The sequence below is a fragment of the Rutidosis leptorrhynchoides genome, chromosome 5, assembly GCF_046630445.1.
Source record: "Rutidosis leptorrhynchoides isolate AG116_Rl617_1_P2 chromosome 5, CSIRO_AGI_Rlap_v1, whole genome shotgun sequence".
Taxonomy (NCBI): domain Eukaryota; kingdom Viridiplantae; phylum Streptophyta; class Magnoliopsida; order Asterales; family Asteraceae; genus Rutidosis; species Rutidosis leptorrhynchoides.
The window spans coordinates 228,942,476-229,014,564 of NC_092337.1; positions in this window are offsets into that span (position 1 = coordinate 228,942,476).

Sequence of the window (72,089 nt, forward strand, 5' to 3'; positions counted from 1 at the left end):
ATATTATCTCAAATTCTAGATTTTATTCACCCACTCATTCGAACCACCGATCATCCCGGAATAATAGAAGAAGTCAACGAACTTCGCGCTCGGGTAGTGGTTTTGGAGAATACGGTGCAAAGGTTACAAACACCAGCAGCAGCACCAGCAGCATAAACAGTACCACCATCAGCAACACCAACTGTACCATTACCACCTCCAACCACAACCGCGTCGTAAACCTCAACTTTACAATCTGTCCCACGAGCACCAGTGTCATACGCTCTGTAGATATTAAGGAATATCAACAACAACAAACGATGAAGTATTAATTCATAACTTCATTGAAGAGATATCTTTACGGCGATTATGTAATCTCTAAAGTCTTAGAGATTATTTAATTCTGACCGTAAATCAGATGAGTGAACAGAGACGGTAGAGTAGAAACTTTGATCGATGTACGATTTACAAGTTAGACTTGTTTTACCAACATCATCAACAGTACTGTTAGCATCATCAGCACAGTCAGTGCCGTCAGCATCGTCAGAATCAGCAACACCTATAACATCACAAACGCCGTCAGTTCAAGAATCACCGTGGACATTATTCCGAATCAATAATGCGTATATTGTATTAATGAGTTATGAAGTATTAACTCATTCCCTCAGAAGAAATTATATGTATATTTTAAACATATATAAATTTTAAGATCAAAATAAATCTTTCCGTACTAAGCTATTATGTGTGAATCTTAACTACTCGGTTAATTCAAATTAAAAATATGCAATGCTGTACGTCCTTCGTCTGCAACTTAACCATCGTTAACTACAATCTCTGTCTCAATTCAATAAATCTCAATTCATAGTAAATCAGGTGTATTATTCAAATATATGTTTGATTTTACACTTTCATCATCGATGAACTCGAAACTTTTCAGATAACATTATTCGTATCTTGCAAAGTTCACAAGAATTTCACGCATGAACAAATAACAAAGTATTGATTCATAATTTCAATTTTATTGAATAAATACTTTGTAAAGGTTATGTAATTTCTAAAGTCTTTAGGGATTATTCAATTCTAGTTTCAACCGTAAATCAAATGAGTTTAATTTAATATTAACTCATTAAATCTATGTTACAGCTGAAGAAAAATATGCACATATATATTTTCATAAAGACTGTGATAAAATTTTGTTGTACAAAATATTAATTGTGAAACTTTTTTTAACGGGTAGATAATAACTGAGAGATATATAAATTCACAATTAATATGTTACATTCTTCGAATTTGATTCAGCAATCATCAACTATACTCACTATTTTCATAACAATATACATTCTTTCATAGAAATCAAAACAACCATACTCATTCAAAATCAATTACATATTCTGATTTTGAAATCGCAGAATTCAATTCGAGATATAACCAAAAATCATCACTCTTAGATCCTTACATCTTTCAAAGCTATACTTTGACTTCAAAACTGTGTTAGAACATCATATGTATATTAACGATTACAATTTGTGTTCAAACCCTCCGAAATTCCTGAAGATACTTCAAATAATGAGCAATCGAGATGATGATCCAACCACATGTTACCCACAGTTATGTACCTGAAAAAAAAAACCTCGAAACCAAAGTTATAATTTAACACGTATCCGTGTCAGACCTTTTGGCATTTACTAGCTAAAATAACTTTTCAATCCCTTCTAAAAATAGACAGTTTTGTCATAGCTCCAGCAAACTAACTTCAATTGTTCATTCGAATAAGCCTTATTATAATGATTACCCTTTCATCATTGTTACCGGGGAACGTTTATATCCCACCAGATTAGCAGTAAACTTATCAACAACTTCATTGATCTTTGACTTTTCAAAAAAACATTACCTTCATTGAAACTCTATCAGGTACTCACCCGCATCTTGTAACAAAAACTGATGTACCAATTACCGGGAATTAGCAATCAGTATTTTGAATTTCGTAGCATTTCTACGCTGACAATTATAAATATACATATAACGTCTACCTGCAAGACTTACATACTTCGAATGCGAATTTTCTGAAAAACACCCCAATCTACGATTTAGTTCTCTGAAGTTTTGAAAAAGCTGAATGAAGCAGCAGAAACTGTAGACAACCGTAGTAGAGAAAAGTTTGATGATAAAAAAATAGTGTATTGGCAAAGCTCAGAAAAAGAGAAGTTTTGGAACTAGAAAATGGATTGAGCAAAGTATGAAGGAGGTTGTGGATAAATCACAAAGACTGCACCTGCCTTCAAAGAATCTAAATGATTCAGTATCTGCTGAAGTCATTAACAAATACTTTGCGTCTAACTTTAAACCCCTGCGGAAAATATTTTTCAATATCCTCTGATGTTAGAAATTCTAAGATATCATCGTATCTTTCATTATAAATATCCTCCATATTTCTGAAAATATTTCAATAATTATTCTTATCCGAAATCATTTATTTCTTCGCATTATCTAGGAAACTGTTTAGTTTCTAAATTCTGAAACCTTTGAGTTTAAAGTATGAATATTTTTGAAGTAATGTTGGGAACTGAAGCATGAGTTAGTATAATATAATGATACTTGATCAACATGATTTTATTACAGTAAGTCATGCTAAGTTTCTAATGGAACTTGAGGATTCACAGACCCTAACGTCATCAGGTGCCATGTTACATGACTCTTACATTCTACCTGATCTCCAAACATATCAGGAATATATCTTTCTGATAGTCCTATCTTTTCTCTTGAATTCCGGTAATTTAACCAATCAAGATCGTGCTATTACTATTTCTCTATTAGAACATTAGTCATGTACATTCGAAACTCCATACCTACGAATTCCGGACCATTACTTGAATTATTTAAAGTTGAGAACAGAAAACAAAAGCATGGAGCTCCGAAATATAAAGGAGGATATAAAGCCCAATACCAACACATAAATTACAAACCGTGTATGTCAATGTTTATCGCAACATAAGGACACGGGAGAATTAAAAACAATATAACCCCAAGGGCGAACTAGATGAAAACAGATTCCTCCGGTGGAAGTTGGGAAAGGAGAATGATTGTTGCGATAGTAAGGATAAGGACAAGAATCAGAACTGGATTAAGCATTTTCACAATCTTTTGGATGTATGAACTAAGAAAGAAACTATTGAGGTGGTGAAAATTAATGGAACGTAAAAAGTGGATTTATAGTGAAATATCTGACACAGCAATAAATGTAGATTATTGCATTACCGAAGAACCAAATCTTATTACGAAGATTTTCTTTTAAATCCCTTGAATTTCGAAAATCAATCATATCCACGTCAAAAGATATGACGAATCTACATTTTCTCATTTCACTCTTTTGTGATAGTTTCACTCGTACTCATTGAAATGTCCCGTTCTTATTGATTAAAAACGTTCCATATTAATTGATTTCGTTGCGAGGTTTTGACCTCTATATGAGACGTTTTTCAAAGACTGCATTCATTTTAAAATAAACCATAACCTTTATTTCATAAATAAAGGTTAAAAAAGCTTTACGTAGATTATCAAATAATGATAATCTAAAATATCCTGTTTACACTCGACCATTACATAATGGTTTACAATACAAATATGTTACATCGAAATCAGTTTCTTGAATGCAGTTTTTACACAATATCATACAAATATGGACTCCAAATCTTGTCCTTATTTTAGTATGCAACAGCGGAAGCTCTTAGTATTCACCTGAGAATAAACATGCTTTAAACGTCAACAAAAATGTTGGTGAGTTATAGGTTTAACCTATATATATCAAATCGTAACAATAGACCACAAGATTTCATATTTCAATACACATCCCATACATAGAGATAAAAATCATTCATATGGTGAACACCTGGTAACCGACATTAACAAGATGCATATATAAGAATATCCCCATCATTCCGGGACACCCTTCGGATATGATATAAATTTCGAAGTACTAAAGCATCCGGTACTTTGGATGGGGTTTGTTAGGCCCAATAGATCTATCTTTAGGATTCGCGTCAATTAGGGTGTCTGTTCCCTAATTCTTAGATTACCAGACTTAATAAAAAGGGGCATATTCGATTTCGATAATTCAACCATAGAATATAGTTTCATGTAATTGTGTCTATTTTGTAAATCATTTATAAAACCTGCATGTATTCTCATCCCAAAAATATTAGATTTTAAAAGTGGGACTATAACTCACTTTCACAGATTTTTTTACTTCGTCCGGAAGTAAGACTTGGCCACTGGTCGATTCACAAACCTATAACAAATATGTACATATATATCAAAGTATGTTCAAAATATATTTACAACACTTTTAATACATTTTTGATGTTTTAAGTTTATTAAGTCAGCTGTCCTCGTTAGTAACCTACAACTAGTTGTCCACAGTTAGATGTACAGAAATAAATCGATATATTATCTTGAATCAATCCACGACCCAGTGTATACATATCTCAGTATTGATCACAACTCAACCTATATATATTTTGGAATCAACCTCAACCCTGTATAGCTAACTCTAACATTCACATATAGAGTGTCTATGGTTGTTTCGAAATATATATAGATGTGTCGACATGATAGGTCGAAACATTGTATACGTGTCTATGGTATCTCAAGATTACATAATATACAATACAAGTTGATTAAGTTATGGTTGGAATAGATTTGTTACCAATTTTCACGTAGCTAAAATGAGAAAAATTATCCAATCTTGTTTTACCCATAACTTCTTCATTTTAAATCCGTTTTGAGTGAATCAAATTGCTATGGTTTCATATTGAACTCTATTTTATGAATCTAAACAGAAAAAGTATAGGTTTATAGTCCGAAAAATAAGTTACAAGTCGTTTTTGTAAAGGTAGTCATTTCAGTCGAAAGAACGACGTCTAGATGACCATTTTAGAAAACATACTTCCACTTTGAGTTTAACCATAATTTTTGGATATAGTTTCATGTTCATAATAAAAATAATTTTCCCAGAATAACAACTTTAAATCAAAGTTTATCATAGTTTTTAATTAACTAACCCAAAACAGCCCGCGGTGTTATTACGACGGCGTAAATCCGGTTTTACGGTGTTTTTCGTGTTTCCAGGTTTTAAATCATTAAGTTAGCATATCATATAGATATAGAACATGTGTTTAGTTGATTTTAAAAGTCAAGTTAGAAGGATTAACTTTTATTTGCGAACAAGTTTAGAATTAACTAAACTATGTTCTAGTGATTACAAGTTTAAACCTTCGAATAAGATAGCTTTATATGTATGAATCGAATGATGTTATGAACATCATTACTACCTCAAGTTCCTTGGATAAACCTACTGGAAATGAGAAAAATAGATCTAGCTTCAAAGGATCCTTGGATGGCTTGAAAGTTCTTGAAGCAGAATCATGACACGAAAAGAATTTCAAGTAAGATTTCCACTCGAAATAAGATTGTTATAGTTATAGATTATTACCTTGTATTAAAGTTTGAATATGATTATTACCTTGTATTAGAAATATAACCTACTGTAAGTAACAAAGGTTTCTTGATCTTGGATGATTACTTGGAATGGATTTAGAAAACTTGGAAGTAAACTTGCAATCTTGGAAGTATTCTTGATTTTATGCAACTAGAACTTTTGGAATTTATGAAGAACACTTAGAACTTGAAGATAGAACTTGAGAGAGATTAATTAGATGAAGAAAATTGAAGAATGAAAGTGTTTGTAGGTGTTTTTGGTCGTTGGTGTATGGATTAGATATAAAGGATATGTAATTTTGTTTTCATGTAAATAAGTCATGAATGATTACTCATATCTTTGTAATTTTATGAGATATTTCATGCTAGTTTCCAAATTATGGTTCCTACATATGTTAGGTGACTCACATGGGCTGCTAAGAGCTGATCATTGGAGTGTATATACCAATAGTACATACATCTAAAAGCTGTGTATTGTACGAGTACAAATACGGGTGCATACGAGTAGAATTGTTGATGAAACTGAACGAGGATGTAATTGTAAGCATTTTTATTAAGTAGAAGTATTTTGATAAGTGTCTTGAAGTCTTTCAAAAGTGTATGAATACATATTAAAACACTACATGTATATACATTTTAACTGAGTCGTTAAGTCATCGTTAGTCGTTACATGTAAATGTTGATTTGAAACCTTTAAGTTAACGATCTTGTTAAATGTTGTTAACCCAATGTTTATTATATCTAATGAGATGTTAAATTATTATATTATCATGATATTATGATATATTAATATATCTTAATATGATATATATATACAGTTAAATGTTGTTACAACGATAATCGTTACATATATGTCTCGTTTCGAAATCATGAAGTTAGTAGTCTTGTTTTTACATACGTAGTTCATTGTTAACACACTTAATGACATGTTTAATTATCATTTATCATGATTAAACATAGTGTATCAATATCTTAATAGGATACATATGTATTTAGTAGACGTTATCATAATGATATTCGTTATATATATCATTTCGAGTTTCTTAACTTAGTAATCTCATTTCTTATGTATATCACACATTCTTAATATACTTAGTGAGATACTTACTCATCATAATCTTATGTCAACTATATATATATGTCTATATATACCACAACATGTACTTTTTACAATTTTGTAACGTTCGTGAATCGCCGGTCAACTTGGGTGATCAATTGTCTATATGAAACTTATTTCATTTAATCAAGTATTAACAAGTTTGATTGCTTAACATGTTGTAAACATTTAGTCATGTAAATATCAATCTCAATTAATATATATAAACATAGAAAATTTCGGGTCACTACAGTACCTACTCGTTAAATAAATTTCGTCCCGAAATTTTAAGCTGTTGAAGGTGTTGACGAATCTTCTGGAAATAAATGCGGGTATTTCTTCTTCATCTGATCTTCACTCTCCCAGGTGAACTCGGGTCCTCTATGAGTATTCCATCGAACCTTAACAATCGGTATCTTGTTTTGCTTAAGTCTCTTAACCTCACGATCCATTATTTCAAAGGGTTCTTCAATGAATTGAAGTTTTTCATTGATTTGGATTTCATCCAACGGAATAGTGAGATCTTCTTTAGCAAAACATTTCTTCAAATTCGAGACGTGGAAAGTGTTATGTACAGCCGCGAGTTGTTGAGGTAGCTCCAGTTGGTAAGCTACTGGTCCGACACGATCTATAATCTTGAATGGTCCAATGTACCTTGGATTTAGTTTCCCCCGTTTACCAAATCGAACAACGCCTTTCCAAGGTGAAACCTTAAGCATGACCATTTCTCCAATTTCAAACTCTATATCTTTTCTTTTACTGTCTGCGTAACTCTTTTATCGACTCTGGGCGGTTTTCAATCGTTGTTGAATTTGGATGATTTTCTCGGTAGTTTCTTGTATTATCTCCAGACCCGTAATCTGTCTATCCCCCACTTCATTCCAAAAAATCGGAGACCTGCACTTTCTACCATAAAGTGCTTCAAACGGCGCCATCTCAATGCTTGAATGGTAGCTGTTGTTGTAGGAAAATTCTGCTAAGGGTAGATGTCGATCCCAACTGTTTCCGAAATCAATAACACATGCTCGTAGCATGTCTTCAAGCGTTTGTATCTTTCTTTCGCTCTGCCCATCAGTTTGTGGATGATAGGCAGTACTCATGTCTTGACAAGTTCCTAATGCTTGCTATAATGTCTACCAGAATCTTGAAATAAATCTGCCATCCCTATCAGAGATAATAGAGATTGGTATTCCATGTCTAGAGACGACTTCCTTCAAATACAGTCGTGCTAACTTCTCCATCTTGTCATCTTCTCTTATTGGTAGGAAGTGTGCGGATTTGGTGAGACGATCAACTATTACCCAAATAGTATCATAACCACTTGCAGTCCTTGGTAATTTAGTGATGAAATCCATGGTAATGTTTTCCCATTTCCATTCCGGGATTTCAGGTTGTTGAAGTAGACCTGATGGTTTCTGATGCTCAGCTTTGACCTTAGAACACATCAAACATTCTCCTACGTATTTAGCAACATCGGCATTCATACCCGGCCACCAAAAATGTTTCTTGAGATCCTTGTACATCTTCCCCGTTCCAGGATGTGTTGAGTATCTGGTTTTATGAGCTTCTCTAAGTACCATTTCTCTCATATCTCCAAATTTTGGTACCCAAATTCTTTCAGCCCTATACCGGGTTCCGTCTTCCCGAATATTAAGATGCTTCTCCGATCCTTTGGGTATTTCATCCTTTAAATTTCCCGCTTTTAAAACTCCTTGTTGCGCCTCCTTTATTTGAGTAGTGAGGTTAGTGTGAATCATTATATTCATAGATTTTACTCGAATGGGTTCTCTGTCCTTTCTGCTCAAGGCGTCGGCTACCACATTTGCCTTCCCCGGGTGGTAACGAATCTCAAAGTCGTAATCATTCAACAATTCAATCCACCTACGCTGCCTAATATTCAGTTGTTTCTGATTAAATATGTGTAGAAGACTTTTGTGGTTGGTATATATAATACTTTTGACCCCATATAAGTAGTGCCTCCAAGTCTTTAATGCAAAAATAACCGCGCCTAATTCCAAATCATGCGTCGTATAATTTTATCTAGATGCATAAGAAATCACTTTTGTCTGTTGCATTAATACACAACCGAGACCTTGCTTTGATGCGTTACAATAAATCACAAAATCATCATTCCCTTCAGGCAATGACAATATAGGTGCCGTAGTTAGCTTTTTCTTCAATAATTGAAATGCCTTCTCTTGTTCATCCTTCCATTCAAATTTCTTCCCTTTATGCGTTAATGCAGTCAAGGGTTTTGCTATTTTTGAAAAATCTTGGATGAACCTTCTGTAGTAACCAGCTAGTCCTAAAAACTAGCGTATGTGTTTCAGAGTTTTCGGGGTTTCCCACTTTTCAACAGTTTCTATCTTTGCCGAATCCACCTTAATACCTTCTTTGTTCACTATGTGACCGAGGAATTGAACTTCTTCCAACCAAAATGCACACTTTGAAAACTTAGCGTACAATTCTTCCTTCCTCAATACTTCTAACACCTTTCTCAAATGTTCACCGTGTTCTTGGTCATTCTTTGAGTAAATAAGTATGTCATCAATGAAAACAATGACAAACTTGTCAAGGTATGGTCCACACACTCGGTTCATAAGGTCCATGAACACAGCTGGTGCATTAGTTAAACCAAATGGCATGACCATAAACTCGTAATGACCGTAACGTGTTCTGAAAGTAGTCTTTGGAATATCAACTTCTTTCACCCGCATTTGATGATACCCGGAACGTAAGTCAATCTTTGAATAGCAGACGAGCCTTGTAGTTGATCAAATAAGTTGTCGATTCTCGGTAGTGGGTAGCGGTTCTTGATGGTAAGTTTGTTCAACTCTCGGTAATCGATACACAACCTGAATGTACCATCTTTCTTCTTGACAAACAAAATAGGAGCTCCCCACGGTGATGAGCTTGGTCGAATGAAACCACGCTCTAGAAGTTCTTGTAATTGGCTTTGCAGTTCTTTCATCTCGTTGGGTGCGAGTCTGTAAGGAGCACGAGCTATTGGTGCAGCTCCTAGTACAAGATCTATTTGAAATTCAACAGATCGATGTGGGGGTAATCCCGGTAATTCTTTCGGAAATACATCGGGAAATTCTTTTGCGACGGGAATATCATTGATGCTCTTTTCTTCAGTTTGTACTTTCTCGACGTGTACTAGAATAGCATAGCAACCTTTTATTATTAGTTATTGTGCCTTCAAATTACTAATAAGATGTAGCTTCGTGTTATCCTTTTCTCCGTACACCATTAAGGGTTTTCCTTTTTCTCGTATAATGCAAATTGCATTTTTATAACAAACGATCTCTGTTTTCACTTCTTTCAACCAGTCCATACCGATTATCACATCAAAACTCCCTAACTCTACTGGTATCAAGTCAATCTTAAATATTTCGCTACCCAGTTTAATTTCTCGATTCCGGCATATATAATCTGCTGAAATTAATTTACCGTTTGCTAATTCGAGTAAAAATTTACTATCCAACGGCGTCAATGGACAACTTAATTTAGCACAAAAATCTCTACTCATATATCTTCTATCCGCACCCGAATCAAATAAAATGTAAGCAGATTTATTGTCAATAAGAAACGTACCCGTAACAAGCTCTGGGTCTTCCTGTGCCTCTGCCGCATTAATATTGAAAACTCTTCCACGGCCTTGTCCATTCGTGTTCTCCTGGTTCGGGCAATTTCTAATAATGTGGCCCGGTTTTCCACATTTATAACAAACTACATTGGCATAACTTGCTCCGACACTACTTGCTCCGCCATTACTCGTTCCGACACCAGTTGTTCCTTTCGTTCTGTTAACTCCTGGTCCATAGACCTCACACTTCGCCGCGCTATGACCATTTCTTTTACACTTGTTGCAAAATTTGGTGCAGAACCCCGAGTGATACTTTTCACACCTTTGGCATAGCTGCTTCTGATTATTGTTGTTGTTGTTGTTGCGGTTGTTATTGTTGTTGGGATGATTGTTGTAGTTGTTGTTGTTGTTGTTGTTGTTGTTGTTGTTGGGCCGTTTGTTGTAGTTGCGATTGATGTTGCGATTGTTGGGATAGTTGTTGCGATTATTGTTGTAATTGTTGTTGTTTTTGTATTGGTGATTCTTATCACCGTTTTCCTCCCACTTTCTTTTGACTTGCTTCACATTGGCCTCTTCAGCCGCCTGTTCTTTAATTCTTTCCTCAATCTGGTTCACTAGTTTGTGAGCCATTCTACATGCCTGTTGTATGGAGGCGGGCTCGTGTGAACTTATATCTTCTTGGATTCTTTTCGGTAATCCTTTCACAAACGCGTCGATCTTCTCTTCCTCATCTTCGAACGCTCCCGGACACAATAGGCACAATTCTGTGAATCGTCTTTCATACGTGGTAATATCAAATCCTTGGGTTCGTAACCCTCTAAGTTCTGTCTTGATCTTATTGACCTCGGTTCTGGGACGGTACTTCTCGTTCATCAAGTGCTTGAATGCTGACCACGGTATTGTGTACGCATCATCTTGTCCCACTTGCTCTAGATAGGTATTCCACCATGTTAACGCAGAACCTGTGAAGGTATGCGTAGCGTACTTCACTTTGTCCTCTTCAGTACACTTACTTATGGCAAACACCGATTCGACCTTCTCGGTTCACCGTTTCAATCTGATCGGACCTTCGGTTCCATCAAATTCCAAGGGTTTGCAGGCAGTGAATTCTTTGTAGGTACATCCTACACGATTTCCTGTACTGCTAGATCCAAGGTTATTGTTGGTATGCAGCGCAGCCTGTACTGCGGCTATGTTTGAAGCTAGAAAAGTACGGAATTCCTCTTCATTCATATTTACAGTGTGTCGAGTAGTCGGTGCCATTTCCTTCAAAATAGTCAAATGAAACAAGTTAATCATACATAATATTAAGAGTAGTCAATAGTATCTCGTAGCATAATATGAACTCATTTATAAAAGCTTTTTCTTCATATTAGCGTTTTATAAGTTTAAATTCGGGTAGTACCTACCCGTTAAGTTAATACTTAGCAGCTAATATACAATTCAACTACTACAATTCTATATGAAAAACTGATTATAATAATATTTCGCGTTCAAACTTTTACACAATATTTTACAAACTTACAATACTGCTTATTTTACATAAAGCATGAAATATAGCACACAATAACTTTGATACAAGATAGTTGTGAAGATAATTCTAGCTAGTACACAAGTCGTTCAGCAAAGGCAATAAAGACACGTAATTCATACGTCCAGAAACAAGTCATGCATTCTGGTTTTACTAGGACTACTTCCCATCCTTGGTCTTGTGGAACATAACCATTGTGACCGATAGTAAGACAACGTGTTGTAACGTCATCAAAAGGATGAAGGTTACGTAATGACCAACAGTCTCGTAACAACCTAAAAACCTCATTTCTTACCCCAATTACCGACTCCGTCACTTGTGGGAACGTTTTGTTTAATAGTTGTAGCCCGATGTTCTTTTTCTCACTTTGGTGAGAAGCGAATATTACTAACCCGTAAGCATAACATGCTTCTTTATGTTGCATGTTAGCCACTTTTTCTAAATCACGAAGTCCTATATTCGGATACATTGAGTCAAAATAATTTCTTAACCCGTTGCGTAAAATAGCATTTGGGTTCCCCGCAATATATGCGTCAAAGTAAACACATCGTAACTTATGGATTTCCCAATGTGATATCCCCCATCTTTCGAACGAAAGCCTTTTATAAACCAAGGCATTCTTGGAACGTTCTTCGAATGTCTTACAAACTGATCTCGCCTTAAATAGTTGTGCCGAGGAATTCTGACCGACTCTAGACAAGATTTCATCAATCATGTCTCCGGGTAGGTCTCTTAAAATATTGGGTTGTCCATCCATTTTGTGTTTTTATACTGTAAAATAGACAAGAGTTAGATTCATAAAAAAAATACTTATTAATACAAGCAATTTTTACATATATCATAAAGCATAAGCACACTATATTACATATATTACACCACACGAATACAACTATCTTATTCCTACTCGCTCATTTCTTCTTCTTCGGTTTTGGTTCGTTTTGCCAAGTTTCTAGGGATATATGATGTTCCCCTAATACGAGCTGTCATTTTCCACATTGGTTTAGAAAAACCTGGTGGTTTAGAGGTTCCCGGGTTATTGTCACAACTTAAGAAATACGGGTGTTGACGATTCATATAAAGTTCATCGGGTTTGGAATCAAATTTCTCTATTTTTATGCCCTTTCTCTTATTGTTCTCTTTTGCCTTATTAAATTGTGTTGGGGTAATTTCTATAACATCATTGGAATCCTTGTCGGGATCCGATTCATCGGAGAATTGGTAATCCTCCCAATACTTTGCTTCCTTGGTGGAAACACCATTGACCATAATTAACTTTGGTGGGTTGGTTGAGGATTTTCTTCTACTTAACCGTTTTATTATTTCCCCCCACTGGTTCTATTTCTTCTTCCAGTTTAGATTCTTCTTTCGGTTCCGATTCTTCTTCCGGTTTCGACTCTTCTTCCGGTTCCTCTTCGGGAACTTGTGAATCAGTCCACGAATCATTCCAATTTACATTTGACTCTTCATTATTATTAGGTGAGTCAATGGGACTTGTTCTAGAGGTAGACATCTATCACATAATATCAAACACGTTAAGAGATTAATATATAACATAATATTCACATGTTAAAAATATATAGTTTCCAACAAAATTTGTTAAGCAATCATTTTTCAAGTAAACACGGTCGAAGTCCAGACTCACTAATGCATCCTAACAAACTCGATAAGACATACTAATGCAAAATTCTGGTTCTCTAAGACCAACGTTCGGATACCAACTAAAATGTCCCATTCTTATTGATTAAAAACGTTCCATATTAATTGATTTCGTTGCGAGGTTTTGACCTCTATATGAGACGTTTTTCAAAGACTGCATTCATTTTAAAACAAACCATAACCTTTATTTCATCAATAAAGGTTTAAAAAGCTTTACGTAGATTATCAAATAATGATAATCTAAAATATCCTGTTTACACACGACCATTACATAATGTTTTACAATACAAATATGTTACAACAAAATAAGTTTCTTGAATGCAGTTTTTACACAATATCATACAAACATGGACTCCAAATCTTGTCCTTATTTTAGTATGCAACAGCGGAAGCTCTTAGTATTCACCTGGGAATAAACATGCTTTAAACGTCAACAAAAATGTTGGTGAGTTATAGGTTTAACCTATATATATCAAATCGTAACAATAGACCACAAGATTTCATATTTCAGTACACATCCCATACATAGAGATAAAAATCATTCATATGGTGAACACCTGGTAACCGACATTAATAAGATGCATATATAAGAATATCCCCATCATTCCGGGACACCCTTCGAATATGATATAAATTTCGAAGTACTAAAGCATCCGGTACTTTGGATGGGGTTTGTTAGGCCCAATAGATCTATCTTTAGGATTCGCGTCAATTAGGGTGTCTGTTCCCTAATTCTTAGATTACCAGACTTAATAAAAAGGGGCATATTCGATTTTGATAATTCAAACATAGAATGTAGTTTCATGTACTTGTGTCTATTTTGTAAATCATTTATAAAACCTACATGTATTCTCATCCCAAAAATATTAGATTTTAAAAGTGGGACTATAACTCACTTTCACAGATTTTTTTACTTCGTCGGGAAGTAAGACTTGGCCACTGGTCGATTCACAAACCAATAAAAAATATGTACATATATATCAAAGTATGTTCAAAATATATTTACAACACTTTTAATACATTTTTGATGTTTTAAGTTTATTAAGTCAGCTGTCCTCGTTAGTAACCTACAACTAGTTGTCCACAGTTAAATGTACAGAAATAAATAGATATATATTATCTTGAATCAATCCACGACCCAGTGTATACATATCTCAGTATTGATCACAACTCAAACTATATATATTTTGGAATCAACCTCAACCCTGTATAGCTAACTCCAACATTCACATATAGAGTGTCTATGGTTGTTCCGAAATATATATAGATGTGTCGACATGATAGGTCAAAACATTGTATATGTGTCTATGGTATCTCAAGATTACATAATATACAATACAAGTTGATTAAGTTATGTTTGGAATAGATTTGTTACCAATTTTCACGTAGCTAAAATGAGAAAAATTATCCAATCTTGTTTTACCCATAACTTCTTCATTTTAAATCCGTTTTGAGTGAATAAAATTGCTATGGTTTCATATTGAACTCTATTTTATGAATATAAACAGAAAAGTATAGGTTTATAGTCGGAAAAATAAGTTACAAGTCGTTTTTGTAAAGGTAGTCATTTCAGTCGAAAGAACGACGTCTAGATGACCATTTTAGAAAACATACTTCCACTTTGAGTTTAACCATAATTTTTGGATATAGTTTCATGTTCATAATAAAAATAATTTTCCCAGAATAACAACTTTTAAATCAAAGTTTATCATAGTTTTTAATTAACTAACCCAAAACAGCCCGCGGTGTTACTACGACGGCGTAAATCCGGTTTTACGGTGTTTTTCGTGTTTCCAGGTTTTAAATCATTAAGTTAGCATATCATATAGATATAGAACATGTGTTTAGTTGATTTTAAAAGTCAAGTTAGAAGGATTAACTTTTATTTGCGAACAAGTTTAGAATTAACTAAACTATGTTCTAGTGATTACAAGTTTAAACCTTCGAATAAGATAGCTTTATATGTATGAATCGAATGATGTTATGAACATCATTACTACCTCAAGTTCCTTGGATAAACCTACTGGAAATGAGAAAAATAGATCTAACTTCAAAGGATCCTTGGATGGCTTGAAAGTTCTTGAAGCAGAATCATGACACGAAAACAATTTCAAGTAAGATTTCCACTCGAAATAAGATTGTTATAGTTATAGAAATTGAATTAAAGTTTGAATATGACTATTACCTTGTATTAGAAAGATAACCTACTGTAAGTAACAAAGGTTTCTTGATCTTGGATGATTACTTGGAATGGATTTAGAAAACTTGGAAGTAAACTTGCAATCTTGGGAGTATTCTTGATTTTATGCAATTAGAACTTTTGGAATTTATGAAGAACACTTAGAACTTGAAGATAGAACTTAAGAGAGATCAATTAGATGAAGAAAATTGAAGAATGAAAGTGTCTGTAGGTGTTTTTGGTCGTTGGTGTATGGATTAGATATAAAGGATATGTAATTTTGTTTTCATGTAAATAAGTCATGAATGATTACTCATATTTTTGTAATTTTATGAGATATTTCATGATAGTTGCCAAATGATGGTTCCCACATATGTTAGGTGACTCACATGGGCTGCTAAGAGCTGATCATTGGAGTGTATATATCAATAGTACATATATCTAAAAGCTGTGTATTGTACGAGTACAAATACGGGTGCATACGAGTAGAATTGTTGATGAAACTGAACGAGGATGTAATTGTAAGCATTTTTATTAAGTAGAAGTATTTTGATAAGTGTCTTGAAGTCTTTCAAAAGTGTATGAATACATATTAAAACACTACATGTATATACATTTTAACTGAGTCGTTAAGTCATCGTCAGTCGTTACATGTAAATGCTGATTTGAAACCTTTAAGTTAACGATCTTGTTAAATGTTGTTAACCCAATGTTTATTATATCTAATGAGATGTTAAATTATTATATTATCATGATATTATAATATATTAATATATCTTAATATGATATATATACAGTTAAATGTTGTTACAACGATAATCGTTACATATATGTCTCGTTTCGAAATCATGAAGTTAGTAGTCTTGTTTTTACATATGTAGTTCATTGTTAATACACTTAATGACATGTTTAATTATCATTTATCATGATTAAACATAGTGTATCAATATCTTAATATGATACATATGTATTTAGTAGACGTTATCATAACGATAATCGTTATATATATCATTTCGAGTTTCTTAACTTAGTAATCTCATTTCTTAAGTATATCACACATTGTTAATATACTTAGTGAGATACTTACTCATCATAATCTTATGTCAACTATATATATATATATGTCTATATATACCACAACATGTACTTTTTACAATTTTGTAACGTTCGTGAATCGCCGGTCAACTTGGGTGATCAATTGTCTATATGAAACTTATTTCATTTAATCAAGTCTTAACAAGTTTGATTGCTTAACACGTTGGAAACATTTAGTCATGTAAATATCAATCTCAATTAATATATATAAACATGGAAAAGTTCGGGTCACTACACTCATCGCATAAATGAATTGTTTTATCCATATTACTCATTGATGATAAAAACTCTAATTTCTAGCTCGTATGCGTTAGGAAAACATTCTTATTGTCAGTCATGACCATCCTAATCAAATTTCGGGACGAAATTTCTTTAACGGGTAGGTACTGTGACGACCCGGAAATTTCTGACCAAATTTAAACTTGATCTTTATATAATCTCGACACGATAAGCAAAGTCTGTTAGGTTGAGTCTCAAAATTTTGAACTGTTCAATTGACCATCGACCGTTCTCGATGATTCACGAACAACTATTTGTAAATAAATATGTAAATATATATATATAATTTCTATATATAGTTATTCATGTGAATATGGTAATATAATTAATTCATAAATATTAAATGTAGAAAATTTATTTCATTTATGTAAAATAATTATGTATTAAAATTAATTTGTTATATTAATATTGTTATTATTTAATAACACTATTACTAATAATTTTTTATCATTAATAATTATTGTTATTATTATTATAGCACAACTTATTAAAATTATCATTAATATTATCATTAATATATTTATATTTGTTAATATTAAATATACGTATATAAAATCAATCAAATAAATTACGCATACAATCTGTTATAGATCCCATCAAACTTTAATTTTTTTTTTCTTTTCTCCTATCTATCTGTTTACCCGTGATTTAGCGTCGATACAAATCTTAATTATTTAGTAATCAATCATCTCATAAAAGTTAAGAAAAGTAATTCAATTGCTCACTATCATTAGCAATCATACCCTACTTTAATATGTCTACAATTTCTATTTCTAATTCTCCTTCAATTCTTCTTCTCCTTCAAACCTTATAACCATCACCAAGTTTAATTTACTTCTTATTCCTTACATGATCAACCATCACTGTCATTCGAATTATGCAATTTGAACACCACAACCTCGCCACCCAACACCATAGATAACCATCAACGTTATCTTTTGTTCCTATTACCATCAACTCGAACACCACCATGATATCTACCAACAATCACTTGCTCGTTTACTATAATTACAAACGTAACCCACTAACCACCACTCCGGCCACTATATTCTTCATTATCTCTCTCTCTCTCTCTCTCTCTCTAAATCCCTCTACTAATCTCATTTGAAAAACCATCACTTTAGTGAACTTCTTCTCGACAACTATATTCACCAAACAACCATAGTTCACAACCACTTCACCATTACCATTGAACCATAGTCGATTGTTTTTACTACTGCTACTCTTTGAAAAAAAAATACAAACCTCATTATATAGCTTTTTCTTCTCGTTTTTCTTTTCGCTGAGGTATTAACCAAAAAGACTCACCACTCCACTTTAACTTTAAATGGCTGCTGCTCACTACTTATTTCTATTTCTTTTTCTCTTTGTCGAAGTAACCCCAAAAGAAAAATCCTTTAAACTCGTTAAACCTAATCCTGATTATCAAAGAAACCACAACTGTTTTACTGCTGCTGTACTACTCCTTTTCATGACTGTAACCACCTCCACTTAATCTATATTTTTTTTTTTCTATTGAGCTATTTAAATAAGTGAAAAAGGATAGAAAAGGTCATAGTATATGGTTTTGCCAATTTGGCTATAATATAAGATGGCGTTTTAATCTAATAGCAAGTGGAGCAAATTAACAATTCATGGCCGACAAATTCCTAACATATAACCCCACTTGGATATTTAAAGGAGATAGTGGACTGCATGTGACCCATTTAATATCTCGTTCAATCCTTTCTCCTGTTTGAGAAAACACGACACCAACCTTCTCCTTGTTAATTTGGGCGGTATGATAATGATAAGGTGACTAACGATGATGAGCGATTTTGTATAATGATGATATGTCCGTTCACTGTTACGAATGGTGGTGTCCTCTTGATTTTTTTGAACCATACCACAAACCCCACAAATAATGCACTAAATAATCAGTACGTATTAGATTAGGTTAATTTTCCTTGGGCCTATCTAGTAGTTGGGCTAATCAAGTATTTAGATTATTAAATTAGGTGGGCTGCTGAAGTAATCGATTAGACTGCCATGATTTCTAGCCGGGCCAACTTGTTTCCTAGTAAAATAAGCCCAACAACATAGTAGGCCCAATCAATAAAAGGTTGAATATGCGTATGTTTTTTTGCTGGTGCTAATTCGATCTGTTATATGTATATATGAGGTGTTGATGATAATGAAAGATGATATTTAATGATGATGATGATAACCGATTGGATAAGTGGGTTATATATAGATGAGGATGATAATAATCATATATAATGATAATAATTATATGATGATAATAATTAAATGATGATGATATCATATTATGATGATAATGATGGCAATAGGGATGATGATCGTTTAGTTAGATTGATGATGATGTTATGAAATCATGGTGATACGATTATGATAATGATTTAGTAAAACTCTAGTCGATTATAGTATTGGGAAAGAAGAAGAAAAGGAAAGAAATACGGGATAAATAGATATAGGAATGATAATAAACAGATAATCAGAAACGGAGGAATGGTTAGGATTGTTTTCAGGTTAGCGGGACATCGCGGGTTTAAACCCGGACTTGGACATTTTTTTTAAGGTCTACTCCTTTGAGGTAGTTATTACTAATACTCTTATTATTATTATTTCATTATTTTTATTATTATTATTATTATAATTATTAATTATTATTGATTGTTATTAAGTAGTTATTATTATTACCAATATTAGAAATAAGATTATTAGTATAATTAATATTATTATCATTATTATTAGTATTATTAAAATATATAGTATTATTAATAATATGACTATTAAAATTTCTATTAGAATCATTATTCTTATTAAGAGTACCATTATTATTTAAAATATTATTTTTATGAAAACTAACATTTTTATCTTATCATTATTATCTTTTCATTAAAATTATTATTATTACTAACATTATTTTTATTATTAGTATTATTATCAAAACTATTAATAGCAGTATCATTACTAAATCTAATTACTTTTAGTATTATTATTATTACCATAAAAAGATATAAATTTTTATTTATTATTATTATTAATATTATTTTACCAAATAAATAGCTATATAAGAATATATTTAAAACATATCGCATAACAACCTTAATATTTTCATAATAAATACTAATTATTTATCTAAAGTATATAAAATAAATATAGTTAATACAGTTACCAATGAAAATACAAGTTACTGGAATAACAATTAATAATAATATCTAAACTTGTTCAATTACAAGTATAAGCTTTAACAAATATATGAATAATATAGGTTCGTGAATCCGAGACCAACCATACACTTGTTCAATGACGTCATATGTATTTTTACTACAAAATACAGTATGGTGAGTTTCATTACTCCCTTTTTAAATGCTTTTGCAATATATATTTTTGGGACTGAGAATACATGCGCTTTTATAAATGTTTTACGAAATAGACACAAGTAATCGAAACTACATTCTATGGTTGAATTGTTATACCGAATATTGCCCTTGTTGAACTTGGTAACCTAAGAATTGGTGTTTATTATAATTGCCGCCAATTGACGCGAATCTTAAAGATAGATCTATGGGCTATTGACAAGCTCCAGTCAGAGAATTTGAACTGCTTTAGTACTTCGACTTTATTTTTTGGGGATATTCTAGATGCATTTGTTAAGGTCGGTTACCAGGTGTTCAATCCATATGAATGAATTTTAAACACTTACGAGTGTATGATTATTGATTAAATGAAATCTTGTGGTCTATTAAAATTATGGAAATGATTGATTACGATAAACTAATGAACTCACCAATCTTTTGGTTGACACTTGAAAGCATGTTTATTCTCAGGTTTGAAAGAAATCTACCGCTGTGCATTTGCTCATTTTAGAGATATTACTTGGAGTCATTCATGGCATATTTCAAAAGACGTTGCATTCAAGTCATTGAGTTCATTACAGATTATTACTAAAGTAAATGACAGATTAGGTCATTTATAGTTTGGATGTTATGGAATGGTATGCATGCCTGTCAACTTTCGATAAAATGAAAGTATGTCTTTTAAAAATGAATGCAATGTTTGTAAAATTTATCATATAGAGGTTAAATACCTCGCGATGTAACCATATGTTATTGTATTCGTTCTTATGGATTTGGACGGGTCGTCTCAGTCGGGACACGTATACAATGTTTTGACATATCATATCAACGTCATCTATATATATTATTTGGAATAACCATAGACACTCTATATGCGGTAATGATCGAGTTAGCTATACATGGTTGAGGTTGATTCTCAAATAATATATATACTTTGAGTTGTGATCGAGTTTGAGACTTGTAAATAATGGGTCACGACACGTATTAATTAATTCAAATATTATATATTAAACTATATATGAATTATTGAACTACTAACTGTGGACTACTGACATTGGACAATTAAAATGAATTAAAATATTGATTATAACATATGAAACTAAGCATTTCTTCAAGTTTGCCACTTGATCTCATCTTAAACCTCATTTGTATCTTGACGATTAGAATCTGCGTTCAAACCTTTCATGAATCTTGAAAACACCTCAATCGAAAGGATGAACCAACCGCACTTCATCTATGGAAGAAAAGATTGATGCATATAGTTATGCATCTGAAAACACTCGGAACCTGAGTAAACGTTTAACACTTATTTGTGCTAGCTCCTTTGGCATTGTTATTACCTAAAATAACATTGCAATTCTCTTTCAAATTAGCCAATTTTGTCACAGCTCCAGCAAAACAACTTCAATTTTTCATTCGAATAAACCTTATTATAAAGATTACCCTTCATCATCGTTACCGGGAAACCTTTTATATTCCACCACATTATCAGCAGATGTACCAGCAACTTCGGCTTTAGTCTCTCTGAAAAATGTCTATATTATTCATGAAACCCCATCGTGTACTCACCTACATCCTGTAACAATAATTACCATACCAACTATCGGGAATCATCAATCAACAATCTCGAATCTCGCAGCGTTTTCACTTCAACAATTATATGTATACATATAACGTGTAACTTGGGGAAATTTTGAACTTCAATTCTAAAATTCTGAAAAGCACCCAGTCTATGAATCAATAACCTGAATTTTGAAAAAGTTGAAGAAGCAGTGAAAACTAAAGACTACTTTAACAGTCAAAAGTTTGATGATAAAGAATGGAGTGTTGAAAAAGCTCAAAGATTTTGATACTGAAAAATGAATTGAGCAAACCATGAAGGAGACTATGAACAAATCACCAGGACTAAACTTGTACATAAAGAATCCTGATGATTCTGTTCTGATGAAATCTTTAACGAATACCTTGCTCCTGATTCCACACTTTTACGGGAAAATATTCATCATCATCCATCGATATTAGAAATTCTAAGATGTCATCGTATCTTTCATTATAAATATCCTCGATATTTATGAAGATATTTTCATAACTATTCTTATCTGAAATCATCTGTTTCCTCGCGTTATCTGTATTACATCAGAAAGGAAATTGTTTTAATTTCTAAATTCTGAAAAATTCGAATGTAAAATATGAAAGTTTTTTTTGAAGTAGGGTTGAAAATTGATGCATGAGTTAGTATAATATAATGACAGTTGATCAACGTGATTATATTACAGTAAGTCATGCTAAGTTTCTAATGAAACGTTATGATTCACAGACCATAACGTCATCACGTGCCATGTTACACGACTCATACATTCTATCTAATATATAAACATATCAAGAACATAATTTCTTGATAGTTCTATCTTTTCCCATGACTTCTAGTAATTTGATTAATCAAGATCTTACTACTTCAATTTCTTTCTTAGAACATTAACTATGTTCATTCCCAAAATTCATATCTACGAATTCTGGACCATTACTTGCTACTTAAAATCGAGAAGAGGAAACAAAAGTATGAATTGAGAAAGAAAGAATAGAAGATGTGAGCTATGAAAAATAAGGAAACGAAGGGGGTGAACATATAGTAAAATATCCGACAGAGAAATCAAAACTAATTATCGCATTTAATCAAAGCGGATCCTAATTTCCTTAATTAACAAATAACCAAATCTTATTATGAAGATTTTCTCTAAATCCCTTGAATTTCGGAAATCAACTGTGACTACGTCACCGATTAAGACGAAACTACATTTACTCATTTTACTCTTTTGTGATAGCTTCACTCGTACTCTTCACAAAATCAAATTGTTTTATCGATATTACTCGCTGATGATAAAACTCTAATTTCCAACTCATATGAGTCATGAAAACATACTTATTGTCGACCATGACGATTCCGATCAAATTTCGGGATGAAATTTCTTTAACAGGTAGGTACTGTGACGACCTGGAAATTTCTGACCAAATTTAAACTTAATCTTTATATGTTTCCAACATGATAATCAAAGTCTATTAAATTGAATTTCAAAATTTTTGAACTATTTTATGAAATCATTTGACCTTCGACCAGTTCCGACAATTGATGAACAATTAATTGTAACTTGATAGGTATATATATATATATATATATATATATATATATATATATATATATATATATATATATATATATATAATTGGAAACATAATTTTAAATATTGTATGTTGTTGTTACAAAAATTTATTTATGTAAAGTAAAAATAAAATAGGATATTATAATGATTATTATTTAAAAAGTATCTATATATATATATATAAATAAAGTATATTGAACAAATTTATATAGTTTCGAATTCATTTAGTAAACGTTAGAAGCACTCGTTAACATTCAATGATTATTTAGACAAGTTAAATTCAACTTATGTGATTTTAAAATAAACGATGATCCGAAAATGAGTTCTATAAATTATAGAGTTATTAAAAATGTATTTAGGAGCTGTTTATTAAATTTTAGAACTTTTTATATTTTACCCAGAATTGAGAGGGACAGTTGATGTAATTTCTATTTAATAAATTAATGATCAAATTTTATACCATAATGACCAAAATAAATAAAACTATCTAATTTAAAATTTTGGGACTTTTTCGAACACTTTTATTCGCCACTGTTTAACAACGGAGCATGATACTCCAGTCCATGAATTATAGACAAATAGTGTTGGCAGAATTGAAATTAAATTTGCACGTTTGATTCACTTCTTTGTTTTCTTCTTCTTTTACTTTATTGACATTTGCTACCTTATTATTATTAATATTAATTATTAATTATTAATTATTATTAAAATTACATCTATATAACTTATGTATATATTTAGATAGTGAGATTACATATACACTGCATATATGAAATGAACCATCATCATTTATTTTCTCTCTTCTATATTCGACCGAAGCAACATTCATCACCACCGTGAGCCACCTAAACAACCGCCACCATGAACTTCCCAACCTGTAGACAACAACCATAATCGAACCCATACGGTTCTCGTTACTCAAGTATGAAATCGAAACTCACTTTGATCTACCTTCATCCTCACCTACAACCGCTACCACCACTATCTCTTTCCATTTATATATATACATATACTTACGTGATATTTTAATCAACCCACCACTTCACCATCCTCTCGAACAAACCACCGCCACCGCAACCATGTTCGACCACCTTATTATCACCACCAGTTTCAAATCACCATAACCCATCTCTCCTTTCTCTCTCACTATTCTCTCTCCTCTCTCTCTATTTTAGTTGTGAACTTACACCCATCGACCATCCATGAAAACCTATTAAATCATTGCTGTTGCTATTGTGATATTTGGTCCAAACAGTCCATCGCCTGCTACTCGCTGTTTTGTTAATATTTTCTACTCGAACCCATAACATTCACCATGCTTAAGCAGCATATACTACTGCTACTACAGTTGTTTGAGACACAAACATCACCCAAACATCAACGTTGTGCCACTGAGTTCGCTGTTACTGCTGCAAACTTCTGTTCTGGTATGAAGCAAGCACCAAAACTAAACCCATTTTTTTATTACTACTACTATTCAAAGGGTGATAACCCAAGTTTGTTTGACTACAGGTGCTAGTTGTAGTGTTTCTGTTTAACTGGTTATTATACGAGCTGCAAAATGATGAACAAGAGGAATCAATGGTGATGTTAATTGACTACGATAATGACACAGTGACACGTTGATGACGATGAACATTAGAATCACAATGATGATGTGACTATGATATATGTTGATTTGATGATGTTAAAGACGTTATAATAATAATTTAATGATGAAGATTAACAATGATGCTGCTGTTTTGTCTCTGTTCGAATTGTGAGGATGATGAGGTAATAAAGAAAGAACGATGATTGTTTGTTTGATCCTGATCTACCAAAAAAGAAATTTAAAAACCCAATTTGTGTTACATCCGGGGTTCCATATTTCATATTAGTGGACCTTAACTTTGAGCTTCTACAAATTAATATAATAGATTAAACAGATGGACTGTTTTGTATTGGGCCGTATTTGTTTGTTGGGTGAAAGATGAAGAAGAGGGAAATAGGTTTTTATGGCTTAAAAGGTTTAATCGGCGATTTATGTCATGAAATAAATAAAAATAGGAATGGTTATGGATATTATCGGGTTAGCGGGAGGTCGCGGGTTCAAACCCGGACTTGGGCATTTTTCTAAGGGCTACTTCTTTGAGGTAGTAATTTTACTCTATTTATTGTTATTATTATTATTATTATTATTATTATTATTATTATTATTTGTATTATTATTATTATTATTATTATTATTATTATTATTATTATTATTATTATTGTTGTTATTATTATTATTATTATTATTATTATTATTATTATTATTATTATTAATATTATTAATATTATTATTATTTTTATTATTATTATTATTATTATTATTATTATTATTATTATTATTATTATTATTATTATTATTATTATTATTATTATTATTATTATTACTAACACAAGTATTATTAGATTATCATTCATTATTATTATTATGATTATAATTACAATTATTATTATTATTATTTTTATTATTATTTTTATTGCTAATAATATAATCATCCTTAAAAATATGATTTTTTTTATAAATGTATGATTATTAGTAATATGATTATCATTTATATTATTATCATAAGTGTTATTATTGTAATTAGTATCATCATTAATATTAATATTAAGATTATTATTACTATTATTATTATAAGTATTATTATTATTACTAATTAGATTATTATTAGTTGTATCATTAGGATTAAAACCATTATCATTAATATTAAAAATTATTATAGTTATTATTATTATTAGTAGTATTATTATCAAAACTATTAATATCAGTATCATTACTAAATCTAGTTATTATTAGTATTATTATTATCATAAAAAGATACAAAATTTTTATTTATTATTATTATTATTAATATTATTTTACCAAATAAATAAGCTATATAAGAATATATTTAATACATATCACATAACAACATTAATATTTTCATAATAAATACTAATTATTTATCTAAAGTATATCAAATAAATATAGCTAATTTAGTTATTAATGAAACATACAAGTTACTAAAATAACAATTACTAACAATACATAAAGTTGTTCGATTACGATTATATGTGTTAATATATATATATACTTGATATAGGTTCGTGAATCTGAGGCCAACCTTGCATTGTTCAGTTCCGTCGTATGCATATTTTTACTACAAAATATAGTATCGTGAGTTTCATTTGCTCCCTTTTTAAATGCTTTTGCAATATATATTTTTGGGACTGAGAATACATGCGCTGCTTTTATAAACGTTTTACAAAATAGACATAAGTAATCGAAATTACATTCTATGGTTGGATTATCGAAATCGAATATCGCCCTTCAAGTCTGGTAACCTAAGAATTAGGGAAATGGCCCCTAATTGACGTGAATCCTAAAGATAGATCTATTGGGCCTAACAACCCCCATTCATGTTTATAGATGACTATAGTACTTCGAGATTATTATTATACAGACGTCGATGTCTGTTGGGATATTCTATGCATTATGGTTAATGTCGGTTACCAGGTGTTCAATCCATATGAATGATTTTTATGCAGATGACTATATACATGCATGATGTTTATGAGAAATTGAAATATGAAATATGAAATCTTGTGGTCTATTTAAATAGTGGAAATGATTGATTACGATAAACTAATGAACTCACCAACCTTTTGGTTGACACTTGAAAGCATGTTTATTCTCAGGTATGAAAGAAATCTTGCGCTGTGCATTTGCTCATTTTAGAGATATTACTTAGAGTCATTCATGACATATTTCAAAAGGCGTTGCATTCGAGTCATTGAGGTCATCAATATTATTATTAAGTCAATTATAGTTGGATATATTATGAAATGGTATGCATGTCGTCAACTTTCGATGTAAAGAAAGTTTGTCTTTTAAAAACGAATGCAATGTTTGTAAAATGTATCATATAGAGGTCAAATACCTCGCAATGAAATCAACTATTGTGAATCGTTTATAATCGATATGAACAGGTCCTTTCAACTTATGAATTCACCAACCTTTTGGTTGACACTTTTTGTGACAACCCGGAAATTTCCAACCAAATTTAAACTTTATCTTTATATTATTCTGACACGATAAGCAAAGTTTGTTAAGTTAAATCTCAAGAATTTTAAATTGTGTTCATACATTCATTATAGCCTCGACCAAATTCCGACGATTCACGAACCGTTATATATAAATAAATATGTATATATATATATATATATATATATATATATATATATATATATATATATATATATATATATATATATATATATATATATATATATATATATATATATATATATATATATATATATATATGTATTATAACTTAAGAATATTAATAAAGTATTAAACGTATAATACTTTACATGAACGTATTTGTTTCAATATGTTTATCGATGGAATTAGAAGATAATATCAAATGATTGATTTATCAGATACATTGTGATATGATTATGGGTCTATGTTATGAGGTCCATTGTGATTTAAGAAATCTATTCTTTTTGACAACATTCGGAAAATGGTAAAGTGATTTATAAGTAAGAACGTGGAGTGTAAATAACTTAGATGTTGGATATCGACAAGTTAAGCAACTCGACATTTTTCATTAAGATGATTTCATACGTTTATTTAACCTTTGAACTTTATTTCATGCTTCACCAACAGATTGTAATTTAAAAACTTGAAACTTATTATGAATATATATGATTCTACTTTTCTACAACGTTTTATGATATAACGATTTCCATTATTTTAACCTTTAAACAAAATGATTCTTAAATATATTTAGTTTTGGAAAAAAAATTATCATATTTATTTGATTTAGTTTCAAACGTACAAAAACGTTTTCAGTTTAAAAAGAACATTATTATTAAAACGTATATAACTTTTATAAATATCTAGAACCACTTTTGATAACTCATTACTTAACCAGTATGATAAAGATAACGATATTTATATTTTATTTTATTAAATATATATAACGATTTAAATTAATATTATATATATATATATTTATACACGTATTATACGTACATAGTTTTATACTTTTACTATACTTAAACTTTACCTTTACTTTATTTTTACTTTACTTTAACTTTAATAATTCACTTTAATAATTCATACTTTAATAATTCACTTTGATAATTCATACTTTAATAATTCACTTTAATAATTCATACTTTAATAATTCACTTTAATAATTCAAAAATCTATTATAAATAGAATTCAATAGGTTTCATTATTTCATTGAAACTTGAAAATATTTTTCTCTAAACTCTCTAAATCGATTTACATATATATAGTTACTCCGTATTAATTCGAGATATTATTAGTATACATAAAATATTACGACGGAGTGCTGTCCGAGTGATTTCGAAATTGTTTTTCGAGCGGGATAGAGCTAAGGAAATTATGGGTTATAGCTATGGAGGTTATGGTTATGGTTCGGGAGTATTGCTCGTGAGTCAAACTAGTGTTTATCATCTCCGTTGCGTCTACCTACTTTTCCTGCAATATTGAATCTCAATATTGATACGTGAGCACTCATAACTTAACTTTTATATATTATTAGTGTATCCCTGACTAGTGCTCGAGTATATAGGATTATGCATACTTATACGTTCGTTATTGTCGTTAGATAGGTTATGTCGAATCTTGAATTAAATACATATGCTATTAAGATAAGGTATATGATATGCATGTCGTTGGAAAGCTAGTTAAAAATTGAGAACTTTTCATTTAGATATCGAATGGTTTCGATGAACGGTTTAGAAGTTATAGTCAATTGAATTTTTGTATTATTATTAAAAATGATTATTATTATCGTCGTTATTATCGTCGTTATAATCTAATTATTATTATTATTATTATTACTATTATTATTATTATTATTATTATTATTATTATTATCATTGTCGTTATTAATAAAAGATATTATTGTTATTTTTATTATTATTACTATCGTTATTATCGTTAAGGTTATAATAATTATTATTATTATTATTATTATTATTATTATTATTATTATTATTATTATTATTATTATTATTATTATTATTATTATTATTATTATTATTATTATTATTATTATTATTATTCAAATAGTTATTAGTATTATCATTAATATTATTATTATTATTATTATTATAATTAAAACTAATATTAGTAACATCTAATTATTATGATTACTATTATTATTATTAATATGAACGTGATATAAAAGACGACTAAAAGCTATTAAACGAAGCAATTAGGAAATAATGAGTATGAGTATCATGATGAAATTAAGATATTGTAAGATATTGATTTAAAGGAAATATCGTTTTCATTATTTTACTATTATTATTATTAAAAGTATTATTAATATTAAAACTATCATTTTTACTAAAATTATTATTTTTAATAAAAATATCATTGTTAATATGAAACATCATTATTATTATCATTTTAGTACTATTGTTAATAAAAATTATCATTTTATCATTTTTAGAAAATATAATTATTGTTATTTTTATTAGTATAATAATAATAATTATTACAAAATAATACAACTTTTACTTATGATTATTATTATCAATATTATTTTATCAAATAAATATGTGATACAAAGATATTTTACTACGTATAATATAATTACATTAATAATACCTATTATATTATTTTTATGATATTAAATGAACTTTATAAATTTTATTACTTAATATATATAAAAGTATATTTTTATTATATAAATTTTAATATAAAATTTTATTTATTAATAAAAGAACTATATTATTTACTTTAATAAAATCTATTAAAAATATTTAAATAAATAAAACGACTATATTTAAACTATATAATAATCATGTATAACTTTTGGAAGACATTTTGGTCAATATGACTTTTGTTGACTTTTTCATATTTAGTCTCGAGCATTAGGATTGTGATACACTACGACTTGACCTAAATTGTTAGACAGATATTGATCAAACATATAAATATATATAATTAATATAGGTTCGTGAATCCAAGGCCAAAATTGCACTTGTTCAATGACGTCATATGTATTTTTACTACAAAATACAGTATTGTGAGTTTCATTTGCTCCCTTTTAAATGATTTTGCAATATATATTTTTGGGACTGAGAATACATGCGCTGTTTTATAAATGTTTGACGAAATAGACACAAGTACTCAAAAATTACATTCTATGGTTGGATTATCGAAATCGAATATCACCCCTTTTAGCTTGGTAGCCTAAGAATTAGGGAACAGTACCCCTAATTGACGCGAATCCTAAAGATAGATCTATGGGCCTAACAAACCCCATCCGGGTTAGTACTTCGATTTTTATACAGACGAGAGGATTCTGTTATACAGACGAGAGGATTCTGTTTTGGGGATATTCTATATGCATCTTGTTAATGTCGGTTACCAGGTGTTCACCATATGAATGATTTTACCTTAATGTAGACGAGGGATTCTGCTTGAGGATTATGTTTATGAAAAATGAAAATCTTGTGGTCTATTATATTATTGGAAATGATTTTACCTTTATGCAGACGAGAGGATTCTGCTATTGGAATTATGTTTAATAAAAATCTTGTAGTTTATTAAAATAATGGAAATGAATGATTATGATAAACTAATGAACTCACCAACCTTTTGGTTGACACTTGAAAGCATGTTTATTCTCAGGTTTGAAAGAAATCTTCCGCTGTGCATTAGTTCATTTTAAGGATATTACTTGGAGTCATTCATGGCATATTTTGGAAGACGTTGCATTCGAGTCATTGAGTTCATCAAGATTATTATTAAGTCAATTATAGTTGGATGTATTATGAAATGGTATGCAATGTTTGTAAAATGTATCATATAGAAGTCAAATACCTCGCGATGTAATCAACTATTGCGACTTGTTTATAATGTATATGAACGGGTCCTTTCAGTTGATATCAGAGCGGTGGTCTTTGCGAACCAGGTCTGCATTAGTGTGTCTAACTGATAGTCGTTAGGATGCATTAGTGAGTCTGGACTTCGACCATGTCTGCATTGTCAAAAGTTTTGCTTATCATTTTTGTCGGAAATTGCCTGCTTACTATTCTTAGTCTAGACACGTCTTACTGCATTGATTGCATGAATAGTGTATAGACAAAATTCATATCTTAGCATATCTGTTACTGTAAATTTTGCCTGACATATCCCGTAAATTCCTCCGTAATCTATGAAATCTTTTGCGCTATATATATATATATATATTCTATGTAATTAGAATACCACCCGATAGCCGGAAAATTATTGCGTATCGAAAAATCCTTTATTCAATCGAACGAAATGGAATTCGTCATTAGTTCAAGTCCCTCGAATTCGGATATGGAATCCTACTCAAGCTCCGAAAGCAGTGTGACTGGAATGGATCAACCAATCAGCCATCATCTATTCTGGATGAATTGGGGATGGGTTCGTAGCCTCCTCAATCATTGGATACAAGAAGAAGGCGATCCTTTCTATCTACCACATTGCCCTCTTGGCAAAGAACCTGAAGCACTTATCGGCGAACCTGTCCGAAACACCATTTTCTCTCTTACTTCCAGAGTATCTCGTCACGATTATATACTACATCAAATTCTAGATTTTATTTATCTGCTCGTCCGAACCGACAATCACCCCGTGTAATAGAAGAAGTCAACGAGCTTCGCACTCGGATAGTGGCTTTGGAGAATATGGTGCAAAGGTTACAAACACCAGTAGCAGCACCAGCAGCATAACCAGTACTACCATCATCAACCAACAGTACCATTACCACCCCCAACCACAACCGCGTCGTAAACCTCAACTTTACAATCTGTCCCACGAGCACTAATGTCATACGCCCTGTAGATACCAAGGAATACCAACAACAACAAACGATGAAGTGTTGATTCATAACTCATTGGAGAAACACTCCGCGGCGATTATGTAATCTCTAAAGTCTTAGAGATTATCTATTCTAACCCTAACCATAAATCATATGAGTTAATCGAAATGATAGAAGGAAGAGTAGAAACCCTGACAAGAATGATGCTTGATTTATAAGCTAGACTTGTTTTACCAACAGCATCAACGGTACCGTAGCATCACCATCACAGTCAATGCCGTCAGTGTCATCAGAATCAGCAGCACCTATAACATCACAAACTCCGTCAGTTCAAGAATCACCGTTGACATCATTACGAATCAATAACGCGTATATTGTATCAACGAGTTATGAAGTATTAACTCATTCCCTCTGAAAAAATTATATGTATATTATATATATATATATATATATATATATATATATATATATATATATATATATATATATATATATATATATATAAATATAAATTTTGAGATCAAAATAAATCTTTCGTACTAAGCTATTATGTATGAATTAAATAAGGGTAGATACTACTCGATTAAATTCATATTACTAATATGCTAAGATGTACATCCTTCCTTAACAACTTAACCATCGTTAAATACAATCTTTATTTTAATTCAACAAATTCCATCTCATAATAAATCAAGTGTATTATTCAAATATATGTTTGATTTTACACTTTCATCATCGATGTACTCGAAACTTTTCAAATAACATCATTCGTACTTTGAAAAATTCACAAGAATTCCACGAACCGAATATGATACATCAACAAATAACGAAGTATTGATTCATAATTTCAATGTCATTAAAGAAATACTCCGTAAAAGTTATGTAATTTTTAAAGCCTTTAGGGATTATTCAATTCTAGTTTCAACTGTAAATCAAATGAGTTTAATTTAACATTAGCTCATTAAATCTATGTTACATCTGAAGAAAATATACATATATATTTTCATAAAGACTGTAATAAAATTCTTTTGTACAAAATATTAATTGTGAATTTTTTTTAACGGGTAGGTAATACCCGATAGATATATAAATTCAGAATTAATATGTTATATTCTTCGAATCTGATTCAACAAATCATTCATTATACTCCCTACTTTCACAACAATATACATTCTTTTATAGAAATCAAAACAATCATACTCATTCAAAATTTAATTACATATTCTGATTTTGAAATCTCAGAATTCAACTCGAGATATGACCAAAATCATCACTCTTAGATCCTTACATCTTTCACAAGCTATACTTTGACTTCAAAACTGTGTTAGAACATCATATGTATATTAACGATTACAATCTATGTTTAAAACCCTTCAAAATTCCTGAAGACACTTCAAATAATGAACAATCGAGATGATGATCCAACCACATATTAACCACAGTCTTGCATCTGAAAACCTCTCGAAACCAGAGTCATAATTTAACACTTATCCGTGTCAGACCCTTTGGCATTTATTAGCAAAAATAACTTTACGATTCCTCTTCAAATTAGTCAGTTTTGTCACAGCTCTAGCAAGTCAACTTCGACTTTTCAGTTGAAACATTCTTATTATAACCTTGATATAGACGTTGCCCTTTCGTCATCGTTACTAGAGAACCTTTTATGTCTCACCACATTAGCAATAAACTTACCAACAACTTCACTGATCTTTGACTTTTCGAAAAATCATTATATTTATCGAAACCCCATCATTTACTCATCCGCATCTTGTAACAAGAATTGTCATGCCAATTACTGGGAATCAGCAATCAGTATTTTGAAATCTTGCAGTATATATAACGTCTATCTCGTAGACTTATATAATTCGAATGTGAAGTTTCTGAAAAACTCTCTAAACTGCGAACTAGTTCTCCGAAGTTTGGAAAATGCTGATGAAGCAGCAAAAACTGTAAACGACCTTAACAGTCAAAAGTTTGATAATAAAGAATAGTGTGTTGGAAAAGCTCAGAAAAAGAGAAGGTTTGGAACTAGAAAATGGATTAAGCAAACCATGAAGGAGGCTGTGGACAAATCACAAAGACTAAACCTGCCTTCAAAGAATCTAAGTGATTCAGTTTCTGCTAAAATTATTATCAAATACCTTACTCCTAACTCTAAACCCTTGTGAATAATATTCTTCATCATCCTCTGATCTTAGATATTCTAAGATATCGTCATATCTTTCATTATAAATATCTTCAATGTTTCTGAAGATATCTTCATAACTATTGTTATTCGAAATCATTTATCTCTTTGCGCTATCGGTGTTACATCATAAAAGAAACTATTTTAGTTTCTAAATTCTGAAAAATTCGAATTTAAAATATGTATACTATTGAAGTAGTGTTGGGAACTGAAGCATGAGTTAGTATAATATAATGACACTTGATCAACGTGATTATATTACAGTAAGTCATGCTGAGTTTTTAAATGGAACGTGATCATTCACAGATCATAACATCATCATGTGCCATGTTACACGGCTCTTGTATTCTATTTAACCTCAAAAATATTAAGAAAATATTTTTTGATGATTCGATCTTTTCCAGGGTATTATGGTAATTTAACAAATCAAGACCGTGCCATTACCATTTCCTTCTTAGAACATTAACAATATTCATTCCAAAATTTATATCTGCGAATTATGGACCATTACAAGCGATGCTTAATCGCAAGAAGAAGAAACGAAAGGACAAAGCTCCAAAATAGAAATTGGAGTATAAATCGCAGCAAATAGGAGGGAGTATTAACTATGGATGACAATGATTATAGAAGACAGAAGTAGAGACTTTGAAGTATAAGGGAAGATATAAAACCCAACAATAACCCAGAAATTTCAAACCATATATATCGATGCATATAGCAATATAAAGACACGGGAGAACTAAAAACACTATAAAACCAAGAGTATAGTAGAAGTAAATAGATTCTTCCGGCAGTAGATAAAAAAGAAGAATGACATATATGAAAGTTAGGAGTATATCAAGAATCAGAACTGGACGGAGCATATTAGCGAATGCTATAAAGTATGAATTGAGGGAGAAAGAATAAAAGGTGTGAGTTGTGGAAATAAGGAAACGAAGGGGGTGGATATATAGCAAAATATCCGACAGAGCAATCAAACAGATTATCGCATTTAATCAAAGCGGATCCTAACTTCCTTAATTACCGAAGAACCAAATCTTATTACGAAGATTTTCTCTAAATTCCTTGAATTCCGTAATTCAACTGTGACTATGTCATTGGTTAAAAAGAACGTGCATTTACTTATTTCATTCTTTTGTGATAACTTCACTCATACTCTTAACAAAAATCAAATTGCTTTATCTATATTACTTAATGATGATAAAACTCTAATTTCCAACTCGTATACGTCATGAAAACATACTTATTGTCAGCCATGACCATTCCATTCAAATTTCGGGACGAAATTTCTTTAACGGCTAGGTACTGTGATAACCCGGAAATTTTCAACCAAATTTAAACTTTATCTTTATATTATTTTGACACGATAAGCAAAGTCTGTTAAGTTAAATCTCAAGAATTTTAAATTATGTTCATACATTCATTATAACCTTGACCAAATTCTGACGATTCACGAATCGTTATATATAAATAAATATGTATATATATGTGTGTGTGTATATATATATATATATATATATATATATATATATATATATATATATATATATATATATATTATAACTTGAGAATATTAATAAAGTATTAAATGTATAATACTTTACATGAACGTATTTGTTTCAATATGTTTATCTATGGAATTAGAAGATAATATCAAACAATTGATTTATCAGATACATTGTGATATGATTACGGGTCTATGTTATGAGGTCCACTATGATGTAAGAAATCTATTCTTTTTGACAACATTCAGAAATGTAAAAGTGATTTATAAGTAAGAACGTGGAGTGTAAATAACTTAGATGTTGGATATCGACAAGTTAAGTAACTCGGCATTTTTCAATAAGATGATTTCATACGTTTATTTAACCTTTGAACTTTATCCCATACTTCACCAACAGACTGTAATTTAAAAACTTGAAACCTATTATGAATATATATGATTCTACTTTTCTACAACGTTTTATGATATAACGATTTCCATTATTTTAACCTTTAAAAAAAATGATTGTTAAATATATTTAGTTTTGGAAAACAAAATTATCATATTTATTTGATTTAGTTTCAAACGTACAAAAACGTTTTCAGTTTAAAAAGAACTTTATTATTAAAACGTATATAACTTTTATAAATATCTAGAACCACTTTTGACAACTCATTACTTAACCAGTATGATAAAGATAGCGATATTTATATTTTTTTATTAAATATACATAACGATTTAAATTAATATTATATATATTTATACGCGTATTATACGTACATAGTTTTATACTTTTACTATACTTAAACTTTACATTTACTTTATTTTTACTTTACTTTAACTTTAATAATTCACTTTAATAATTCATACTTTAATAATCCACTTTAATAATTCATACTTTAATAATTCACTTTAATAATTCATACTTTAATAATTCACTTTAATAATTCAAAAATCTATTATAAATAGAATTCAATAGGTTTCATTATTTCATAGAAACTTGAAAATATTTTTCTCTAAACTCTCTCAATCGATTTACATATATATATATATATTTACTCCATATTATTTCAAGATATTATTAGTATACATAAAATATTACGACGGAGTGCTATCCGAGTGATTTCAAAATTGTTTTTCGAACGGGATAGAGCTACGAAAATTATGGGTTATAGCTATGGAGGTTATGGGTATGGTTCGGGAGTATTGTTTGTGAGTCAAACTAGTGTTTATCATCTCCGTTGCGTCTACCTACTTTTCCTGCAATATTGAATCTCAATATTGATACGTGAGCACTCATAACTTAACTTTTATATATTATTAGTGTATCCCTAACTAGTGCTCGAGTATATAGGATTATGCATGCTTATACGTTCGTTATTGTCGTTAGATAGGTTATGTCGAATCTTGAATTAAATACATATGCTGTTAAGATAAGGTATATGATATGCATGTCGTTGGAAAGCTAGAGAAAAATTGAGAACTTTTCATTTAGATATCGAATGGTTTCGATGAACGGTTTAGAAGTTATAGTCAATTGAATTTTTGTATTATTATTAAAAATGATTATTATTATCGTCGTTATTATCGTCGTTATAATCTAATTTTTTTTATTATTATTATTATTATTATTATTATTATTATTATTACTATTATTATTATTATTATTATTATTATTATTATTATTATTATTATTATTATTATTATTATCATTGTCGTTATTAATAAAAGATATTATTGTTATTTTTATTATTATTACTATCATTATTATCGTTAAGGTTATAATTATTATTATTATTATTATTATTATTATTATTATTATTATTATTATTATTATTATTATTATTATTATTATTATTATTATTATTATTATCATTCAAATAGTTATTAGTATTATCATTAATATTATTATTGTTAGTATTATAATAATTAAAACTAATATTAGTAACATCTTATTATTATGATTACTATTATTATTATTAATATGAACGTGATATAAAAGACGATTAAAAGCTATTAAATGAAGCAATTAGGAAATAATGAGTATGAGTATCATGATAAAATTAAGATATTGTAAGATATTGATTTAAAGGAAAAATATCATTTTCATTATTTTACTATTATTTTTATTATTATTATTATTATTATTATTATTATTATTAAAAGTATTATTAATATTAAAACTATCATTTTTACTAAAATTATTATTTTTAATAAAAATATCATTGTTAATATGAAACATCATTATTATTATTATAATTTTAGTACTATTGTTAATAAAAATTATCATTTTATCATTTTTAGAAAATATAATTATTGTTATTTTTATTAGTAGAATAATAATAATTATTACAAAATAATACAACTTTTACTTATTATTATTATTATCAATATTATTTTATCAAATAAATATGTGATACAAAGATATTTTACTACGTATAATATAATTACATTAATAATACCTATTATATTATTTTTATGATATTAAATGAACTTTATAAATTTTATTACTTAAGATATATAAAAGTATATTTTTATTATATAAATTTTAATATAAAATTTTATTTATTAATAAAAGAACTATATTATTTACTTTAATAAAATCTATTAAAAATATTTAAATAAATAAAACGACTATATTTAAACTATATAATAATCATGTATAAATTTTGGAAGACATTTTGGTCAATATGACTTTTGTTGACTTTTAGATATTTAGTCTCGAGCATTAGGATTGTGATACACAACTACTTGACCTAAATTGTTAGACAGATATTGATCAAACATATAAATATATATAATTAATATAGGTTCGTGAATCCAAGGCCAACATTGCACTTGTTCAATGACGTCATATGTATTTTTACTACAAAATACAGTATTGTGAGTTTCATTTACTCCCTTTTAAATGCTTTTGCAATATATATTTTTGGGACTGAGAATACATGCGCTGTTTTATAAATGTTTGACGAAATAGACACAAGTACTCAAAAATTACATTCTATGGTTGGATTATCGAAATCGAATATTGTAATGACCCGGAATTTTCCGACCAAATTATACTTATGAGATTAATATTTACATAAATTAAACCATACTAACATGATAAGAAATCCAAATTGTTGAGACTTGTGTTTTTGAAAAGAGTTTTACAGAACGTTTGACCGTCCAATATGACCGATGATATCACGAACTATATAACATACGATAATTATACGTTTGTGTATATATATGTATTTATATATATTTAACATGATCTAAGGATGGTTTAACATCTCATTGTGTACTAATGACAATGAGTTATAAGTATATTTTGAAACTACTAACTTAAGTTTTCAAAACAATAACTATACGTAACATTCTTTGATATATATACTTATAATCTATAATGCTTATACATGTATCGTATATATAATGTATTTAATCACTTTTTAAGGACTTAAATACATAAAACAATATAAGTATATTCACAAAAGATAGCTATATTTGAATTCTCATTCCGTTTCCTCAAGATTTCTATACGTATATCTAGGGTATATGTACCCGTATCATACCCAGCTTCTATACGTATTTACTATTGGTATATACACATCAAATCAACATCCTAATCAACATTATTACTGCCCTAGATATGAGGTAACTAGGATTTGTCAAGTAGTATGAATTATTAGTAAGAAAACAAAATTAGGAATCCTTTTCTTTCTTTATAAACTAAAAACGTTTTTATAAATGAACACCATTTCTTCACTCCATTTTCTCATACCTACACCCTCATTTCTCTCTCAAAATACTCCTAACTTCATACTTGATCATCTCCAAGCATTTTTCCCATCATTTAGCTTCAATTATAAGCCTTAAACACCATAAGAAAACTCTTTCAAGAACATATCAAAATACCCACCCATTTGAAGAAGTTTACTTCCAACCTTTTGATCTAACTCCACCACTCTTTGATTCCAAGATTATTTCTTATCTTTTGTAGTAACTTTGTCCAAGTAACTTGAGGTAGTAACCTTGTTCATAATCTTATTCAATTCATATTCATATAGCTATCTTATTTTGTGGTATAAAATTTTAACAACAAGAACATAGTTTGAATGATTTCAAACTTGTTCGCAAACTAAATAGATCCTTCTAAATTGACTTTTAAAACACTTCAAGACCTGTAATATATCATAATGATATGCTAACCTAATAAGATATAACTTGGTTTTACAAAGAACATCTTAAAAACTGAATCTATGTCGTCGGAGTGCAACCGGGGGCTGTTTTGGGTTGGATAATTAAAAACCATCTTGAACTTTGAATTGGAAGTTCATGTTATGGAAAAATTATATTTCTTATGAATATGTTAACACATAAAAATTTCATGGTTTAACTCAAAGTGTAAGTATTTTTAGAAAAATGATCATTAAATGTTGTTTTTATGATGGAAAATGATCACTTTCATAAGTTTCACCAAAGTTTGACCTATAACCTATGATTTCAAATACAAACTAAGGTATTTTCAGTTCATATTCTTAAAATTTGACTCGATCCAAGGAAGTGGCAAGTTGAACGAACAAAAACGGAGTTGTAATGAAGAAACTACGACTAAAACAAGATTGGGTATCCGAAGCTACTTTAGCTACGAAAATATTTGGAGAAAAAGTAAATTAATCATATCTTTTCTAATTAATATGATATTTTATATATAATTACATATGATTTGATTTTATATATTTCAGGACCACCCGTAAACAACACGAGAAGATTAATCATAAGACCTCATGATTGTACGCAACACGTCATTTGACAACACGGTACTTTATGTACGCAACACGTCATTTGAAAACATGGTACCATGGGTCGAGATTAATTCTGATCAATACGAATACGATGGGGTCTTTATTTATTTTATTTAAGCAACTAATTATGGACCACTAACATCGGACTGCTAACTACGGACTAAGAAAATATAAAAAGTAATAAAAGTATATATATATGTAATGATTACTTAAAAAGAAAATATGTTGATATATTATATATATGGTTAGGTTCGTGATATCTATCGGAGACCAAGTCGAATTAATTACCTTCAAGGCAAAAGTGAGTTTCATTTTCTCCCTTTTTAATTGCTTTTGCAATATATATTTTTGGGCTGAGAATACATGCGCTGCTTTTATAAATGTTTACAAAATAGACACAAGTACTTAAAAATATATTCTACGTTGAGTTGTACCACTGGCATATTTCCCTGTAGCTTGGTAACTACTATTTACATGGGTATTGTAAACGCGAATCCTGTTGATAGATCTATCGGGCCTGACAACCCCAACCGGACTGGACGACCAGTATTCAACGGTTGCACAATACTTCATTTTGGTGACTACACTTGGTACGGTGTAGTGAGATTTCATAATAAAGGGAATATGCGACGTTGATTAAATGTTAAGTATGGTTACCAAGTGCTCAACCACTTAGAATGCTTTACATACACTTGCGAGTGTATTATGTTTATGATTATGAAATCTTGTGGTCTATTAACATATTGAAATGATTGTTATGATAAACCTATGAACTCACCAACCTTTTGGTTGACACTTTAAAGCATGTTTATTCTCAGGTACGAATTAAGCCTTCCGCTGTGCATTTGCTCAATATAAGGACATTACTTGGAGCCGATCATCGCAATGGGACCAAATGTTGATGACTTTGTCCAGGTGGATTAGGACGGGTCCTTTCAGTTGGTATCAGAGCGGTGGTCGTAGCGAACCAGGTCTTGCATTAGTATGTCTAACTAGTAGTTGTTAGGATGCATTAATGAGTCTGGACTTCGACCGTGTCTACATGTCAAAAGTTTTGCTTATCATTTCTAGTCAGAAATCATCTGCTTATCATCCTTAGGAAATTACCTACTTATCATTCATAAGTCTAGACACGTTTTACTGCATTTACTGCATTGATAGTGTATAGACGAATTCTTATCTTAGCATATCTGTTATGTGGGAACTTTGACTGATATCTTTTCAAAGATTTTCCTTAATTTACGGGATTTTGGTATTATATATACATATGTAAATTATGTATTGAAGAGTACCAAATCTAACTCCTATAATCTATTCCATACCAAAATTTTTGTTTTCCCATTATACAAGATGGATTCCGCATCTAGTTCGAATTTTTCAGATTCCGACAGTTATGCCGATATGGATTTTCATTCGGGCTCCGAAAGCAGCGTCACCGGAATGGATCAACCAATTTCCCATCATCTATTCTGGATGAATTGGGGATGGGTTCATAATATACTAAATCACTGGAGACAAAGAAGAAGGTGATCCATTCCATCCACCAAATTGCCCTCTTGGCGATGAACCTGAAGCACTTACCGGTGAACCTATTCGAAACACCATTTTCTCTCTCATTTTTAGAGTATCTCGTCACGATTATATACTATCCCATATTACAAATCTTGTTCATTCGCTCGCTCCAACCGCCAATCATCCCGGTGTACTAGCAGAAGTTAACGAACTTCGCACTCGCGTGACGGCTTTGGAGAACATGGTGCGAAGGTTGCAAACACCAGCAGTAGCACCAGCAGCATAATCAGCACCACCATCAAAAACATCAACAATACCATCATCACCACTAACAAACAACATCCGCATCACACGTCTCGACATCATAATCTGTCCCACAAACATCAACATCATACGCACCACAGATACCAAGGAGTACCAATAATAATGAACGATTAAGTATTGATCCATAACTTCATTGATATTCTGCGAAGAATATGTGGTTTCAAAAAGTTTTAGAGATTTCTTATTCTAGCTCAAATCGAAAAGCAAATGAGATTAATATCATATTAACTCATTAAATTCATGATTTCATCTGAAGAAAATATATATGTATATATGTTTTCATAAAGATTGTAATTAAAAGTTCTTTTATACAAAATATTAATGGTGAAAATTTTTTTTAACGGGTAGGTAATACCCGAGGAATAATTAGATTTCATCTTAATAAGTTACATTGTACATTCGTCGAAGCTGATTCAACAGTCATTTACTATCCTACTTACAACCACCGATATACGTATCCGTTCACCGCAGAATAACCATTTTCATTCAATTTCATATTTGGATTTTGACTTCCCAGAATCCAACAAGTGGCATATGAAGAAAACATATGACAAAATAAAATCTGTTAGAAACAAACAAATTAACTATGAAAATTTTTGTTAAGAATCCACGCTAACTGTTCCAGCTAACTGTTCCTAGCTAACTGATTACATTTTATTTATCGCAGTTTATTTATCGCAATTTAATTATCGCACTTTTATTTATCGTCATTTAATTTCTGTAATTATTTTACGCACTTTAAATATCGGGACACGTATACAATGTTTTGACATATCATATCGACGCATCTATATATATTATTTGGAATCACCATAGACACTCTATATGCAGTAATGATCGAGTTCTCTATACAGGGTTGAGGTTGATTCTACAATAATATATATAGTTTGAGTTGTGATCGAGTCTGAGACATATACGGGTCACGACACGTATTAATTAATTCGTATATTATATATTAAACTATATATAAATTATTGGACTGTTACTGTGAACTATCGACTGTGGACTAATGACATTGGACAATTAAAATGAATTAAAATATTGATTATAACATATGAAACTAAACATTTCTTCAAGACTGCCACTTGATTTCATCTTAAACCTCATTGTATCTCGACGATTACAATCAGCGTTCAAATCTATCATGATTCTTAAAAACACCTCAATCGAGAGGATAAACCAACCGCACTTCATCTACTGAAGAAAAGATTGATGCATATAGTTATGCACCTGAAAAACCCTCAGAAACTGAGTAAACGTTTGACAAGTATCTGTTCTAGTTCCTTTGACAATGTTATTACCGAAGATCGTTTTGCAATCCCTTTCCAAAGTAGCTAATTTTGTCACAGCTCCAGCAAGTCAACTCTGACTTTTCATCCGAAACAACTTTATTATAACCGCGATATATATGCGTACTCTTTATTGTTACTGGGGAACCTTTTATATTCCACAATATTACCATCAACGATTAATCATTCTAAAAAACACAATTCTCCTGAAACTACCTCGGTTTGATAACCGATGACCCAGATCAGTTAACTTTGAAAATGCTGACGAAGCAGCATGTTGTCGATGATCTTAATGGCCAAAAGTTTGATGATAAAGAAAGGAGTGTTAGGAACGCTCGATAGAAAATTTAGTACCGAAAAGCGGATTATGCGAAATTATGAAGAAAGCCGTGGACAAATCACAAAGAATAAGTTTGCCTTCAAAGAATCCAAATGATTCTGTGCCTGCTGAAATCATTAGCAAACATCTTATTTCTCATTCTAAACCTTCACAGACAAATCTTCTTCATCATCCATTGATATTAGAAATTCTAAGATATTCTCGTATGTTCTATTATAAATATCCTCCATATTTCTGGCGATATTTTCACAACTATTCTTATCTGGGATCATTTATCTCTCCGTAATATCTGCAACATAAAAGAAACTGTGTTAGTTTCTAAATTCTGAAACCTTCGAGTTTAAAATATGAATGTTTTGAAGTAGTGTTGGGAACTGAAGCATGGATTAGTATAATATAATGACACTTGATCAACGTCATTATATTACAGTAAGCCATGCTGAGTTTCTAATGAAGCATGATGATTCACAGTACCGTCATCATGTTCCATTTACACGACTCTTACATTCTATCTAATCTCTAAACATATCAAGAGAATATTTTTCTGGATGACTCGGTCTTCTCCAGGGTATTCTGGTAATTTAACAAATCAAAATCGTTCTATTACCATTTTCTTCTTAGAGCATTAGCTATGTTCATTCTGAATTTCATATCTACGAATTCCGGACCATTACTCGCTTGACTCGAAGTCGGGAAGAGAAAATGAAAGCATGAAGCTCCGAAAAATAATGAAGAATATAAACTCCGATAATAACCCCGAAATTACAAACCATGTATATCGATGCAGATAGCAATATAGAGACACGGGATAATTAGAAACACTATAAACACAAGAGTATAGTAGAAGTAAATAGATTCTTCTGGTGGTAGATGAAAAAGAAGAATGACAGATATAAAAGTTAGGAGTATATCAAGAATCAGGACTGGATGGAGCATATTGATGAATGCTTTAAAGTAAGAATCAAGGGAGAAAGAATAAAAGGTGTGAGTCGTGGAAAATAAGGAAACGAAGGGGTGAATTTATAGTGAAATATCCGACAGAGCAATCGAAACAGATTATTGCATATAATCAAAGAAGATCCTGATTTCCTTAATCAACAAAGAACCAAATCTTATTACGTAAGATTCTCTTTAAATCCCTTAAATCCCGAAAATCAATCATAACTACGTCATCGGTTAAGACGAATATATTTTACTCATCTCACTCTTTGACGATAGTCTCATTTATATTCTTCGCATAATCGAATCGTTTTATCTACATTACTCAATGATGATAAAACTCCATTATCACCTTATATTTGTCATGAAATCCTTCTTATTGTTATCCATAACAACCTCTATCAAATTTCAGGGACGAAATTTCTTTAACGGGTAGGTACTGTAATGACCCGGAATTTTCCGACCAAATTATACTTATGAGATTAATATTTACATAAATTAAACCATACCAACATGATAAGAAATCCAAATTGTTGAGACTTGTGTTTTTGAAAAGAGTTTTACACAACGTTTGACCGTCCAATATGACTGATGATATCACGAACTATATAACATACGATAATTATACGTTTGTGTATATATATGTATTTATATATATTTAACATGATCTAAGGATGGTTTAAAATCTCATTGTGTACTAATGACAATGAGTTATAAGTATATTTTGAAACTACTAACTTAAGTTTTCAAAACGATAACTATACGTAACATTCTTTGATATATATACTTATAATCTATAATGCTTATACATGTATCGTATATATAATGTATTTAATCACTTTTTAAGGACTTAAATACATAAAACAATATAAGTATATTCACAAAAGATAGCTATATTTGAATTCTCATTCCGTTTCCTCAAGATTTCTATACGTATATCTAGGGTATATGTACCCGTATCATACCCAGCTTCTATATGTATTTACTATTGGTATATACGCATCAAATCAACATCCTAATCAACATTATTACTGCCCTAGATATGAGGTAACTAGGATTTGTCAAGTAGTATGAATTATTAGTAAGAAAACAAAATTAGGAATCCTTTTCTTTCTTTATAAACTAAAAACGTTTTTATAAATGAACACCATTTCTTCACTCCATTTTCTCATACCTACACCCTCATTTCTCTCTCAAAATACTCCTAACTTCATACTTGATCATCTCCAAGCATTTTCCCCATCATTTAGCTTCAATTATAAGCCTTAAACACCATAAGAAAACTCTTTCAAGAACATATCAAAATACCCACCCATTTGAAGAAGTTTACTTCCAACCTTTTGATCTAACTCCACCACTCTTTGATTCCAAGATTATTTCTTATCTTTTGCAGTAACTTTGTCCAAGTAACTTGAGGTAGTAACCTTGTTCATAATCTTATTCAATTCATATTCATATAGCTATCTTATTTTGTGGTATAAAATTTTAACAACAAGAACATAGTTTGAATGATTTCAAACTTGTTCGAAAACTAAATAGATCCTTCTAACTTGACTTTTAAAACACTTCAAGACCTGTAATATATCATAATGATATGCTAACCTAATAAGATATAACTTGGTTTTACAAAGAACATCTTAAAAACTGAATCTATGTCGTCGGAGTGCAACCGGGGGCTGTTTTGGGTTGGATAATTAAAAACCATCTAGAACTTTGAATTGGAAGTTCATGTTATGGAAAAATGATATTTCTTATGAATATGTTAAGACATAAAAATTTCATGGTTTAACTCAAAGTGTAAGTATTTTTAGAAAAATGATCATTAAATGTTGTTTTTATGATGGAAAATGATCACTTTCATAAGTTTCACCAAAGTTTGACCTATAACCTATGATTTCAAATACAAACTAAGGTATTTTCAGTTCATATTCTTAAAATTTGACTCGATCCAAGGAAGTGGCAAGTTGAACGAACAAAAACGGAGTTGTAATGAAGAAACTACGACTAAAACAAGATTGGGTATCCGAAGCTAGTTTAGCTACGAAAATATTTGGAGAAAAAGTAAATTAATCATATCTTTTCTAATTAATATGATATTTTATATATAATTACATATGATTTGATTTTATATATTTCAGGACCACCCGTAAACAACACGAGAAGATTAATCATAAGACCTCATGATTGTACGCAACACGTCATTTGACAACACGGTACTTTATGTACGCAACACGTCATTTGAAAACATGGTACCATGGGTCGAGATTAATTCTGATCAATACGAATACGATGGGGTCTTTATTTATTTTATTTAAGCAACTAATTGTGGACCACTAACATCGGACTGCTAACTACGGACTAAGAAAATATAAAAAGTAATAAAAGTATATATATATATATATATATATATATATATATATATATATATATATATATATATATATGTAACGATTACTTAAAAAGAAAATATGTTGATATATTATATATATGGTTAGGTTCGTGATATCTATCGGAGATCAAGTCGAATTAAATACCTTCAAGGCAAAAGTGAGTTTCATTTGCTCCCTTTTTAATTGCTTTTGCAATATATATTTTTGGGCTGAGAATACATGCGCTGCTTTTATAAATGTTTAAAAAATAGACACAAGTACTTAAAAATATATTCTACGTTGAGTTGTACCACTGGCATATTTCCCTGTAGCTTGGTAACTACTATTTACATGGGTATTGTAAACGCGAATCCTGTTGATAGATCTATCGGGCCTGACAACCCCAACCGGACTGGACGACCAGTATTCAACGGTTGCACAATACTTCGTTTTGGTGACTACACTTGGTACGGTGTAGTGAGATTTCATAATAAAGGGAATATGCGACGTTGATTAAATGTTAAGTATGGTTACCAAGTGCTCAACCACTTAGAATGCTTTACATACACTTGCGAGTGTATTATGTTTATGATTATGAAATCTTGTGGTCTATTAACATATTGAAATGATTGTTATGATAAACCTATGAACTCACCAACCTTTTGGTTGACACTTTAAAGCATGTTTATTCTCAGGTACGAATTAAGCCTTCCGCTATGCATTTGCTCAATATAAGGACATTACTTGGAGCCGATCATCGCAATGGGACCAAATGTTGATGACTTCGTCCAGGTGGATTAGGACGGGTCCTTTCAAATATCACCCCTTTTAGCTTGGTAGCCTAAGAATTAGGGAACAGTACCCCTAATTGACGCGAATCCTAAAGATAGATTTATGGGCCTAAAAAACCCCATCGGGTTACGGATGCTTTAGTACTTCGATTTTTATACAGACGAGAGGATTCTGTTATACAGACGAGAGGATTCTGTATTGGGGATATTCTATATGCATCTTGTTAATGTCGGTTACCAGGTGTTCACCATATGAATGATTTTACCGTAATGCAGATGAGAGGATTCTGCTTGAGGATTATGTTTATGAAAAATAAAAATCTTGTGGTCTATTATATTATTGGAAATGATTTTACCTTTATGCAGACGAGAGGATTCTGCTATTGGAATTATGTTTAATAAAAATCTTGTAGTTTATTAAAATAATGGATATGAATGATTATGATAAACTAATGAACTCACCAACCTTTTGGTTGACACTTGAAAGCATGTTTTTTATCAGGTTTGAAAGAAATCTTTCGTTGTGCATTAGCTCATTTTAAGGATATTACTTGGAGTCATTCATGGCATATTTCGAAAGACGTTGCATTCAAGTCATTGAGTTCATCAAGATTATTATTAAGTCAATTATAGTTGGATGTATTATGAAATGGTATGCATGCCGTCAACTTTAGATGTGAATAAAGTTTGTCTTTTAAAAACGAATGCAATGTTTGTAAAATGTATCATATAGAGGTCAAATACCTCGCGATGTAATCAACTATTGTGAATCGTTTATAATGTATATGAACGGGTCCTTTCACTTTTAAACATGTTTATTCTCAGGTATTAAAAAAATCTTCCGCTGTGCATTTGCTCATTTAAAGATATTACTTGGAGTCATTCATGGCATATTTCAAAAAGTCGTTGCATTCAATTCGTCAAGTACAAAAAGACTGTTATTAAGTAAATGGCATATTACTCATTCATATTATGGGATTTATATATCATTTGAATCGAAAGGTTATATTTTAAAATGGGTTTGTCTTTTAAAAGAATGCAATATTTGTAAAACGTATCACATAGAGGTCAGTACCTCGCAATGGGACCAGATATGACAACCCGGAAATTCCCGACAAAACTTAAACACAATTTCATATAACTTCAACTATTTCCGACAACTCACGAACAGTTAATTGTAAATAATTACGTATTAGTATTATTATTAATATTGTTTTAAACAATATTATCATTAATTATTTTATATCATCTACAATCATTAATTATTATCATTATCATTATTAGTATTATCATTTAATATTATTATCAAAATTATTATTATTATCATTTATTATATGATTTAAATTATTAGTATTACCATTACTAGTATTTTTAATTATTAATATTAAATAAAAAAATAAAAAAAAAATAAAATGTGCAGATAAAAATTAGGTATTTTAGGTATCTGTTTTATTTATTTATTAATCGTGATCCAGCATAACGTTTTCTTTATATACTCCTAATCTTTTTCTGTTAAAGTGATATATGTCGACACACACAAATTCATTATAAAAATCAATCAAATTCTGTAATATGGAGTTCCAGTCATGATCCAGTTGAATAGCATTATCATTATCATTTATATATATGGTAGTAGATTGCTGCAAAGGAGATCAAAACAGAAATATATATTATATCCATCGATACCTCTGTTTTCTATTTTTTTTGTTGCCATAATTCGAATTCGGTCATCAAATAAAAATCTGTAAGTGCAGTCTTATTAGGAATCTCATACTCAAACTATGTACATATTTTCAAAACCCAATTCTTTATATCGAATTAGAATTCTTGAGTCAAAGTTTTCGAATTTAAAAGTCAACAAATTGTTCTTCATGAAATTCGAGTTCTTGTTGTTGTTTCTGTTAAAATTGAGGATTTAGAAAGTTCATACGAAGTATTTAGAACATATTTCATGTTGTGATCATAGTCTATAACGTCCTCAAAATCAAAATCACCAATTTTTTTTCTTTAAAACACGAAAGCAGCAGGTGCTGCTATACCATTTTTTTTTAGTTTTGTTGTTTTAATTAATTTAAAAACCCACTAATTATTTCTGTATCATTTTAAACCGATTATGTATTGATTTTTGATTAATGGATTGATTAAAGTCAATTTTTTTTGTTTTGAGAAGAAGCAGAAGAATAGAAAACAGAAATTTTTGGTTTAAATAAATTGAGTTTGGAGAACAAATCAGAAAAACTAATACAGAGTAATGGTTAAGGGTGTTACTGGTGAGCGTGAGGTCGCGGGTTCGAGCCTGGTTTGTGGCAATTCTTTTTAGGAAAACTTTCTTTAAGGAGTATACACTTTTTATTTTTATTTCTATTATTATTATTATTATTATTATTATTATTATTATTATTATTATTATTATTATTATTATTATTATTATTATTATTATTATTATTATTATTATTATTATTATTATTATTATTATTATTATTATTATTATTATTATTATTATAATTATTGTTAAATTACTTATTATCATTACTAATACTAATAACATAACTATTATTACTATCTTTAATATAATTTATAAATTATACTATTATCATTGTTATTATTATGATTTTTAATTATTATTATTATTATTAGTGTTATAACTATTATAATTATTAATATCACTAATAAAAGTTACCATGTATTATTATTAACATAATAAAAATTATAATTATAATTACTATTATTATTGTTACTACAAAAATTATTATTACTAGTATTATTAGAATTATTATTATTTTATTATTATTATTATCATTTTTACAAAAATTAACATTTTTGCTCTCATCAAAACTATATTATTATTATTATTATTATTTTAAAACCTTATTATGATTATTATCATTTTTACTACTAGTATTATTATTATTACAAAATAATACGACTCTTTATTCATTAACATTATTAATATTAATTGATCAAATAAATACTTATAAATAGAATATACAAAAGTATGTATACAGAAATACATAACAAGTGAAATAATATATATAAACTTATTCGATTACAAGTATATGTGTTAATATATATACTTGATATAGGTTCGTGAATCCAAGGACAACTCCGCACTTGTTCAGTACCATCATACACATAATTACTAAGAACTACGAAATATCGTATTATGAGTTCATTTGCTCCCTTTTTATCTATATTTTTAGACTGAGAATACATGCGCGACTTTTATAACTGTTTTACGTTTAGACACAAGTACTCAAACTTTTATGCTATATACGTGCTTTGTGATGCTAAATCCCCACCGTAATATCGTTAATTGCTGAGGTATAAGATGCAAGCTTAGTTATTGTGAGTAGCGCTACTGAGAGTGACGTCTCTGTCCATTTGACCGTTGGTCTTTGGATACATAATAATGATTCAACCACACGAATAACAAGTGTCGCGGGGTAACTTTGTTTAGTTGCGATATTACAGACAGCAACTCTTTCGATTGATATATTTGGTATCAATCAACTTTAAACTGAAATATTGTGGTCAAATGCTATATTGAACTATTGATTTAAGATAAATCTATGAACTCACTCAACCTTGTATTGACTTTTTAAGCATATTTATTCTCAGGTACTTAAATATTGCTTCCGCTGTATATCTGCTGCTTTGATGATGATTGCTTGCTATGCTTGGAGTCTTCATTACGTATAATATCAATTAAAGAAATTTAATGCTCTAAATACAATGTAATCTATTTATCTTCCGCTGCAAAACTCAATAAAACGTCTCATATAGAGTCATTCTCGTTTATACAAATGTGATATGATATAATTAGTCACAAATACCCCAGGCCCTATTTGGGGGTGTGACAGATTGGTATCAGAGCAATATTGTTATAAAGAACTAGGATTGCATTTTATGTGTGCCTTATACAATTAGGTACCTTAGTAATGTAGGACTACAACTTTCCTTGACTATAGTGCCGATAATTATTGCCTTTAATTGTTATATGCTACACTATACCTTGGAAACTTTACTTATTAAATTCTTTAAATCTTCCTTAGAATGACAAGCCAATCTGAGAACTCTGTCCACTCACCTAAGTACTCTCCAATTACGCCACCGCATTCAAATGCGACACCTGCTGATTTCGCTGACTCTGGCTCTAATCACTCACCGGTATATAAACCAACGAGTTCTTCTGAATGGGATGCTATTCAAAGCCTTCCTAACTACAATGGTGACTTCTCAGGCTATGAGCCCAAAGAAGAGCCTATTGAGGAATCATCTAAAAACTTATCTCTGAAGAGAAAGTAAACTGAAACCGCTACTTGAAATGTCCCGTTCTTATTGATTCAAAACGTTCCATATTAATTGATTTCGTTGCGAGGTTTTGACCTCTATATGAGACGTTTTTCAAAGACTGCATTCATTTTAAAACAAACCATAACCTTTATTTCATCAATAAAGGTTTAAAAAGCTTTACGTAGATTATCAAATAATGATAATCTAAAATATCCTGTTTACACACCACCATTACATAATGGTTTACAATACAAATATGTTACAACAAAATAAGTTTCTTGAATGCAGTTTTTACACAATATCATACAAGCATGGACTCCAAATCTCGTCCTTATTTAAGTATGCGACAGCGGAAGCTCTTAATAATCACCTGAGAATAAACATGCTTAAAACGTCAACACAAATGTTGGTGAGTTATAGGTTTAACCTATATATATCAAATCCTAATAATAGACCACAAGATTTCATATGTCAATTAGGGTGTCTGTTCCCTAATTCTTAGATTACCAGACTTAATAAAAAGGGGCATATTCGATTTCGATAATTCAACCATAGAATGTAGTTTCACGTACTTGTGTCTATTTTGTAAATCATTTATAAAACCTGCATGTATGCTCATCCCAAAAATATTAGATTTTAAAAGTGGGACTATAACTCACTTTCACAGATTTTTACTTCGTCAGGAAGTAAGACTTGACCACTGGTTGATTCACGAACCTATAACAATATATACATATATATCAAAGTATGTTCAAAATATATTTACCACACTTTTAATATATTTTTATGTTTTAAGTTTATTAAGTCAGCTGTCCTCGTTAGTAACCTACAACTAGTTGTCCACAGTTAGATGTACAGAAATAAATCGATAAATATTATCTTGAATCAATCCACGACCCAGTGTATACGTATCTCAGTAATGATCACAACTCAAACTATATATATTTTGGAATCAACCTCAACCCTGTATAGCTAACTCCAACATTCACATATAGAGTGTCTATGGTTGTTCCGAAATATATATAGATGTGTCGACATGATAGGTCGAAACATTGTATACGTGTCTATGGTATCTCAAGATTACATAATATACAATACAAGTTGATTAAGTTATGGTTGGAATAGATTTGTTACCAATTTTTACGTAGCTAAAATGAGAAAAATTGTTCAATCTTGTTTTACCCATAACTTCTTCATTTTAAATCCGTTTTGAGTGAATCAAATTGCTATGGTTTCATATTGAACTCTATTTTATGAATCTAAATAAAACAATTATAGGTTTATAGTCAGAAAAATAAGTTACAAGTCGTTTTTGTAAAGGTAGTCATTTCAGTCGAAAGAACGACGTCTAGATGACCATTTTAGAAAACATACTTCCACTTTGAGTTTAACCATAATTTTTGGATATAGTTTCATGTTCATAATAAAAATCATTTTCTCAGAATAAAAACTTTTAAATCAAAGTTTATCATAGTTTTTAATTAACTAACCCAAAACAGCCCGCGGTGTTACTACGACGGCGTAAATCCGATTTTACTGTGTTTTTCGTGTTTCCAGGTTTTAAATCATTAAGTTAGCATATCATATAGATATAGAACATGTGTTTAGTCAATTTTAAAAGTCAAGTTAGAAGGATTAACTTTTGTTTGTGAACAAGTTTAGAATTAACTAAACTATGTTCTAGTGATTACAAGTTAAACCTTCGAATAAGATAGCTTTATATGTATGAATCGAATGATGTTATGAACATAATTACTACCTTAAGTTCCTTGGATAAACCTACTAGAAAAGAGAAAAATGGATCTAGCTTCAACGGATCCTTGGATGGCTCGAAGTTCTTGAAGCAGAATCATGACACGAAAACAAGTTCAAGTAAGATCATCACTTGAAATAAGATTGTTATAGTTATAGAAATTGAACCAAAGTTTGAATATGATTATTACCTTATATTAGAATGATAACCTACTGTAAGAAACAAAGATTTCTTGAGGTTGGATGATCACCTTACAAGATTGGAAGTGAGCTAGCAAACTTGAAAGTATTCTTGATTTTATGTAACTAGAACTTGTAGAATATATGAAGAACACTTAGAACTTGAAGATAGAACTTGAGAGAGATCAATTAGATGAAGAAAATTGAAGAATTAAAGTGTTTGTAGGTGTTTTTGGTCATTGGTGTATGGATTAGATAGAAAGGATATGTAATTTTGTTTTCATGTAAATAAGTCATGAATGATTACTCATATTTTTATAATTTTATGAGATATTTCATGCTAGTTGCCAAATGATGGTTCCCACATGTATTAGGTGACTCACATGGGCTACTAAGAGCTGATCATTGGAGTGTATATACCAATAGTACATACATCTAAAAGCTGTGTATTGTACGAGTACGAATACAGGTGCATACGAGTAGAATTGTTGATGAAACTGAACGAGGATGTAATTGTAAGCATTTTTGTTAAGTAGAAGTATTTTGATAAGTTTATTGAAGTCTTTCAAAAGTGTATACCTACATATTAAAACACTACATGTATATACATTTTAACTAAGTCATTAAGTCATCGTTAGTCGTTACATGTAAGTGTTGTTTTGAAACCTTTAGGTTAACGATCTTGTTAAATGTTGTTAACCCAATGTTTATAATATCAAATGAGATTTTAAATTATTATATTATCATAATATTATCATGTATGAATATCTCTTAATATGATATATATACATTAAATGTCTTTACAACGATAATCGTTACATATATGTCTCGTTTAAAAATCATTAAGTTATTAGTCTTGTTTTTACATATGTAGTTCATTGTTAATATACTTAATGATATGTTTACTTATCATAGTATCATGTTGAATATATATATATATATCCATATATATGTCATCATATAGTTTTTACAAGTTTTAACGTTCGTGAATCACCGGTCAACTTGGGTGGTCAATTGTCTATATGAAACATATTTCAATTAATCAAGTCTTAACAAGTTTGATTGCTTAACATGTTGGAAACATTTAATCATGTAAATATCAATCTCAATTAATATATATAAACATGGAAAAATTCGGGTCACTACAGTACCTACCCGTTAAATAAATTTCGTCCCGAAATTTTAAGCTGTTGAAGGTGTTGACGAATCTTCTGGAAATAGATGCGGGTATTTCTTTTTTATCTGATCTTCACACTCCCAGGTGAACTCGGGTCCTCTACGAGCATTCCATCGAACCTTAACAATTGGTATCTTGTTTTGCTTAAGTCTTTTAACCTCACGATCCATTATTTCGACGGGTTCTTCGATGAATTGAAGTTTTTCGTTGATTTGGATTTCATCTAACGGAATAGTGAGATCTTCTTTAGCAAAACATTTCTTCAAATTCGAGACGTGGAAAGTGTTATGTACAGCCGCGAGTTGTTGAGGTAACTCAAGTCGGTAAGCTACTGGTCCGACACGATCAATAATTTATGAATGGTCCAATATACCTTGGATTTAATTTCCCTCGTTTACCAAATCGAACAACGCCTTTCCAAGGTGCAACTTTAAGCATGAACATCTCTCCAATTTCAAATTCTATATCTTTTCTTTTAATGTCAGCGTAGCTCTTTTGTCGACTTTGGGCAGTTTTCAACCGTTGTTGAATTTAGATGATCTTCTCGGTAGTTTCTTGTATAATCTTCGGACCCATAATCTGTCTATCCCCCACTTCACTCCAAAAAATCGGAGACCTGCACTTTCTACCATAAAGTGCTTCAAACGGCGCCATCTCAATGCTTGAATGGTAGCTGTTGTTGTAGGAAAATTCTGCTAACGGTAGATGTCGATCCCAACTGTTTTCGAAATCAATAACACATGCTCGTAGCATGTCTTCAAGCGTTTGTATCGTCCTTTCACTCTGCCCATCAGTTTGTGGATGATAGGCAGTACTCATGTCTAGACGAGTTCCTAATGCTTGCTGTAATGTCTGCCAGAATCTTGAAATAAATCTGCCATCCCTATCAGAGATAATAGAGATTGGTATTCCATGTCTGGAGACGACTTCCTTCAAATACAGTCGTGCTAACTTCTCCATCTTGTCATCTTCTCTTATTGGCAGGAAGTGTGCTGATTTGGTGAGACGATCAACTATTACCCAAATAGTATCAAAACCACTTGCAGTCCTTGGCAATTTAGTGATGAAATCCATGGTAATGTTTTCCCATTTCCATTCCGGGATTTCGGGTTGTTGAAGTAGACCTGATGGTTTCTGATGCTCAGCTTTGACCTTAGAACACGTCAAACATTCTCCTACGTATTTAGCAACATCGGCTTTCATACCCGGCCACCAAAAATGTTTCTTGAGATCCTTGTACATCTTCCCCTTTCTAGGATGTATTGAGTATCTAGTTTTATGAGCTTCTCTAAGTACCATTTCTCTCATATCTCCAAATTTTGGTACCCAAATCCTTTCAGCCCTATACCGGGTTCCGTCTTCCCGAATATTAAGATGCTTCTCCGATCCTTTGGGTATTTCATCCTTTAAATTTCCCTCTTTTAAAAGTCCTTGTTGCGCCTCCTTTATTTGAGTAGTAAGGTTATTATGAATCATTATATTCATAGATTTTACTCGAATGGGTTCCTGTCCTTCTTGCTCAAGGCATCGGCTACCACATTTGCCTTCCCCGGGTGGTAACGAATCTCAAAGTCGTAATCATTCAATAATTCAATCCACCTACGCTGCCTCACATTCAGTTGTTTCTGATTAAATATGTGTTGAAGACTTTTGTGGTCGGTATATATAATACTTTTGACCCCATATAAGTAGTGCCTCCAAGTCTTTAATGCAAAAACAACCGCGCCTAATTCCAAATCATGCGTCGTATAATTTTGTTCGTGAATCTTCAATTGTCTAGACGCACAAGCAATCACCTTCGTTCGTTGCATTAATACACAACCGAGACCTTGCTTTGATGCGTCACAATAAATCACAAAATCATCATTCCCTTCAGGCAATGACAATATAGGTGCCGTAGTTAGCTTTTTCTTCAATAACTGAAACGCTTTCTCTTGTTCATCATTCCATTCAAATTTCTTCCCTTTATGCGTTAATGCAGTCAAGGGTTTTGCTATTCTGGAAAAGTCTTGGATGAACCTTCTGTAGTAACCAGCTAGTCCTAAAAACTGGCGTACGTGTTTCGGAGTTTTCGGGGTTTTCCACTTTTCAACAGTTTCTATCTTTGCCGGATCCACCTTAATACCTTCTTTGTTCACTATGTGACCGAGGAATTGAACTTCTTCCAGCCAAAATGCACACTTTGAAAACTTAGCATACAATTCTTCCTTCCTCAATACTTCTAACACCTTTCTCAAATGTTCACCGTGTTCTTGGTCATTCTTTGAGTAAATAAGTATGTCATCAATGAAAACAATGACAAACTTGTCAAGGTATGGTCCACACACTCGGTTTATAAGGCCCATAAACACAGCTGGTGCATTAGTTAAACCAAACGGCATGACCATAAACTCGTAATGACCGTAACGTGTTCTGAAAGCAGTCTTTGGAATATCATCTTCTTTCACCCGCATTTGATGATATCCGGAACGTAAGTCAATCTTTGAATAAACAGACGAGCCTTGTAGTTGATCAAATAAGTCGTCGATTCTCGGTAGTGGGTAGCGGTTCTTGATGGTAAGTTTGTTCAACTCTCGGTAGTCGATACACAACCTGAATGTACCATCTTTCTTCTTGACAAACAAAACAGGAGCTCCCCACGGTGATGTGCTTGGTCGAATGAAACCACGCTCTAAAAGTTCTTGTAATTGGCTTTGCAGTTTTTTCATCTCGCTGGGTGCGAGTCTGTAAGGAGCACGAGCTATTGGTGCAGCTCCTGGTTAAAGATCTATTTGAAATTCAACGGATCGATGTGGGGGTAATCCCGGTAATTCTTTCGGAAATACATCGGGAAATTCTTTTGCAATGGGAACATCATTGATGCTCTTTTCTTCAGTTTGTACTTTCTCGACGTGTGCTAGAACAGCATAGCAACCTTTTCTTATTAGTTTTTGTGCCTTCAAATTACTAATAAGATGTAGCTTCGTGTTGCCCTTTTCTCCGTACACCATTAAGGGTTTTCCTTTTTCTCGTATAATGCGAATTGCATTTTTTGTAACAAATGATCTCTACTTTCACTTCATTCAACCAGTCCATATCGATTATCACATCAAAACTCCCTAACTCTACTGGTATCAAATCAATCTTAAATGTTTCGCTAACCAGTTTAATTTCTCGATTCCGACATATATTATCTGCTGAAATTAATTTACCATTTGCTAATTCGAGTAAAAATTTACTATCCAAAGGCATCAATGGACAACTTAATTTAGCACAAAAATCTCTACTCATATAGCTTCTATCCACACCCGAATCAAATAAAACGTAAGCATATTTATTGTCAATAAGAAACGTACCCGTAACAAGCTCCGGGTCTTCCTGTGCCTCTGCCGCATTAATATTGAAAACTCTTCCGCGGCCTTATCCATTCGTGTTCTCCTGGTTCGGGCAATTTCTAATAATGTAGCCCGGTTTTCCACATTTATAACAAACTACATTGGCATAACTTGCTCCGACACTACTTGCTCCGCCATTACTCGTTCCGATACCATTTGTTCCTTTCGTTCTATTAACCCCTGGTCCGTAGACCTCACACTTCGCCGCGCTATGACTATTTCTTTTACACTTGTTGCAAAATTTGGTGCAGAACCCCGAGTGATACTTTTCACACCTTTGGCATAGCTGCTTCTGATTGTTGTTGTTATTGCGGTTATTATTGTTGTTGGGATGATTGTTGTAGTTGCTGTTGTTGTTGTTGTTGTTGTTGTTGGGCCGTTTGTTGTAGTTGCGATTGATGTTGCGATTGTTGGGATAATTGTTGCGATTATTGTTGTAATTGCTGTTGTTATTGTATTGGTGATTCTTATCACTGTTTTCCTCCCACTTTCTTTTGACTTGCTTCACATTGGCCTCTTCAGCAGTCTGTTCTTTAATTCTTTCTTTAATCTGGTTCACTAGTTTGTGAGCCATTCTACATGCCTGTTGTATGGAGGCGGGCTCGTGTGAACTTATATCTTCTTGGATTCTTTCCGGTAATCCTTTCACAAACGCGTCGATCTTCTCTTCCTCATCTTCGAATGCTCCCGAACACAATAGGCACAATTATGTGAATCGTCTTTCGTACGTGGTAATATCTAATCCTTGGGTTCGTAACCCTCTAAGTTCTGTCTTGAGCTTATTGACCTCGGTTCTGGGACGGTACTTCTCGTTCATCAAGTGCTTGAATGCTGACCATGGTAGTGCGTACGCATCGTCTTGTCCCACTTGCTCTAGATAGGTATTCCACCATGTTAACGCAGAACCTGTGAAGGTATGCATAGCGTACTTCACTTTGTCCTCTTTAGTACACTTACTTATGGAAAACACCGATTCGACCTTCTCGGTCCACCGTTTCAATCCGATCGGTCCTTCGGTTCCATCAAATTCCAAAGGTTTGCAGGCAGTGAATTCTTTGTAGGTGCATCTTACACGATTTCCTGTACTGCTAGATCCAAGGTTATTGTTGGTATGTAGCGCAGCCTGTACTGCGGCTATGTTTGAAGCTAGAAAAGTACGGAATTCCTCTTCATTCATATTCACGGTGTGTCGAGTAGTCGGTGCCATTTCCTTCAAAATAGTCAAATGGAACATGTTAATCATACAGAATATTAAGAGTAGTTAATAGTATTTCGTAGCATAATATGAACTCATTTATAAAAGCTTTTTCTTCATATTAGCGTTTTATAAGTTTAAATTCGGGTAGTACCTACCCGTTAAGTTCATACTTAGTAGCTAATATACAATATACTACTACAATTCTATATGAAAAACTGATTATAATAATATTTCGCGTTCAAACTTTTACACAATATTTTACAAACTTACAATACCGCTTATTTTAAATATAGCATGAAATATAGCACACAATAAATTTGATACAAGATGGTTGTGAAGATAATTCTAGCTAGTACACAAGTCGTTCAGCAAAGGCAATAAAGACACGTAATTCATACGTCCAGAAATAAGTCATGCATTCTGGTTTTACTAGGATTATTTCCCATCCTTGGTCTTGTGGAACATAACCGTTATGGCCGTTGATAAGACAGCGTGTTGTAACGTCGTCAAAGGGACGAGGGTTACGTAATGTCCAACAGTCCCGTAACAATCTAAAAACCTCATTTCTTACCCCAATTACCGACTCCGTCACTTGTGGGAACGTTTTGTTTAATAGTTGTAGCCCGATGTTCTTGTTCTCACTTTGGTGAGAAGCGAACATTACTAATCCGTAAGCATAACATGCTTCTTTATGTTGCATGTTAGCCGCTTTTTCTAAATAACGAAGTCCAATATTCGGATATATTGAGTCAAAATAATTTCTTAACCCATTGCGTAAAATAGCATTTGGGTTCCCCGCAATATATGCGTCAAAGTAAACACATCGTAACTTATGGATTTCCCAATGTGATATCCCCCATCTTTCGAACGAAAGCCTTTTATAAACCAAGGCATTTTTGGAACGTTCTTCGAATGTCTTACAAACTGATCTCGCCTTAAATAGTTGTGCCGAAGAATTCTGACCGACTCTAGACAAGATTTCATCAATCATGTCTCCGGGTAGGTCTCTTAAAATATTGGATTGTCTATCCATTTTGTGTTTTTATACTGTAAAATAGACAAGAGTTAGATTCATAAAAAAAAATACTTATTAATACAAGCAATTTTTGCATATATCATAAAGCATAAGCACACTATATTACATATATTACACCACACGAATACAACTATCTTATTCCGACTCACTTGTTTCTTCTTCTTCGATTTTGGTTCGTTTTGCCAAGTTTCTAGGGATATATGATGTTCCCCTAATACGAGCCGTCGTTTTCCACATTGGTTTAGAAAAACCTGGTGGTTTAGAGGTTCCCGGGTCATTGTTACAACTTAAGGACTTCGGGGGTTGACGATACATATAAAGTTCATCAGGGTTGGAATTAGATTTCTCTATTTTTATGCCCTTTCCCATATTATTTTCTTTTGCCTTTTTAAATTCAGTTGGGGTAATTTCTATAACATCATCAGAATTCTCGTCGAAATCCGATTCATCGGAGAATTGGTAATCCTCCCAATATTTTGCTTCCTTGGCGGAAACACCATTGACCATAATTAACCTTGGTCGGTTGGTTGAGGATTTTTTTTTACTTAACTATTTTATTATTTCCTCCACCGGTTCTATTTCTTCATCCGGTTTCGATTCTTCTTCCGGTTCCGATTCTTCTTTCGGTTCCAATTCTTCTTCCAGTTCCGACTCTTCTTCCGGTTCCTCTTCGGGAACTTGTGAATCAGTCCACGAATCATTCCAATTTACATTTGACTCTTCATTATTATTAGGTGAGTCAATGGGACTTGTTCTAGAGGTAGACATCTATCACATAATATCAAACGCGTTAAGAGATTAATATATCACATAATATTTACATATTAAAAATATATAGTTTCTAACAAAATTTGTTAAGCAATCATTTTTCAAGTAAACACGGTCGAAGTCCAGACTCACTAATGCATCCTAACAAACTCGATAAGACACACTAATGCAAAATTCTGGTTCTGTAAGACCAACGCTCGGATACCAACTGAAATGTCCCGTTCTTATTGATTAAAAACGTTCCATATTAATTGATTTCGTTTTTGACCTCTATATGAGACGTTTTTCAAAGACTGCATTCATTTTAAAACAAACCATAACCTTTATTTCATCAATAAAGGTTTAAAAAGCTTTACGTAGATTATCAAATAATGATAATCTAAATTATCTTGTTTACACACGACCATTACATAATGGTTTACAATACAAATATGTTACAACAAAATAAGTTTCTTGAATGCAGTTTTTACACAATATCATACAAGCATGGACTCCAAATCTCGTCCTTATTTAAGTATGCGACAGCGGAAGCTCTTAATAATCACCTGAGAATAAACATGCTTAAAACGTCAACAAAAATGTTGGTGAGTTATAGGTTTAAGCTATATATATCAAATCCTAATAATAGACCACAAGATTTCATATTTCAATACACATCCCATACATAGAGATAAAAATCATTCATATGGTGAACACCTGGTAACCGACATTAACAAGATGCATATATAAGAATATCCCCATCATTCCGGGACACCCTTCGGATATGATATAAATTTCGAAGTACTAAAGCATCCGGTACTTTGGATGGGGATTGTTAGGCCCAATAGATCTATCTTTAGAGTTCGCGTCAATTAGGGTGTCTGTTCCCTAATTCTTAGATTACCAGACTTAATAAAAAGGGGCATATTCGATTTCGATAATTCAACCATAGAATGTAGTTTCACATACTTGTGTCTATTTTGTAAATCATTTATAAAACCTGCATGTATTCTCATCCCAAAAATATTAGATTTTAAAAGTGGGACTATAACTCACTTTCACAGATTTTGACTTCGTCGGGAAGTAAGACTTGGCCACTGGTTGATTCACGAACCTATAACAATATATACATATATATCAAAGTATGTTCAAAATATATTTACAACACTTTTAATATATTTTGATGTTTTAAGTTTATTAAGTCAGCTGTCCTCGTTAGTAACCTACAACTAGTTGTCCACAGTTAGATGTACAGAAATAAATCGATAAATATTATCTTGAATCAATCCACGACCCAGTGTATACGTATCTCAGTATTGATCACAACTCAAACTATATATATTTTGGAATCAACCTCAACCCTGTATAGCTAACTCCAACATTCACATATAGAGTGTCTATGGTTGTTCCGAAATATATATAGATGTGTCGACATGATAGGTCGAAACATTGTATACGTGTCTATGGTATCTCAAGATTACATAATATACAATACAAGTTGATTAAGTTATGGTTGGAATAGATTTGTTACCAATTTTCACGTAGCTAAAATGAGAAAAATTATCCAATCTTGTTTTACCCATAACTTCTTCATTTTAAATCCGTTTTGAGTGAATCAAATTGCTATGGTTTCATATTAAACTCTATTTTATGAATCTAAACAGAAAAAGTATAGGTTTATTGTCATAAAAATAAGTTACAAGTCGTTTTTGTAAAGGTAGTCATTTCAGTCGAAAGAACGACGTCTAGATGACCATTTTAGAAAACATACTTCCACTTTGAGTTTAACCATAATTTTTGGATATAATTTCATGTTCATAATAAAAATCATTTGCTCAGAATAACAACTTTTAAATCAAAGTTTATCATAGTTTTTAATTAACTAACCCAAAACAGCCCGCGGTGTTACTACGATGGCGTAAATCCGGTTTTACGGTGTTTTTCGTGTTTCCAGGTTTTAAATCATTAAGTTAGCATATCATATAGATATAGAACATGTGTTTAGTTGATTTTAAAAGTCAAGTTAGAAGGATTAACTTTTGTTTGCGAATAAGTTTAGAATTAACTAAACTATGTTCTAGTGATTACAAGTTTAAACCTTCGAATAAGATAGCTTTATATGTATGAATCGAATGATGTTATGAACATCATTACTACCTTAAGTTCCTTGGATAAACCTACTGGAAAAGAGAAAAATGGATCTAGCTTCAACGGATCCTTGGATGGCTCGAAGTTATTGAAGCAGAATCATGACACGAAAACAAGTTCAAGTAAGATCATCACTTGAAATAAGATTGTTATAGTTATAGAAATTGAACCAAAGTTTGAATATGATTATTACCTTGTATTAGAATGATAAACTACTGTAAGAAACAAAGATTTCTTGAGGTTGGATGATCACCTTACAAGATTGGAAGTGAGCTAGCAAACTTGAAAGTATTCTTGATTTTATGTAACTAGAACTTGTAGAATATATGAAGAACACTTAGAACTTGAAGATAGAACTTGAGAGAGATCAATTAGATGAAGAAAATTGAAGAATGAAAGTGTTTGTAGGTGTTTTTGGTTGTTGGTGTATGGATTAGATATAAAGGATATGTAATTTTGTTTTCATGTAAATAAGTCATGAATGATTACTCATATTTTTGTAATTTTATGAGATATTTCATGCTAGTTGCCAAATGATGGTTCCCACATGTGTTAGGTGACTCACATGTAGTGACCCGAACTTTTCCATGTTTATATACATTAATTGAGATTGATGTTTACATGATTAAATGTTTCCAACATGTTAAGCAATCAAACTTGTTAAGACTTGATTAATTGAAATAGGTTTCATATAGACAATTGACCACCCAAGTTGACCGGTGATTCACGAACGTTAAAACTTGTAAAAAAACTATATGATGACATATATATGGATATATATATATATATAGTTAACATGATACTATGATAAGTAAATATATCATTAAGTATATTAACAATGAACTACATATGTAAAAACAAGACTACTAACTTAATGATTTTTAAACGAGACATATATGTAACGATTATCGTTGTAAAGACATTTAATGTATATATATCATATTAAGAGATATTCATACATGATAATATCATGATAATATAATAATTTAAAATCTCATTTGATATTATAAACATTGGGTTAACAACATTTAACAAGATCGTTAACCTAAAGGTTTCAAAACAACACTTACATGTAACGACTAACGATGACTTAACGACTCAGTTAAAATGTATATACATGTAGTTTTTTAATATGTATTTATACACTTTTGAAAGACTTCAATACACTTATCAAAATACTTCTACTAAACAAAAATGCTTACAATTACATCCTCGTTCAATTTCATCAACAATTCTACTCGTATGCACCCGTATTCGTACTCGTACAATACACAACTTTTAGATGTATGTACTATTGGTATATACACTCCAATGATCAGCTCTTAGTAGCTCATGTGAGTCACCTAACACATGTGGGAACTATCATTTGGCAACTAGCATGAAATATCTCATAAAATTACAAAAATATGAGTAATCATTCATGACTTATTTACATGAAAACAAAATTACATATCCTTTATATCTAATCCATACACCAACGACCAAAAACACCTACAAACACTTTCATTCTTCAATTTTCTTCATCTAATTGATCTCTCTCAAGTTCTATCTTCAAGTTCTAAGTGTTCTTCATATATTCTACAAGTTCTAGTTACATAAAATCAAGAATACTTTCAAGTTTGCTAGCTCACTTCCAATCTTGTAAGGTGATCATCCAACCTCAAGAAATCTTTGTTTCTTACAGTAGGTTATCATTCTAATACAAGGTAATAATCATATTCAAACTTTGGTTCAATTTCTATAACTATAACAATCTTATTTCAAGTGATGATCTTACTTGAACTTGTTTTCGTGTCATGATTCTGCTTCAAGAACTTCGAGCCATCCAAGGATCCGTTGAAGCTAGATCCATTTTTCTCTTTTACAGTAGGTTTATCCAAGTAACTTAAGGTAGTAATGATGTTCATAACATCATTCGATTCATACATATAAAGCTATCTTATTCGAAGGTTTAAACTTGTAATCACTAGAACATAGTTTAGTTAATTCTAAACTTGTTCGCAAACAAAAGTTAATCCTTCTAACTTGACTTTTAAAATCAACTAAACACATGTTCTATATCTATATGATATGCTAACTTAATGATTTAAAACCTGGAAACACGAAAAACACCGTAAAACCGGATTTACGCCGTCGTAGTAACACCGCGGGCTGTTTTGGGTTAGTTAATTAAAAACTATGATAAACTTTGATTTAAAAGTTGTTATTCTGAGAAAATGATTTTTATTATGAACATGAAACTATTTCCAAAAATTATGGTTAAACTCAAAGTGGAAGTATGTTTTCTAAAATGGTCATCTAGACGTCGTTCTTTCGACTGAAATGACTACCTTTACAAAAACGACTTGTAACTTATTTTTCCGACTATAAACCTATACTTTTTCTGTTTAGATTCATAAAATAGAGTTCAATATGAAACCATAGCAATTTGATTCACTCAAAACGGATTTAAAATGAAGAAGTTATGGGTAAAACAAGATTGGATAATTTTTCTCATTTTAGCTACGTGAAAATTGGTAACAAATCTATTCCAACCATAACTTAATCAACTTGTATTATATATTATGTAATCTTGAGATACCATAGACACGTATACAATGTTTCGACCTATCATTTCGACACATCTATATATATTTCGGAACAACCATAGACACTCTATATGTGAATGTTGGAGTTAGCTATACAGGGTTGAGGTTGATTCCAAAATATATATAGTTTGAGTTGTGATCAATACTGAGATACGTATACACTGGGTCGTGGATTGATTCAAGATAATATTTATCGATTTATTTCTGTACATCTAACTGTGGACAACTAGTTGTAGGTTACTAACGAGGACAGCTGACTTAATAAACTTAAAACATCAAAATATATTAAAAGTGTTGTAAATATATTTTGAACATACTTTGATATATATGTATATATTGTTATAGGTTCGTGAATCAACCAGTGGCCAAGTCTTACTTCCCGACGAAGTAAAAATCTGTGAAAGTGAGTTATAGTCCCACTTTTAAAATCTAATATTTTTGGGATGAGAATACATGCAGGTTTTATAAATGATTTACAAAATAGACACAAGTACGTGAAACTACATTCTATGGTTGAATTATCGAAATCGAATATGCCCCTTTTTATTAAGTCTGGTAATCTAAGAATTAGGGAACAGACACCCTAATTGACGCGAATCCTAAAGATAGATCTATTGGGCCTAACAAACCCCATCCAAAGTACCGGATGCTTTAGTACTTCGAAATTTATATCATATCCGAAGGGTGTCCCGGAATGATGGGGATATTCTTATATATGCATCTTGTTATTGTCGGTTACCAGGTGTTCACCATATGAATGATTTTTATCTCTATGTATGGGATGTGTATTGAAATATGAAATCTTGTGGTCTATTGTTACGATTTGATATATATAGGTTAAACCTATAACTCACCAACATTTTTGTTGACGTTTTAAGCATGTTTATTCTCAGGTGATTATTAAGAGCTTCCGCTGTCGCATACTTAAATAAGGACAAGATTTGGAGTCCATGCTTGTATGATATTGTGTAAAAACTGCATTCAAGAAACTTATTTTGTTGTAACATATTTGTATTGTAAACCATTATGTAATGGTCGTGTGTAAACAGGATATTTTAGATTATCATTATTTGATAATCTACGTAAAGCTTTTTAAACCTTTATTGATGAAATAAAGGTTATGGTTTGTTTAAAAATGAATGCAGTCTTTGAAAAACGTCTCATATAGAGGTCAAAACCTCGCAACGAAATCAATTAATATGGAACGTTTTTAATCAATAAGAACGGGACATTTCATCACATGGGCTGCTAAGAGCTGATCATTGGAGTGTATATACCAATAGTACATACATCTAAAAGCTGTGTATTGTAGGAGTATGAATGCGGGTGCATACGAGTAGAATTGTTGATGAAACTGAATGAGGATGTAATTGTAAGCATTTTTGTTAAGTAGAAGTATTTTGATAAGTGTATTGAAGTCTTTCAAAAGTGTATAAATATATATTAAGTCATCGTTAGTCGTTACATGTAAGTGTTGTTTTGAAACCTTTAGGTTATGATATATATACATTAAATGTCTTTACAACGATAATCGTTACATATATGTCTCGTTTAAAAATCATTAAGTTAGTAGTCTTGTTTTTACATATGTAGTTCATTGTTAATATACTTAATGATATGTTTACTTATCATAGTATCATGTTAACTATATATATATCCATATATATGTCATCATATAGTTTTTACAAGTTTTAACGTTCGTGAATCACCGGTCAACTTGGGTGGTCAATTGTCTATATGAAACATATTTCAATTAATCAAGTCTTAACAAGTTTGATTGCTTAACATGTTGGAAACATTTAATCATGTAAATATCAATCTCAATTAATATATATAAACATGGAAAAATTCGGGTCACTACACTACTGCTGATGAAGCCGGTCCATCAAAAAGGGCTAGCTCACCATTTTGTGAAAACATCGCTCCGATAGAGGCACGTCTAAATAACCTAGAAATTGAAAATAAAATCTTGAAAGAAATCATCATAGAATCCTTCGAAACTCAAACCGAAAGGCTAGAAGAACTTGTAAAGTATAACACAGAAAAAGTGATGGAGAAAGTGATGAAAGTGGAGGCTAATGAAGAAGGTGGTACTAGGTCGGGTAAATAGTCCATTGTTTATCTCAAGTACCTTCACGACAAGCAAAAGGCTAAAAATGTCAAGTTTGAGAAGTTTATGAAGGAGGTTGAGGACGAGAAGAAGAAATATGAAGACTACAATCTTAATATTTCCTAGTTTATTTTTTCCTATTTTCTATCTATGTAACGGCTATGCCTTAAACTATTTCCTATTTCCTACTAAGAAATCCATGTTTTCTGTTTTTGTTATTAGTTCTGGCTTTAAGATTTCCTTTCTTGTAAGGGCTTTTGCCCTAAGTACTTTCTTTTTCAGTGTATAAAGAGGTTTACCTCTACTCGTTTAATAATAAAGTTAAGTATGTTTATTTAAAATAACTCGTCTTAACTCATTGCAACTTTCTATGTTTTAAAATCTTTGATTTCTCGTTATTTTGATCATTGAACTTTCTTGACGGGTGGCGTCTACGAAACTTTAGAATGGAAGGGTTTGGATTACCGATTTAAAGGATCCTTTAGCTCAAGCCCCTAGACCTGAATAGGCCACTACGAATTGAAAGTCTTTAATTGAAAGTATATCTATCAATCCTTGTTGGAAAGCATTTGCTTAATAATTAAAGTCTCGACACGTCATACTGCGATTATTGCGTAGATGATGTACAGACAAAATCATATCTTATCATATCTATCCCAGTAAACTTTGTATACCACTTTTCCTAAATCTCCTCTGTAAAATACGAAAATCTTTTTTCTATATATACATATTCAAGGAGACGAATATATCATTCAGTATTCAATACCCATTTCATATCAAACCCTATTCCAAACACATAATATGAATTCCTCGAACTCCTCAAGCTCCAATGGCAGCGTAACCGGAACAAATGAACCAATCAGCCATCATCTATTCTGGATGAATTGGGGATGGGTTCGTAGCTGACTCAATCAATGGAGGTAAGAAGAAGGTGATCCCTTCCACCAACCAAATTCACCTCTTGGCGAAGAAACTGAAGCATTTACCGACGAACCAATTCAGAACACCATTTTCATCCTCATTTCCAGGATATCCTGCCACGAATATATAATATCTAAAATTCTAGATCTTATTCATCCCCTTGTTCCAACCGCCAATCATCCCGGAATAGTAGAAGAAGTCAACGAGCTTCGCGCTCGAGTGGTGGCTCTGGAGAATATGGTACAAATTCTACAAGCACCAGCAGCATAACCAGCACCACCAATACCATCATCACCACCAACAACACAATCCGCATCCCACGCCTCAACATCACACTCGGTACCTCGAATATCAACATCATACGCCCCAAAGATACCAAGGAATATTAGCAATAATGAGTTAAGATGTATTGACTCATTCTTCGTGAAGAATTATATATGTATACTTTATATATATATATATATATATATATATATATATATATATATATATATATATATATATATATATGATTTGGAACAATAATAAATCTTGTCGTACTAAGCAATTACGTGTGAATCTCAACTAGTATGTACTACTTGGTTAATTTATATCACTAATATGCTATGATGTACACCCTTCGTTAATGACTTAACAATTGTTAATCACTGCTTCAACACAATAAACTCCATTTCATAATAAATCAAGTCTAACGACGAATGTATTGATTCATAACTTCATTAGCAAAATATTTCGCGACAATTATGAAATCTCTAAGGTTTTGAAGATTATTTATTCTCGTTTCAACTGTAAATCAAATGAGTTTAATATTATATTAACTCATTAAATCCATGATTACATCTGAAGAAAAATATATATATATATTTATATATACGTATATTTTCATAAAGACTGTAATTAGAACTCTTTTGTACAAACTGTTAATTGTGAAAATATTTTAACAGGTAGGTAATCTCTAGAAATATTTATATCTCAAATTAATATGTTACATTGTACATTCTTCAATTCTGATTCAATAGTTAGTAACTATACTACTTACATCCACGAATATATGTATCCGTTCACTAAAGAACAACCATTCTCATACAAATTCAATTACATATTATGATTTGACATATCAGAATCCAAGTAAAGCTTTAGCAGATGTTATCTTCCTAAAGATCACTACATTCATGAATTATATTCATTCGTATTCTATGATGAATTATCACATCAAACCACCGAAATTATCATTCATTACTTTTGAAATCAACAAATGCCTATTCGTCAACCATTAGATCCGTGACGATTACAATCAGTGTTTAATCATTTAAAAATAAAAATTTTTGAAACTTTCTCGGATTAATAACAAATAATTCAGATATGGTAGCATTAAATGTAGAGGAAACACCTGTAAAATCTAAGTATATATTATGAATGAATTCTGAAGAAGTGTTGGGAATTGAAGCATGAGTTAGTATAATATAATGACGTCAGGCCAACGTGATTATATTACAGTAAGTCATGTTAAATTTTTATTGGAAGATGATGATTCATAGACTTTATAATCATCATTTGCCATGTTACATGACTCTTACATTCTACTTAAATCTCTAAACATATCAAGAACATATTTTCTTGATAGTTCTATCTTTTCCGGATATTCTGGTAATTTGACAAATCAAATCATGCTATTACCTTTCCTTTCTACTTTATATATTATGATCATTCGAAACTTCATACTTACGAATTTTGGACCATTACTTGCTTTATGAAAGCATGAAGCTTCGACATATAAGGGAAAATATAAAGCCCGATAACAACACTGAAATTACAAACCGTGTATATCAATGCGTATAGCAATATAAAGACACGAAAGAACAAAGAACACAATAAATCCTAGAGCATAATAGAAGTAAACAGACTCCTCTGGTGGGAGTTGGAAAAGAAGGAAGATTGTGGCGATAACCAATATAAGGTCAAGAACAAGAACTGGATTGAGCATATTAACAAATCTTTTGGAAGTATGAATTGAGAAAGAAAGTATAGAAGTGGTGAAGATAATGAAACGGAAGAAGCTAATTTATAGTGAAATTCCAGATACAGCAATCGAGGCAATTCACCGCATTTAATTAAAGAAAATTCCAATTTCCTTAATTACCGGAGAATCAAATCTTATAGATTATAAAGATTTCCTTTAATCCCTTGAATTTTGGAAATCAATCGTGACTACGTCAAAAGTTAAGGCAAACAGATATTTCCCTATTTCAATTTTTTTCGATAGCTTCGTTTATACTC